Source organism: Camelus ferus, chromosome 16 (assembly GCF_009834535.1).
Source record: "Camelus ferus isolate YT-003-E chromosome 16, BCGSAC_Cfer_1.0, whole genome shotgun sequence".
NCBI classification, from domain to species: domain Eukaryota; kingdom Metazoa; phylum Chordata; class Mammalia; order Artiodactyla; family Camelidae; genus Camelus; species Camelus ferus.
Genome location: NC_045711.1, coordinates 3,084,692 through 3,145,639, shown reverse-complemented (window position 1 = coordinate 3,145,639; position 60,948 = coordinate 3,084,692). Strand labels below are relative to the sequence as shown.

General features: G+C 52.3%; 2 long non-coding RNA genes across 2 annotated transcripts in view; both read left to right on the top strand.

Moving 5' to 3' along the window:
- Nucleotides 1-10,070: 10,070 nt before the first annotated feature.
- LOC116669261 lies at nucleotides 10,071-32,418 on the top strand. Its single transcript, XR_004326597.1, has 3 exons — nucleotides 10,071-10,240; nucleotides 23,742-23,820; nucleotides 32,285-32,418. It is a non-coding gene; the product is annotated as an uncharacterized LOC116669261 (long non-coding RNA).
- A 23,291-nt stretch (nucleotides 32,419-55,709) lies between these two features.
- The window catches only part of LOC116669257, an 8,944-nt gene continuing 3,705 nt past the window's right edge, over nucleotides 55,710-60,948 (top strand). The window contains exons 1-2 of the long non-coding RNA XR_004326593.1: nucleotides 55,710-55,801; nucleotides 58,909-59,090. This is a non-coding gene — a long non-coding RNA (uncharacterized LOC116669257). The remainder of the gene's footprint in view (nucleotides 55,802-58,908; nucleotides 59,091-60,948) is intronic.

Below are 60,948 nucleotides of genomic sequence, written 5' to 3'. Positions count from 1 at the left end.
CACACGTCGTAGGTGCCGGCTAAGTAGTTCTGCCCTTTTCTTTGTGCAGTGGATTTATCTTGGAATTCTAATGGTGATGCCAGTTTAGAAAGACGTCTGAATTTGTATTAAAAAAAAAGGCCTAAGGTGGCTTTAAAGTCAAAGTTTTTCCTCTTGAGAAAGAGGGGGAAACCCCTTCATGGACTCCATAGACCTCCATCGCATGGGTCCCCCTTGAGCTGTCTGTCCCCTACTGCCACACAGACTCTGACCTCCACTGGCACATGTCCATCTTGGGTGTCCTATATGGCCTCCAACATCCCCGCTGCATTCCTTACCAAGAGCCCAGGGTGATTTAACCGTGGCTGTGCCTTAGCGTCATGGGGTGGGGGAGAGAGGGGTTCAGTCAGCATCTCTGGGGAGGGAGCCAGGCACCAGCTTAGAGCTCCCCGGTGGGTGCCAGTGTGCGGCCAGTTTGAGAATCACTAGTCCTCAAACCACCCCCCTCCCGTCCAAGGAACTGCTTCCAAATCATTCACACCTGTGCTTTCTAGTGCGTGCCTGAAAGTTCGGGCCAAGCAACCTTTCATCTGTCCCTGAGGTTCTTCAGAAAGTGCTGGATCATCCGTGGCTGATATACGCCGTGTATGTATATGCAGGGGTGTGTCTGTATATAGTTATATACCCTCTTGGTTCTGTTTCTCCAGAGAACCCAGACTAACAGGCTTGATAAAAATGAGCTGAGGTGTCCTGGTGCTCCCTCCCATTCGAGGGATGGGGTACAAAGTCGAGCTCTGCTCTCTAGGACTAAACCCAGCACGCAGCCTAGAAGTTGAGGTTGGTGTCCTCGGGGTCCAGAGCCCCGCTCCTGCCCACGACTCCATGCTGTCTGGAACCCTATCTGACCTGCCTCCAGCATGCTGTTCATTAGCTTTCTGGGTCCCAATGGTCTGGGCCACCTAGAGGACCAATCCCTGCCAGGGGTTCCTCCCTGTTTCACCTCCTGGGTAGCGGGCTGGCTGTCCTCTGGGAAGACAGGCTCACTTGAACCAAAGGGAATTGGGGTTGTAATTACCTGCCAGGTACACACAGGTGTGTAGTTATGCAAACCAAGTAGTCCCAAGACTCAACGAAATGCACCTGATGCCCCAAAGCCAAGGATGGGGTCTGATTCTCCTCGGATGGAGCCTCGGGTGCCTGGCGCAGAGAGGTTGCTCAGCAATTGTGATTAAATACCCAGGAGCCGGGGTGGCAGTGGCCGAGGGTGTGAAGGGGGCAGCGTCAGGACGCAGCCAGAGGAGGGCACGGTGGTGATTGAGAATGTGACCCCAGCTGTTAGCAGTGCTTGCTTTGAGTTCCAAGTCTGACACTTGCTAGTGGTGTCAATGCGGACCTGTGCCTTAACTTTCCCAAGCCTTCGCTTTCCTCGTCTGCACACAGGGTAAGAGTAGTGGCCACTCTGGAGGACTGCGGTGCAGATTAAATGAGGCCGAGCCCGTCAAGCCCTCAGCTCCACGCCAGAGGACTTCGGAGTGTTCTTACAGCCCCTGGGGGCAGACCTCGAGGTCAGGGCGCTGACTCTGCCCTCCCACCAACCCGGCCTCCGTTTCTCCATAGGCTCCAGAGTTGGAGAGGGGAAGGGATTGAAGGGGAATTTGCAGGAGCCACAAGGGGAAGGGTCTCAGAAGCTTGATGTTCCCAGAGCAGCTCAGTTGTGGACAGCACCCGTGCCCCCTCCAGGGCTAGAATTTTTTTTTTTTTTTTTTTTTTTTTTTTTGGGCAGGAAGCTTAATTGCCAGCTCCCTCCCCAAGGCTGGGGTCCTCAACTAGAACCCCCTCGCCACATCTGCAGGGCCAGGCACCAGGGAGCCCCACAGTTTGTAAATGTAATCAACCTTGAGGTCTCAGGCTTCCACAGGTGCAATTAGCATGCCCATCTGCTAATCCCTGATTGATGATGTTTACAAACACGGGACTCTCAGAGCTGCTCAGCCTCTCCCTCCTGGGCCAGATGTAAGGGTCTTCCTAGCACCCCCCCACCCCATTACTTCAGGCCTCCCCAGCCAACACCCCTCCCCTCTCCATCCCCTTCCCAAGGCAGTGCGAAGAGTTGGAGGTCCTTCCTCGGAGCCCCCTGGCCCAGCTCTCATTGCACACATGAGGGGAGAGCCAGCAGAGCACCCAGGGAGACCAGAGGCTGGTGGCAGGCCTGGGATCCTGCTCTGCTTTCTTCCCAGTTCTGGAACTTCCAGGACCCAGGGTGCTGCCTTTACTCACCAGTTTGGCTCTAGCCCTGGAGCCACACCAGGGTCCACTCCCAGTGCCCCCAGGGTTGGGGTCCCCAATCTGTCCCCACACTGGGGAGCGCTTCTATCCCACCCACCTTCCTGTTGAGGCCGGGGTGGGGCCAGGTCAGAGGCACGCTAGTGAAAGCATTCAGAACACACTTCTGAGCCAGACAGTCCAGGGTCCAAGTTCTTTGTCTGCCTCAGGCCAGTCCCTTAACCCAACTGAACCTCAATTTGTTCACCTGTAAAATGGAGATAGTACCTGTCATAGAAGTTGTTGTGATCGGGTGTATGTATGGAAAGGACTTAGCCTGGGCACAGTAAGTGCTCAATAAACGTGAGTGTTTATGGCAGTGACAGTAATGATGATGAGAGGAATAACAAGTTATGAGCAGGAGGTGGAAAGCAGGCATCTGACGCTACAGAGATGCCCGGGGACTCCCCCTCCTCCTTCCGGCCACTGCCACCCCTCTAGGGAGAAGGGCAGGTCCCCAGCTCATTAATGGTGGGGGCTGGGGTGGAGGTGTCAGATTGGAATCACTACTGGGTCTGTTCACAGCTTCTCTGTTTCATTAACACCTCCCTGGTGGTCTTCAGCTCCTCCTGCTGGGGGAGGTGCTCCAGAAAGTTCTAACTGCCTCCTACCCAGCCCCGAGCTCCCTGCTCCCCACCCCTAGGTCTGTGCTCAGACCCACACAGAGAGGGTTTTCTGTGGGTGAGAGGTGCCCACTGGCCAGGAGGCTATGTCCCCTCCCCCCAGGGTCTGGGGGCCTGGTCAGGGGTATAGCCCCTGAGGCTGCCCCTTCCTTTCCCCTCCCCCATCGGCCTCTCCTCCGCAGGCCTCCTCAACCCCACCACATCCCAGCCTGGCCACGTCTTCCTTCCTTTTGAATCTCCCTTGACTCACTCGGTGTGAACATGGCTTGGCCTTGGGTTTGAATCCTGCCCCACCACTTCCTACCTGGATGACCTAAGGCAAGTCGCTGTCCTCTAGGACATTTATTCAGTCACCTCTTCTGTAAAGTGGGGATAGGGTACCCACAGCAGGGTAGCACAGTGCCCAGTGAATTGTAACCTCTCTACAGTGGCGGCTGTTGTGATTTTACAGGCACAACAACTGCTCTCAGAATTATCTTAGTAAATAACAAAGAAACAAAAGAGCAGGATTTTGGTCGACCAGGGTGGGGTACCAGGGCCAAAGCCCCAGCAACCGTTAGGTTCAAAAGAAGCAGAAAAGGGCGTGAGCTTTGCCCCAGTTAAAGCTTCCTGTTTCCTCCCTAGACAGGAACAGGAGGGAGGCTGGTCCTTGAACTGGGACCTGGAGATTTATACATCGAGCCCTGGGAAGGCTCCTTCTAAACCTGTTCCCCTCCACTACACTCAAAGGAGGATTCTTATGGAAATGCCTGTCCTTCGCCCCCTACGCGCCCTCTCTGTCACAATATTCCATTTCAGAGGACACCCTTCACCAGCTGCGGTGGCCCAGGAGGTGGGCTGGGGCCGGCCCCTCCCTGCCCCAACCCGGCAGGCAGCCTGGCTGAACATGGCCCCTTTTGCCATCTTCTGCCACCTCTGCGCCCCCTGTGCCCCTCAGACCCCCAGCATTTTTTGCTAAGGTTTGTGGTTGTCAGAAGGGAGACTCCATGCAAAGTGGTACCTTTTGTGGTTCATCTGTCACCTCAGAAAAATGTCAATGGGCTGAACAGGTTCCTTTAGAATGAAGAAAACAGGACACAAGTCAGCAAACGAGGGAGGTAGTAAGACGGTGGGCTTGGTCCCTTCTTGCAAGTAGCTTCCAGGCCCCCAGCCCCCTATAACTGCAAGCCCCTCCCAGCCCCTGGGAACACCCACTCCCCTCCTTTAGATGCTGGAGCAGGAATTAGCTTTACTCCCTTCTTATTCCCCGGTCCCACACAGGGCCAGGCACACACTGGGGGTTTTAAAACCTTGAATGAACAAGAGAATGGGGCCTGAGGTCGGGGACTAATTCCCTCCCCCTCCTCTTCTCTGGTGGGTTGTGGGGCACATCTCTTTGCTTGTTTCCAGCTGGCCCTGACCTTCCACTTTCAGAGGAGGCAAGATGCAAATGAGCCTGGGCCACAGCTGCTCTGGGTTCTCTGAAACAAAGGAGCTAATCGAGGGTTGAGGGGACACTCGGTGGAACCCCTCAGCCCTCAGCCCTGCCGAGACCCGTCTGCATCCTGGCCTTGCACAGATTCTCCTCCCGCAGATGGGGGTACTAGCCGGGGTTGGGCACCGCAAGGGGCTGGGTCTTGTTTAAATCGGAGCCCTGAGACCAGCACACACAGCAGTCTCACAGTAGTGGGTGTGGGACCCAGAAACCGTGTGCTTGGATCAGGGTGATGGTGACGAGGATGATGATAACGATGCTGGTGCTGGTGCTGGTGCTGGTGCGCACGTTTATCGCGTACTTACCACGTGCTAATGGCTCTTCATGCCTGTCTTCTTTAGACCTTATGATGCTTTGGGGTGGGCATTGTCACTACCTTTGGTTTAGAGGTAGGAAGCAGGCTCTGAGGGGCTGAGTGACTTGCCCAAGGTCGTGGTGTGGCCATCAGAAGGGTTTGGGAGGAGGGAGGAGAGAGAAGGTGGGGAGCTGGGGTTGGCAGGAGAGAGCCTGAAGCCCAAGCACCAGCTAGGAAGCTGCTGCTGGGGAGGGCAAGCCACATCCACACACAGCCACCCTCCCCATCTCTGACCCCAAGCCCCTCCCCCGTGCAGCGCCCCACCCCGCCTCTCCGCTCCCCCTCTCCCCAGCCATCTGGACAAGCTCTGAGTGGGACATTCCAGTGGATGGGGGAGAAACTCTCTCCTGACTCAGCTGTGGGTGCTGTGCTCAGGCTGCGAGGCCACAGTGACAGCTCAGAGCTGCTGCGGGCTGTGGCAAAGAGCTTCAACCCCTGGAGACACCCAGACTTGGGCTTAAATCCCAGCTCTGCTCCCACATCTAAAGGCTCAGGTCTTGGCTGAGTTTCTGAACCTACCAGCTTAGTTTCCTCCCCGAAAAATGGCACCCCTCCCCGGGGTTGTGCTGGGGCTTGAGAGAAGATGCCCTTGGCACGAGGTTGGAACTTCGAGAACTCTCCCCGGCTGCCTCTGCTGTCTTTCTCAGGGGCCTCCCTCTGTGTCCACCCCTTTCCCTGTCCTAGCTCAGGGTCTGGCACTGCCTCTCCTTCCCAGCTCTGCCTGATTGTCTCCATGCTGTCTGCCTGTCCCTGGGGGTCCCTGTTCCCGCTCCCTCTCCGGGGCTATGTCTCCAGACCCTGCATGACCCTCTCTGTGGCTCTCCCCTGGCTCTACCCCGAGGGGCTGATCGATGGCAGCCGCTGGTTATCGATTGGGGTGGGCGTCCAAGTGTGGCTGCTGGAGGCCAATATTGATGGACAAGATTGGTGCCCAGGCCAGACTGAGTGGCAGTTGGGGAGCCTGGGGCTGCAAGGGAAGTGGGGCTCTTAGCTCCCCTGCCGGCACCTGGGGGCAGGAGTCCTTAAAGCTGCAGACCCTGCTGCTAAGATGGGAGTCGAGGGTGGGGCAGAGGGCCTCTGAGGATAGATGCCCAAGACTTAGCTCATGCTGTCATTTAACAAACATTTACCGAGCACCTACTGTGTGCCAAAGGGGGATACAGCAGTGAGCAACTCAGCAAAAATCGGTGAGTAAATTTATGTAGTGTGTTATGCAAGAAATAGAGCAGGGAGAGGGGGATGCAAATGCACGTTGGCAGAGGGCAACAGATCTGCAGATCTTTTGTCTTACAGAACTGAAACTGTACACCCAGGAAACAACTGCTCCCCATTCCTCCCCCCCAAGCCCTGACAACCACCATTCTATTTTCTGTTTCTGTGAATTTGACAACTTTAGATACTCATATAAGTGGAGTCATGTAGTATTTGTCTTCTTATGACCGGCTTATTTCATTTAGCATAATGTCTTTAGGGTTCATCTGGTAGCACCTGACAAGATTTCTTCCCTTTTCAAAGGCTGAATAATATTCCACAGTATATATATACCACATTTTGTTTATCCATCCATCAGTTGATGGGCACTTGGGTTACTTCCATCTCTTGGCTATTGTGAATAATGCTCAATGAACATAAGTGTGCAAATCTCTCTTTGTGATCCTGTTTTTAATTCTTATGGATATACACCTAGAAGTACGATTGCTGGATCATCTGGTAGTTCTGTTTTTAATTTTTTAAGGAACCGCCATACTGTTTCCCATAGTGGCTGCACCATTTTACAATCCCACCAGCAGAGCCTAAGGGTTCCAGTTTCTCCAGAGCCACACCAACACATGTTATTTCCTTCTTCTTTTTTTCTGTATTAGCCACCCTAGTGGGTGTGAGGTGATATCTCATTGTGGGTTTGGTTTGCATTTCCCTAACGATTAGTGATGCTGAGCATCTTTTCATGTGCTTCTTGGCCATCTGTGTATCGTCTTTGAAGAAATGTTTATTCAAGTCCTTTGCCCAATTTTTTTTTCTGGTGGGGGAAGGTAATAAGGTTTCTTATTTAAGTATATATTTTTTAATAATGGAGGTACTGGGGATTGAACCCAGGACCTCATGCGTGAGCTTTACCACTTGAATTATACACTCCCCGCCTCTTTGCCCAATTTTTAATTGGGTTTTTTAGGTTTTTGTTGTTGTTAAGTTGTAGTTCTTTGTGTATTTTGACTATTAATCCCTCATCAGATAATGATTTGCAAATATTTTCTCCAACCAGCTCACTCTAGTTGCTTTTCACCCTGCTGACTGTGTCCCCTGATGCACAGAAGTTTCAAATTTTGATATAGCCTCATTTATCTACTCTTTTCTTTTGAGGGTAGGGGTGTAGCTCAGTGGTAGAGCATGTGCTTAGCATGTGTGAGGTCCTTGGTTCAATCCTCAGGACCTCCATTTTTTTTAAAAAGATGTTACTTTTTTTTCTTTTATTGTCTGTGCTTTTGGTGTCATATCCAAGAAATCATTGCCAAGTCCATCCAAAATGGTTGCTTTTAACCACTCCCCTCTGCTGTCAATGATTCTGCAGACACCTTTGGGTGGATGGGAGGGAATGGGGGAGGGCAGTCTGCAACAGTTGAGGGAATGAGGGAGTGTTTAGCTGGGAGAATGGAAGCACGTAGTGGAGGCGGTGATGGGAGCAGTGGCCATGGTGTTCGAATTACAGAAGAGCTCTCATGGAGCAGAGCAGCAACCCAGAGGGCAGGATTGGGACCAGTGGGAGGCTCAGGGAGGTAAATAGCAGCTCAGCCTAACAGGGTCTCAGAGGTTGAATGGAGTTCTTTATAGGTAGTGAGTTCCCTGTCACTGGAGGAGTGCAAGCACTCAGATGACCACTCAGGCAGGATGTTGTACAGGGGCTTCAGGCACATGATGCTAAGGTTGAGTTGATGGCCCCTATTCCCTCTATGATTCAGTAAAGAAGGAGGGAGCTCAAAGCTTCAGCCAGTGGGGCGTTGTAGCTAGGACTGTAGCTGACCAGTGTCCTGACCTCTATGCCTGGGGAAGTCTTGTGATTCGTGGAAGAGATTCTCTGAGTTCCTGCCACCCTGGAGCCTGAACCCAAGCTCTGACTCAGAAGGCCCAAGGATCTGGAAGAAAAGAAGAGGGATGAAGATGTGGTACCTTCATCCCCTGCGAGGGGCTGCTTGCGAGCAGAATGGAGGAAACACAGACTTCAGAGCTGCTGCCTCGGGCTCTCCTGCATGGGTGGCTGTGGGCAATGTCTTTAACTTCTCTGATCTCCATTTTCCTCATCTGAGCGAGGGGTCATTACCTCTCTTGCAGGGTTTTCTACTGAATGACAAGAGCCAGTGCCTGGGGCCTGGCAGATGCTCAGGAATCACCTCTCACATCCCTCTGAAGCCAATGACCTTGAGTGGGCTCTCCCCCACCCTCCCGCTGTTTTGGCCTTGGCTGGCCCATCTGACCTGGCTGGGCCTCAGCCCCTCATTCCTTCTGCGGGCTGGGGATCCAGCCTCCTGGATCCAGAACCCCGCCTGGCCATGGCAGACACCCAAGCCGGCCCAGGGGACCTCTCTGCCTGGTGGGGTGGGGCTGGACGGCAGCCTGATCGCTTACCTATTGGTCTTCTGTCTCTGCCTCGACCAGTGCCTGCTGGTTGTCCAGTCCCTCCCAGCCCTACAAGCTGTGCCCGGGCCCATTTCCTCCCATGTTGCACCCAGAGATCCCCCCACATAACTCCCAGCCCAGAGCCCCCCATCATGGAGAAAAATCAGATCTCATTAAAGGCCATTGATTTTTCTCCAAATTTGCTGCAAGTACACTTTGAGGCTTCTCAGCATTACTGCCTGCTTCTACCTGCAGCCCCTGAGCCACCACGGTAGCTTCACCAGGGAAACAGTGAGCTGGCAGGCAGGGCAGAGGGCGAGAGGGCTGGCGAGTAGTCTGCCGAAGTCCCCGGCCCGTTCTGGCCCTTCAGTGCAGCAAGATCGGATATGCCACTGATTTCTGGGGAGTATTTCCCTGTCTGGCTGCCCCCATCTTCCCACAGGGCTTGGGCAGAGGGATGTGTGCTTCTGTGTGTGTCTGTGTGTGTATCCATGGGTATCACTGGTGTGTCTGCATCTGTGTCCATTTGTCTCTGTGTGAGTGTGTGTGTGTGTGTCTGTGTGTGTGCATGACTGCAGCATGGGATAGGGGCCTTGCCTCTCACTTGAACTCTGGATTCTCTGCTGCCCACAAACCAGCCGGCCTGGGGAAGGGGCTTGACTTAGGACAAACCCATAATGTGAATCTCTTCCCAAGGGCCAAAGGCTGGGAGGGCTCTAGAGGAGGCACTGGCTTCTCTGCCCTCTGCTACCCACCCCTGCTGCCCCTTTGTCATCTAGGAAATGGGATACCTTGCTGGCTTTGTCGGGGTGTTAGATTTGGGGCTCGGGGGGCTGGTGGAAAAGATTCACAGCCTGCTGGGGGAGGGTATGAATTCCTCCCTCCCCTCCATGCTGAGCTAAGAGCCTCAGGTGGGCATGTTTAGAGCTGATGGAAATATATTCACCTGGTGAGTCTAGAGAGGGGGCGTTAGAAGCTTGGTCAGTGAGGGCGCCGGGGGAGGGAATGGCAGGGAGGACATTTCTGTCTGCCTGGGCCATGATCCTAGTGTAATGTCTAACAGTCAAGGGTAGTCGTAATGGGGGAAAAGTCACACGGGGCCCTTTGGCCATCATGGGGTGAAGTGGCTCATGGGCTGACTATAGGCAGGGCCATAGGCCTCTAGCCCACCTGCCAGGGCCAGAGGTCAACTGTGATGCTGGACTGAACTTTTAAGTCCTGGGACACGACTGAGATGCCCCAGGGAGTAGCCTCGATGGGGCTTCCTACACATTTGGGGGGTGCGCCCTCAATGAAGCCTCGCCCACCACCCCCGCCACAGCCCTGCACAGGCCTGTCCTATAAGTTCACAGATGTGCGTGCATGTTCTCAGCACGGCCTCTGCCGGGGGAGCTGGGAGCAGCTCTCTGGGTTCCGGGGACAGGCCAGATTTATGGTGCTGGGAGAAATATTTAGGCCTGAGACAGTTTGGTTGTGTTAATTATGGAAATCTAAAGATAATCTATATTTAATGCTGAATTTTGTCAAATTTGCTAAAGAATTAGGGGAGCATGTGCAAACAGTGACACTTCAATGAAGAACAAGGTGCAATTAAACTCTGAAATTTACAGTGGAATAATTGGAGAGCATGACAAATATAGTTATCAGCAGCAACTAATTAGGGGTCTGCTCGAGGTTTCTGGGCTTGATTAATCTTGCCTAGATGCTAATAAGTTATGTTGGGCAGCTGATACCATTTGTCGCCTCCTACTTTCCACCCTCTCTCCAGAGCACTTGGGGGGTGGGACCGTGGCCCATACGGGTCCATCCCTAGTACAGCCTGGCCTGAAGGGGAGAATGGGGGCACCAGAACCCCTCTACGGAGACCACCTTCCCCAGGTAAGGATGGAGTGAACACCTTGAGCCTCCCCTGCTCAGGCATCCTGGGGTCTTACTGGTTGGTAAGTTCTTCTTGGTGTCTCACTTGAGGCTTGTTGAGATTGAGGGAGAAGGGTATTGGAGGCTGAGTTTTGGGGTCCAGCTGAGCCTCAGTGGGTCGGATTTGTTCCCTTGTTGACATAGCTCAGTCTGCCTCCCACCTCCACCTCCCACTCCATGCCTTGTGGGAAGGGGTGTTGAACCCTCCCCAACTCCCCCCAGATAAATTCCATGCACACCCTTCCTTGGCTAGACGCCCCCCTCCTCCTTCCCTTCCAGGTCTCAGCTAATCTTCTTGCTGCTGATTGTGGCCAAGCCTTAGATCCACTGATTAAAGTTTAGGGCTGAGCTGGCACTATTACCCGGCTGGAGTGTGGCCAGTACCCTGGGCATTGCTGCCCGGCCCAGCTGTGAACTAGCACCATCCACCTCCTCTCTGTCTCTCACCCAGTCTCTGATTCTGTCTCCTGTCCTGGAGCCTCCCTCAAAACCTCTGCTCTTGTCCCATCCTTAGAAGTTCTCCTGTCTGTCAGGCCCCTGACTTGGCCTCCCCCCCTGGGTTGGTGGGGCAGGGACCCCATCCTGGGCAGCCCCCTGCTATCTCCTGCCTTTACTCAGTGTCACCTGGCACAGGACGGGGACTCCAGTTGGCAGCCTCAGATGAGGTTGGTGAATCTAAAATGGGAAGTTGGAATGAACTGCTTTGTTTGTTTTTTTTAATTGAAGTATAGTTGATTTACAATGTTGTGTTTCAGGTGTACAGCGTAGTGATTCAGTTATACATATATATTCTTTTTCATTATACGTTATTACAAGCTATTGAATATGGTTCCCTGTGCTGTACAGTAGGACCTTGTTGCTTATCTATTTTATATATAGTAGTGTGTATCTGCTAATTCCAAACTCCTAATTTATCCCTCTCCCTTTCCCATTTGGTAACCGTAAGTTTGTTTTCTGTCTGTGAGTCTCTGTTTTGTAAATAAGTTCATTTGTGTCAGTTTTTTAGATTCCACTGCTTCTTTGTGAATGTCTTCCATACGCCAGAACTCAAAGCATGTGTGAGCGTGTGTCATAGGAGGCTGGGCCCCTGACGTGGCTGGTGGAGAGACTGCTGGGAGGGGGTGCAGGAGCGGGACAGGGGCCTATGGAATGCCTCCCCGTGGTATCTGGGCTCCTGGGAGGAGGGGGCTTTGCTTCCTTGAGGCCTCAGTTTCTCTTCCTGCTTGTGGTAAAGGACCTTTGGGGTCAGACCCACTTGGGCTTGTGTCCCAGCCCCAAGGGTCCTGGACTGTCCCTAACCATGCCACATCGGTTTCCTTCTTTGAAACAGGGATAATGACTTCAGGGCATTTGCCCCCAGCATCACCAGGACTGAGCAGGCCCTCAGTAAATGGGGCTCCCTCCCCACCTTCTTCCGGCCCCTTCTTCATCATTCAGGGGACTCACATCTGTTCAGTCAATGTTGAGGCCTCGACTGAAGGAGGCCAGAGTGGGACCCAGGGTTGGAATCTTCACCCTCCCTGCCACCTGCCTCCAGGCGGGGAACCCACACAGCTTGAGGCCTGTGTGCAGTGGTTAAAATAGGGCTTGTAAGGTCTCCAGCCAGGCCGTGCTGAGGTGTGGCTACTGTTAAAGGAAAGAGCCCCCTTCTTTGTAGAGCCCGAAGCCTCCTTGCCTCCATTCTTTCTCCAAATGATAAGCCTCAAATGCAAATCAGATCATTCCTGTCCCTGCGCAGAAACCTATGGTTCCTCGTTGCCTCCAGAATAAAGTGCAGACTTCTTAGCTTCAAGGTCAAAACTAGCTACAATCTGCCCCAGTCTGGTTCCTGTTTCCTCTTGGGCCCCTGGAAGCCCCTTTTCTCTACCCCTCCCCCCATCTAAACCCTCTTTCGGCACCTGACAGTCTGAAGGCTTTTATTGGGGACGGTTTCCACTGCCCGAAATGTCTTCCCTCCTACTCCCATCCCAGGCCCATCTTCTGGGAGACCCAGCTCAAGTCCCACTGGCCTCCCGCCACCCACAAAGCCTCCCCTGATGCTCCATGTGCACCTATCTGTCTCTCCCCGACCCCCATCTGAATTCCCACTGGTTGTAGTTTTCCCTTGTAGTTGTGTCAGATTTGTTCACCAGGGGGCGATAGATGCTGCGGGCATAAGCCAAATGGACCACCCTGCGACACTCCACCCCGCCGCCCCCTATCCCAGGACTGGCTGCACCCTTCCTTGGGCGTGCCTCTGCTGTGCTGTCTTCTGGACTTAAGGGCTGGAGGATTTGGGGGCAGGGCATGTTTTGCTCCCTTCTTTGTAGAGCTAACACCCTTTGAGATTTGGATGAAAATGACCAAACTAGCCTCTTTGTTCAGTGGGGCAAGTTTACCTGCTGTCGTTGACGTCCTGGGTCCCCAAGGCCAGGCTTCGTTGACCCATTTTACAGTTGGGAAAACATGTCTTGGTCACTGCTTCATCTTAGACTGTCAAATCACAAAGGCAGAATGCATTGGGTAAATCGAGGCTCTGAGCAAATTTGCTGAGGGTAACATGACTTCCAGGTTAGCAACCTTTCCTCTGCATCAGCTTTTCTGATCATTCAAGACCCTGGTCTAATCCCTCCCTGTCACTGTCACAGCCCTGGCTCTGAGGCAACTGCCAGTGGTGCCTTAGGCTTCAAGCTCCAGCCTCTAAATCTTCATGTGCTGTGTGTCTTTGAACAGGTTCACTAGCCCCTCTGAGCCACAGTGTTCTGTAAAATGGTCAGGTGATGCTGACTCACTTCTTTGTGGGGTTATCATAGGATGAAAAGAGATGATGTATGCAGAGACCCCTCTCCGCTAGGATGGACCCCTTGCAAATCTGGGCTGAGACATTCTCCCAGGGACTCTTGGTCTGTCACCTGGAGCTGGGAGGGGGACACAAACTCCTGCAGGTCTCATTCAGCCCTCCTCTAGGGGAAGGTGAGAGATCTGGGAGGTTCCTCAGGTGCCTCCAGCCCTTGCTGCTGCTGGAAGTGATCCATCGCCATGGCAACGTGGGCCAGCAGCCCCATTGACCTCACTTAGGATGATTACCTTTCGGCAAATAAAATAATTGTGTTAATAAAGAGGCTGTTCACCCCCGCTTCCCTCTCCCCGCTGGGCCTATTCCCCATCCCCACCCTGGGGGAAGGAGAGGCCTCTCCCACCCAGTTACTGGCCCGTGGAATGCCTTCCTTGTGGACAAGTTGTCGGCTGGGACCCTGACTGGGTTTTAATTTTTGCCAGTTTTAAGCATCTCCCACCCTCCCCAGCTTGTCCTCGGCCTCCTTGCCCTGGTGGCTTAGTTGAAGTTGCACAGCTGAGATAACACTGCTCTTCCTGTTTTCCTTCCACGCTCTGAGCACCGACTGGGCCTCCCAGCTATCGTAGTAAAGTCTGCTTACTGAGGGCCTGCTGTGTGTTACACACTTTACAAGTGCCTTCAAAAATGGCCTCTTTATTCCCTGTCACAACTGTGCAAATCAGGAGCTTCGGCACCACCTCACAGGGGAGAAGACTGGGGCTCTGGAAGGGGGAATGCTCATTTGGACGGGGCAAGAAACCTGGGTTGGTCTCGCTTCTGGGCTGGAGAATGGGCTGTCCTAACAGGGTGTAGCATTTGGCCTGAGAACATTCCAGTTCAGCCACTGGCTGCCATACACACTCACCATTGGCTTGGCGCTGGGCTGGGCTTCTAGGGGGAAGAAGGGGGGAATAGGGCCCCCAGGAGTCCAGGGCCAGGTGCAGGGAGGAGATAGACATATGCACGGAAAATGGAGATGCAGGGTGCAGCGTGACCAGTGCTCTGGGACCAAGAAAACGGTGGAGACCCTGCTCAAGGGGCTGTGGGTCCCCGCGGGGGTGAGGAAGAGGAGGCTGGCCTTATTGAGCCTCTGCTAAGTGGCCGACACTGCTGGATGCCTCACGTTTATCTCACACGGTGCTCATTACCACCCCCTTTCACAGATGAGAAAATTAAGGCTCAGAAAGCTTAGGTGAATTTTTCCAGGTCACACAGCTGGTGTGGAGCAAGTTTTCAAACCTAGATTCACCTGACCTCCCTGCTGCCGTGCTCAGTGCTCATTTGACTTTATCAATCAAAGAAAGAGACCACAGGATGGCGCATAGGCTCCACACACTTCATTATTTGAGGCTCTTGTTAAAAATGCTTACCAAAGAGGGGTTACTAAAACTGGGAAGTTTGCTTTCTCACCAATGAATGAAATACGTGATTAGGCTATATGAAAGCTCATTTTAAGCCTTACAGTAATTACTAAGTCCAGGCTTTGCAGGCAGTGCTGTCCTGTGAGAGGACAAAGCTTCCAAATTGTGAGGGGACCATCCTGACTGGGTTCTGAGGTCTCTCTGTGACTGGAGGAATGGTGTCACGGGACATTATGTCAGCAGGCTGGATTTGAGGCCATTTGGAATGACCTTCCTGGTCCTCACCCCACTCCCCAAGCCCATGAGAGGAGGCCCTGCCCCAGGCGAAGTGAATGGCTGGGGCAGGAGCTGAGGTGCCTGCCGGGCACACTAGGTGGCGCTCTGACATTGGTCAATCCTCAGAGCGCCTGGCTGTGCGGTGGCCGGAGGGCCGGGTGGGAAGCAGGAGTCACTGGACGTGGCACCGGGGCTGGGGCTAGGCAAGGGGCACTGGAGATGGCAGCAGCCAGGCTCGGGGTCAGGAGCATCGTTCCTCCCACTTGTGACCCGTGGTCCTCCCCTGGGCCCCAGGCGGTGGGGACTGAAACAGGGGCAGTGGGAGGGGCAGAGGTGCTGTGTCGGGGTGGAGGTCCGGGATGAGGCTGGAGCAGCCCAGGGGTGTGTGGGTGACCCTGAGCCGGGAGTCCTGTCATTGACCACTGAAGCCCACGTTCTAAACTCAGGGCCCACCTAGAGGCAGGGTCTGCCCACCTTACCTGCCCTGGGACCTCAGGGCAGGTAAGAGGCTGGAGAAGAGGAGGCCTCCAGCCTCTATTACATAAAGCTTTGGGAGATATTGATGGGGGAACAGCTTTGTTCTCAGGGCAAGATGCAGGCACACGACATGAATTCTTGTCCCTGTTTAGCTGTGTCCTAACCATGTGACGGGGAGCAGGTCACTCGGACCTCCGCTTCATTCTTTGTGACATGGGCATAATTCTCAGTGTTGTTGGGAAGCTTAACCAAGATTGTGACACACAGGCACTGGGGGCGCCCAGGGGAGGCGTCTCTCTTGGCTGTCAGTTTGCAGAAGCGGCATGTTGTATCTTCTTTGCCTGCAGGCCCAGTAAATTCTCAGTGATGTTGGCTGATTAACAATGCCTGGGGGTGGGGGCAGCTGGAGTGGGCAGTGTTCCAAAGGGGCATTCAAGCCTCACTCTGTGGGGAACCATCCCCGAGAGACACCTGCGCTCAGATTTTAGCATTTTCCCTGCTTAGAAATGTACCCCTTGGAGCCGGGCCTGATGGCTCAGCAGAGCTGTCCTGTGTCCCTCCCCTCGCAGGCCCCTCTCTGCTTGTTGGGGGCTCTGTGGGATCGAGAGAGAAAGGGGTCCCCAGCACAGCCTTGGGGGTAGAAGGAATTTGAGGGGCCTCTTTTCCAGCAGTCTGCCCCCACCTCTGGCACAGGTAGGGAGACTGAGGCAAGGGGGGCCCACTGGGTCAAACCACAAATCCCTGAAAGCTGGTAGGTGTGGGGAGTGAGGTGGCAGGTTGACTTCCCAGCCTCCTTGGGGGGACCTGGGGGATTCTGTGATCCTGGACTCCTGGGGGAGACATGTCAAATGTCTGGCTGGAGACGTGCAAGGAGAGAGAAGGGCAAGGATGGTCCTGGAGGAGAAGCCAAAGTCACGGGCAGTGGGGGCAGACTTAGTCGATAAACGTGCTGCAAATATTCAGTGAGCACCTTAGTGGGCCACGCACTGTCACAGGTGCTGGGGGTTCGGAGGACCCACGTTGAGGGGGGTCGGTGGAGTTAGGCTGCTTGAGGCTTGGCTCTAGGTGGACTCCTCAAATCGCCTAACAGCTTCTAAAGGCCTGTTTCATCATCTGTGAAATGGGGATAATGATAATGTTCCCCTCTCCCCACCCCGCCATGGGCCTGTGTGATGTTAGAGGCCTGGCAGGTGCTGGGTGCCGGGCCCGGCACTGAGTGGACGTGAACGGCTGTGGGTCTGTCAGTATAATCATGGGCACTTGCTCTGGAGAGTGTGACCTTGACTAACTCGCTCACCTTCTGCAAACCTTGGGTTCCTCATCTAAGAAATGGGTTCATAACATCTGCCCTGCACACCTCACAGGACCCTGTTATGAGGTTTAAATCAATTAAGATTATCTATGGGGCAGGGTCAATTTAAACGTGTGTGTGGGGGGGTGTGTGTGTATCAGAGACCCCAGCCTTTGTGCTCCCTCTATCCTGCAGGCCACCTGAGCCCAGGTGAGCCATCAGATGGACGCATGGTACCCTGGCAGTTCCTGTGAGGACGTCTGATCCTGGAGCCTTGGGGCTGGAACCGAAGGCGCTGGCAGAGATATGGAGATGAGGGCCAGGCTGAGAATTGCAGTGTTTCTCCAAAGGCTTAGGGAAGTCAGGAAGTAAATCTCAGAGACTGAGTTGGGATCAGCCCTTCTCCCCACCCCAGCTCTGGGCTGGGAGCTGGCAGGGCTGTCTGCCAAGGTCAGGGGGTCCTCACTCCCTCCTGTGAGCACTCGAACACCCCTCCCCCACCAGCCTCTCACTCCAGGCCCAGTTCCTGCTGCCCAGCTGCAGAATGACCCAGGGGTAAATACGACAGTGGGGCCCCATCCCAGAAGTCTTTGATGTCTGTGCCCATGAGGAGAAGGTGCCTGGTCACTTCCTTTAGTTTCATTAGCACTCCAGGGCTCCCCAACCCCCACCCACCCGCCTGCCCACAGCTGGCTGAGTGGTGGAGCTGGTCACAGATCAGCTTGGATGGGGCCTCCAGAAAGGACCAGGAGAGGAATCTCACCTGGGAGAATTAGGATTGGGAGCAGGAAAAGAGCTGTAAGAAGCAATGGGGTAGAGTAGGAAGAACATGGGTGTTGGAGTCAGCCAGCCTGGCTTCCAATCCTTGACCAGCTAGAGGTGTCCTGGGCAAGGGAGGATGGCAGTAGGGTCTACTCTGTTGGGTGGAGATGCAACTTTCATGGGGTAACCTGTGTAATGTGCCTCAGACTATAAATCCAAGCTTCGTTGGTGGGTTTGGTTAACCTGGATTTGGGCAACCTTGTGGCCTCCCATCCCCCACCCCAATTACTTTTCTTAGCTCATTGATTGATTGATTAGGTGAAAGGCATCGCAGGGAACAAGCAAGATGGCATTCATTTGGGGAATAGGGTGTGAGCAGAAAATCCCAGAGTGTATTTCCTTTCCAGGATAGCAGAGAAGGAAAAGGGCTTTTCTGGTTGGGAGATTGCCTGGCCTTGTGAAGGAGGGAGTGCTATTAAACTGACTGATGGAGAAGGGACAGGGGTGCCTGCTGGGAGGGATGAGCACGGGCAGAGGCCTGGAGGTGGAAAAGCTGGGGCACATCCTCCAAACTGCAGATAGGCTGCTTTCCTAGAGTGAGACGGAGCTGAAAGGAAGTTGTCCCAAATTCCTGGATTATTTTTTTTTTTAGCAAGGATTTATTTATTTTGGGGGGAGGGGGTAATTAGGTTTATTTATTTATAACGGAGGCACCGGGAATTGAACCCCAGGACCCTGTGCATGCTAAGCACACACTCTACCACTGACTTATACCTGAATTCCCAGATTATTAAAACCAAAGTGGAATGCACTGGGAAGAGAGTAGGAGGCTGAATGATTTGGATACTTCCTAAAATGTTCTGTCAAATCCCTGGAGGTGATTTACCTCCAGGTGACCTCAAGGTGACCTGCCTCCTCTTTCCTTTCCCTCCACAATGGAGGCTTAAAAAAATATCAGTGAAGGAAAATGTCCCCCTTATCTCTTCTCCACTCCCTCAGCTTCACACTGTGCCCTCAACCCCATTCCCACTCCTCGAAGAAGAAAGATGGGGCAGGAGGAGGATTGGTGGGGACAGGTGGACCCAAACTGTCCTCAGATGCTAAGGAGGGACAGCCCTGTGTCAGAGGTGTCTGTCTGCGGCCACGTTTTGTCCTTGGACCCCCAGGGTAGATACACATCAGAGAGGATTCTGTTCTTTGCGGGAAATACTCAGGCCAAGTGATGAACATTAAACCGAGCTCACGGCACTCTTCATTCTTCAGCCTGAGACCCAAGGAAGGAGATGGTGTTTGAGCAGCAGAGATGGAAGGAGGAGGAGGAGGGAGCCAGCTGGCAGAAGTGCTTTTTCATTTCTGGTTCCTGGCAGAGCCCGTCCCTACCTGACAGCACGCAGGAGGCAGAACACGGGCTACTAGGAGAGGAGACACTTCGGCCCTTTTTCCCTCCCTGCTCTGGCTCTGGCTCCCTCACTCTCTCTGCCCCTCTCTCCCCCTCCTCTCGCAGGTGACTCCTTGGGCTCCTCTGTGCTTCTGCAGAGCTGCATCCGGTGGGGGATGATTTTTATTCCTTCTCATTTTAGATGGAGCTTGGGATTCCTCACCCCTAGCCACTGAATGTGACTTTGGTCCTCTTTGGGGGCCCAGGGGTGGGTGGAGAGCCCACATTTCTCTCTCTCTCTCCTGTCTTCCAGAGCCCAGCCCATCCTTTATTTATTTTTTTTAATGGAGGTACTGGGGATGGAACCCAGGACCTCGTGCATGTTAGGCAGGTGCTCCACGGAGCTAAACACTCCCCGCCTCCCCTCCAGCCTAGCGCATCCTTGTTGGGCCACCCCATCTCCAGGGGAATCTTTAAAGCTCTGGAACCCCTCCTCCCATATCCTGTCTTTTTTCTTAAATGGACTTACTCCAAAAAGGATCTAAAGAACTTTAATTTCTAAACATTCACATTCTGGTCAGTTCTTTCTGGATTTTTACTGCCTTCAGGGGTATTTTTTTGTTGTTGTTGTTACCTGAAAAATCTGGAGCTTTGGGACCAGATTTAGCACCCCCTCTTCCCCTGCAGCACTGGGAGGGAGCAGGGGCTTTGATCGCCTTTGACAAATGGAACAACAGAGGTTCGTGAACAGCATTACTTCTGAGGCTGGATTTGAACCCACTTCTCCCCTGTTCTCATGCAGGGCTCTCTCCCTGGGGGCTGCATGCCCTCTGGGTTTCCTGCTTTCATCTAACATCCACTCGTAGACATTTTCAGGGTGGCAGAGCCCCCATCTTGTCATTTGAATGGTGTCCCATCACGTTGATGGGTCGTCCCTTTGTGTGGTCACTCCCTCGTTGTTGGGTATGGGAGGGTGTCTGACTTCTCACGGTAATAAATGCAGCTGCTGTGGGTATGATGCTCAGATTACTTCCGTTGTCGTCTTCACCTCCAGGATGTTCCATGAGTAGGTTCTAGGGGGCACCCAGGGCTCTGCCTCCCAGCTGGGGTCATAGTGATCAGTCCTTGGTATCTCCATCCAGAAGAGGTTACACCGCCCCTTTGGGAGCCAGCATACTGGTTCAGTGTCGATTCTGTGTGTGCATACGTGGCATGGCCTGGACCCACTTCACCACTACATGGCTACCACCAAGGGCTTAAACAGCAAGGTCCTACTGCATAGCTCAGGGAACTATATTCAATAGCCAATAATGAATGCAAAGAATATGAAAAGGAATATGTGTATAACTGCATCACTATGCTGGACACCAGAAGTTAACAACATTGTAAACCGACTATACTTCAGTAAAAACAAAACAAAACAAACAAAAAACCAAGGGCTGGAATGACTCAGAGTATAAATCTGCCTCAAACATTGGCCAGGGAACTTAACAGTAGCCAGATGGCCAAGGTCACCAATAGCCGGCTGAACATGGAACTGCTGATGTGTTTCCCAAAACAGGCAGCAAGATTTAGGGACTGAGTGTGGTTAAGTGGTATAACCATAAAGTTCAGTTTTTAGCCGTAACACGTCTGTTTGGGGTAGAGCCTGCATTTCATGAACAAAGAGCGAGAAAAGGGATCAACTACAGGAAGGGACCCTTCTTTCGGTTCCAGTGGAATGGAGGTTGGTGGTTCAGGTGGTGAATGGGTTTGGAAACTTAGATGGCCCTCCAGGGGTGTGAGGCTCTTAGGAGTTGGCAAAGGAGGGAAGCAGTCCCGGAGGGATGAGGAAGGGGCAGACCTTCCCATTTCAGCGGGAGGTGAAGGCGCAGAATGGGCCATGCCTGGGGTCAGGATTGGATCCCTGTGGCGCTCCAAGCATCGGAGCCAAGCTGCCTCCTGGTTTTGCAAAGCATGGATATTAAGGGTGATTAGTAATCATGACGTGTGAATAATAAGGGATGGTTAATTGTCCTGGTTATGATGAACAGCAGTCACTGGGAGAGGATGTGAGGGAGTTGGGACCCCCCCCACCAACACACACACACACACACTCTCACACTCACATGTGATCTGTTCTTGGCAGCTGCTTATGAGACCACAAAGCCAGCAAGCTAGAAGGGTATCAATATTTTCAAAAATTGAACTCAATAAGGCAAATTTTTAATTTCACTGATAATTTTTTTTTGATAATTTTCTTTTATGCAATTATAAAGCAACACATGTTCCCAGCAAAAAATTTGGAAAATACAGAAATCTTAAGGAAGGAAATAAAACCACTATAAATATTTTGGTGTACATCCTTCTAGTCTTCTATGTGTACACAAATATAGCCATAAACAATACTGAAAACAAAACAAAATAATTAGGATTATACTCTGCATGATGTTTGGTAACTTGCTTTTTTTGTTTTAAACTTACAAGTATTTCCTGCACCCTTCTCCATGCCATTAAATAGTCTTTAAGAAGATGCTTTTTTTCATGAGGCAACCAGTATTTTGGGCAAAGGGGAACCCATTAAACAAGAATTCTATCCTTTCCAGCCTCCTCCAGTTGGAGAGGCTGGAGGTCTTCAGGACTTCGGGAGGGTGATGCTGGGGTGGGGCAGGGGAGCTCAGTGAGCCCTCTGGATTTGGGAGTGGGGCTAGGAGGGAGTCTGGGCTGCCTTAGAACTTGAGCTTGATGGAGGAAAGTGTCTTCTGGAAACATAAATATTTTTTTCACACTCAGTTGAGGACAGACAATAGCCAGAATCCTCAATGGGCGGGCATTGATGCATATGTTAGTCCGTGGTCCCGGAGACATTTTGAACCCTTCTGAGTCTCAGTTTCCCCATCTGTATGTAGAGGAAACAGTTCCTACCTCTTGCCACCTCCCTAAGGGCTATCACCAAGCCCTGAGACACAAGTCCACTTACCACGTGGAGGAATGTTGGCTCTGGGGCTCCCATCAAATGGAAAGAGACGGAGTGAACCTCCCGGTATAGAGAGGGGACCACCTGTGTGACCACCTTTGGGACTGACTTTCCTGTGTTTGAGCTGCGGAGCTGCACCTGCAGTCTCAAGGGTCCTCAGAGCTTCCAGTGAATTCCAACTGCCTCTGAGAGGCCATGCCGGGTCCTGCAGTGGGACTTCGGGACCCCGAGCTGGTGCCAGGGTGCAGGAGGGGCAATTGTGCTGCTGCCTTGGGGCCTTGTTCTTGGGAAGAGGTTGCAGCTGGAGCCACAGGAACCTCTGTCTCATGGTTGGTACCTCTGTGAAGAGAACACCTTCTGGTTTGATAGAGATTGAGGGATTGAGGGTTAGCTCCCCCTTCCTAAAAATGGGAAGCAAATCAGGAGACAGCTGATGTCAGCCCGACCTCAAGGGCTTTCCCACCAACACGAAGAAGCCTTAGCCCCACAGAGCTCTGAGGCCGGCTGCCTCTGCCTCTGCCTTGCTGGGCACCCTCAGTGTTCATGGGCTGAGTGTTGGGGGAGGGTTGGGAGCACCACTGGCACTTCCATCTTCATCACTTAGTATTCTTCTGCAATTTTATTTTTTAATTTAATTTTATTATTATTTTCTAATATTACATTTACATTATTTTTTAAGATGAGTTTTAAAATTTTATTTATGGGGGAGGTAATTAGGTTTTATTTATTTATTTATTTAAAAATTTTTTAAAATGGGGGTACTGGGAATTGAACCCCCAACCTCATGCATGCTGAAGCATGCACTCTACCACTGAGCTATACCCTCCTGCCTTTTCCGCAATTTTCATTCACTCATTTATTCACCCACTTGATAAATGAGAATTATCCACATCCGTTTTCCTAAATAGCACTCCTGCTACCAACAAGCTCTGGGACTATCGGTTAAGGTGCTTCACCGCTCTGTCCTCAACCTCCTTATTTGTCAAATGGGGCTATTATAATGGTACCGATCTCACAGTGTTGATGGGAGGACTGGAATGAAACTGTAAATGTACACTGTGCTTCGAACAGTGCCTGGAACATAGTCAGTGCTCAGTAACGCTCAGCTATCATCATCATCATCGTCATCAGTCACCATCACTACTGCTGCTCCTGGTCTGTGTCAGGCACTGGGTGAAAAGATGATGAAAATGACGGAGAGCTAGTTCCTGCTCTCAGGGGGTGCACAGTCAGCTCCAGGAAGCCCTTAGGTCTGGACAACGTGCTCTGGGAGCACAAAGAAGAGAATGACTCCTGGATAGGATTTTGGCAGGTAGCTCCCCCACCCCTCAGCTGGGTCTCCCACAAGATGTGGACCCTTCCCCTCCAAGAACCAGCCCAGTGTGTAGCCTTCTCCAGTTTTAAAAAGCCAGGCCGGCCCCTCCCCCAGCCCCCTCTCTACCGCAGCAGCACACAGGCTGTTTGGAGAGGTGACAAAAAATTAAAATTAAAGCTAAATTAAAAAGAAGATTCCCATTTCCTCTCCCCATCGCACTTTCCACCTTAATTTTATCGCATCTTCCTTCTCGTTTTATTGACTTTTAGAAGCATTGCCACAAGATTTAGTGTGGAGCAGGAGGGGAGGTAATAAATGTGGTACTGCTCTTGCCTCCAATTAATGCCGCTGGGGTGTGTGTGTGTGGGGAGGGAGGGAGGTCGGTCAGGGAGAAGGGGGCCGTCTCTGGGTATGAAGCCCCTAGGAGGAGGGGCGCTCCAAGACCACGGAGGTGCGGGAGATAACCCCAGGGTGGGGACAATGTTTGCTTTTGGCTTTTGTCCCCTCCCTGGGCCCGTTTCCCGGTGACCCAGAGAAAAAGAATCAGCCTGAACTGTGCTAATCAGGCCAGAAAACAGAAATCAGAATTTAATCTCCTTGGTAGGGTTTTACAAACAACTCCAGAACTCTCCCCTCCCCCCAAACTCCACCCATATTTCCTGGGACTGAAGATTCCCCACCCATCAAACAGATTTTTATTTAATTTTATTTTATTTCACGCTCTGTTGGTGCAAGCCAGTTTTCCCTCCTCCCCCCCCCTTCCTCTATTTATTTTTTTCCTATGCGCCCCCCCAGCCCCCAGTCTCTAATATCATTTTCACCCACCCACAGCGACGCTGCGTGTTTGTAATTTTCTTCTGACCCTAATGGCTCCGGTTTCCTCTCAGTATTTAAGCGGAACAAGACAGAGGTAAGTGGCAAATAAACAGCGGTTCCTATTTACGCTGCCAATTTCGGTTGATGGTGGAGAGACTGCCTTGAAATTAACTCTGCTGCTGTCTGCGCCAGGGAATGTCTGCCAGGCGCGGGGAGCAGCGGGCTTCGGCCGCCCATTACAGCCCCTCCCGGTTATCCGCTGGGGTGGCACGATCACACCCTGGGTGGGTGGGTGTGGAGAGCTGCCGCTGGAAGAGTGTGTGTGTGTGTGTGTGTGTGTGTGTGTGTGTGTGTGTGTGTGTGTGTGTGTGTGTGTGTGTGTGTGTGTGTGTGTGTGTGTGTGTGTGTAACAGGCCCCTCCCTTTCTTGGCTTTGGCCTTTCACCTCTGTAGACCACTGGTTCTCCCACTGTGGTCCCCTGGTCAGCAGTATCAGCGTCACCAGGAAACTTGGTATAATTCAGATTCTCCAGCCATCCCAGACCTACTGAATCAGAAACTCTGCGGGTAGGATCCAGCAATCTGTGTTTTTAAAAAACAACTTTATTGAGGTATAATTCACATACCATAAAACTCACCCTTTTAAAGCATGCTATTCAATGATTTTTTAGTAAATTTATCGAGTTGTGCAACCATCACCACAACCCAGTTATAGGACATTTCCATCACCCCAGTAAGATTCCTGATGTCTGTTTACAGTTAATCCTTTCCCCACCCCACCCCCACCCCCAGCCCTAGGCAACCACTAATCCACTTTCTGTCTCTATAGATTTGCTTATTCTGGATGATCTTTTGAGTCTAGCTTCTTTTACTTAGCATAATGTTTTGTTTTGTTAACAGCTTTATTGAGATATAATTCACATACCATACAATTTACCCATTTAAACTATATAGTTCAGTGGCTTTTAATATATTCAGAGTTGTGCAACCATCACCACAATCAATTTTAGCCCATTTTCATTACCCCCAAAAGAAACACCACATCCCTTAACTGTCATTTCCAAATTCCCCTATCCCTCCAACTCTAGGCAACTACTAATATACTTTCTGTCTCTAATAAGTTTGCCTAAAAAATCCTATTCTGGATTTCATATAATGGACTCATATAATATGTGGTCCTTTGTGATTGGCTTCTTTCATTTAGCATAGTGTTTTCAAGTTTCATCCATGTTGAAGCAGTATAAAAGCTGTTCAGTCCTTTTGATTGCTGAATAGTATTCCATTGTACGGATAGGCTACATTTTGTTTAACCATTCACCACTTGATGGACATTTGTGTGGTTTCCACTTTTTGGCTATCATAATAATGCTATGAAAATTCTGTCCCTAAAATTCTGTGTGCATTGAACATAAGAAATCCCTGTTTGAATCTGATCATGCTAGACTTGAAGACCACTGGTCTAGGCTTCATGCCCCATCTCTCTTCTAGATCTTTCTTTCGCTCTCCATCTTCCCACACCAAGTCCCTGTGTCCAGTCTCCCCCTTCTTTCATCCCTTGAACAAACATTAACACAGCACTTACTGTGGGTGCCACGTCCAGGTTAGGGTAAGCCCAAGGAATAAAGAGAGAGGTACAGGTGCTTCTCACCCTCCTTCCTACCTTCCCAAAGAGCAGGCCTCAGACTCCTAGGCAAAAAAAAGCCCCCAGAGCCCCAGCTCAGACCATCCAGGGAGGTGAGGGGCGCGGGGATCTACCCCTTTCATAGCTCTGGGGATAAACCAAGCAGACCTGCAGGCTCAGTAGCTTGGGAGTCTCACAAATCTGGTTCTAAACTAGTTTCTGGAGTGTGACTGTGGACATTTCCTTAACCTCTGGCTGCCTCAGCTTTCTCCGCTGGTAAAGGGGATGTGCTGTTGGCTTCGGGGATGCCCGGAGTATCACTACATGGTGTGGATCTGCCGGCTAATATAGCTCCCTACCCTCTACCTCACCCCTTTTCTACTGAAAAGGGCACCCAGTGTGTCACTTGGTCGGCTGCTCCCCACCTGGCCAGCCTTCCCTCCCAGAAACCCACTGCCAACTCCTCCCCTCTGCGTACGCAGCCCGCCTCCACTATCTCCCTGTCTTGGCTTTCCTCCCCACCCTTCCCAGGAGGACGAGGCCTGGGGTGCTTAAGGCCCCGGGCGTCTCTGAAAATGCCAGGTCTCGTGGAGTCAGTGGGTCCAACCTGGCTGCGCCCAGGGCGTTCCCGCCGCGTCCGCTTCCCAGCCTTGTGGCGGCGGGGCCTGTCTGTATACCCCCGACTCCCTGGTGTTTCAGGAGTGCCTGCCCAACGCCTAGACTCCCTTCCTCGAAATTGAGAGTGTCCCGTTCTTTCAGCGGGTGTGAAACCAGCCCGCATCCTGGTCGCCAGGGACCTGCTCGGCCTCCATCGACGCGCTCCGCGTCCAGGGAGTCTCGGTTTTAGCCCCTAGCCCCTCGCCCCTCGCCCCGGCCCCTTGGTCTCCTTTGACCCCGCTCTCGCCCCACTCTGGGCGCGGGGTCGGGGTCGTGTCTTTCCCTCCCCAGCACCCTCTTCCTTATCTCCCACCTGATCTCCCTCCCGCTCCTGGGCCGGGAGAGGAGCGTTGGGGTTCTCACCACCCGCGCCGCCCGCCCCGCATTAAAGCTGCTCATTAGCGTGTTTGTTTTTATTGGACGCACAATAACCATAATGGGAGCCGGGCACGCGCTCTCATTACAGCTATGAATATTCATAGCGCAGGGGGTGGCTCTCGGCGGGGCGGGGGGCGCCCCGGGGAGACGCGCCCGCGGGACTGAGTGCCGGGGGTTGGGGGGGGAGCGGGGTGGGGGGGGGCAGGGGGCGCTGGTCTCGGGCGCCCCGGGGCGCGAGCGCTGGTTCCGAGAGCAGCCGAGCCAGGAGGATGAGTGGGATCTTGGCCGCGGCCGGGATCAAGCGGTCCCCGGAGCTCACAAACCAGAACACCAGCTACAAACTTCCCTCCCGTGCTGTACCTTTTTTTTTTTTTTCCTTTTCTCCCCCCCCCCCCTTTACTTTCACCTTGGCTGCTTGGCGAAGTATCTAGTGGGTGATTTGGGATCTAGAGATGGCCCCACCGCACAGAGCGGACCCCACAAGGCTCCCTACTTCCCAGGCCTCCGCCTAGGTCTTCCTGGCCGTCTTGGTTCTCTTCTCCTCTCTCACTGTTACTCTGTTATCTGGGCTCTTTTTCTTTGTCTTCCCATCCTCCGGTCTTTGCCACGGAAAGTTCCTGTTACAGAAACTCCTGGCGAAGGACAACCGAGTTGGGCGCCATAAAGGGAAGCCGGTGCCTTGTGAATTAAGAGATTTAGTCACTTGTGGAATGACTTTATTTTATAGCGACTTCCTCCCCGACTGAGTGATGTTGCATGCATTGGTTGTATTTATAACTTAATAGCTTTTCTCAATTTTATTATACTTTTTATGATACTTGTGGCTTTATGGGACTTCATAATTTTTCTCAGATTCATTAAATCCAGCTGAGGGTGGAGCTAATGACAGGGGCAGGTACCAGATTCCAAGGTGGCAAGTGAGCAGGTAGGGTGTCACCCTCCCCAACCCTGTCCCCCTCAGGCATTCAGCCTTTTGCTGAGTGGTGGTGATGGTGATGGGTCTGTGGGTGATGGGTCTTAGTTTTCTCCTCTGGGGCCTGAGATTCCTAAGAGAACCTACCAGAGAGACAAAGCCCCATCCAGAGTGGTCCCACCTTGGGTCATGGACTGCGTCTGATCGGGGCTTGTCCTGGGCCCTCGCTCATTCTTTCCAACATGAATTCCTAGAATCAGAGACACTTCCAGCCCAGAGGTCCAACCTCTTCCTTGAATGGATGGGGAAACTGAGGCTCAGAGAGAGAGGCCATCACAGAACTAGGGACAGGCAGAGCCACACCTCCCTCCTCCCAGTCCAGGCCTCTTTCTACTCCTCTCTGCTGACTTCTGGCAAAAGCTTTTGGACTCCTTAGCTCTGCCCCCAGTTTCCCTCCTGCCCCCAAGTTTTATGTCCAGTTAAGATCCTCAGAGGGAGACTATAATTGTAATATTTAACATTTCTAGAGCCCATGCATTACGTCCTTAAATTTTCACAACAACCCTGCTAGAGCAGCTACTAGTATTTATCTCCATTTTACAGATGAAGCAACAGAGGCTCAATGAGATTAAAATATTTGCTCAGGGTTGCACAGTATGTGGCCATGCTGGGGTAGAGAGACCAAAGGCTTCTATACTTTGCAGTGACCTTATCTATGTAGTTAAAGATAAGTGGATTATTTGCAAAATTTCCTAACGCCATCCCTCTCCAGGAATTCTCTTTTGGTTGGGAGGTGGTGCAGATAGACTGGAGGATGAGCCAATCAGAGCAGGGGCTCTTCATTCCAGAGCCATGCCCCTGGTTGCGGGAGGGGGTGGGAAGGCAGAGGAAGAAGTGGGTCAGCTGTGGGTGGAGAGGATGTTGGGTGCCTGTACCTTCCCCACAGTGTCTCTGTCACCCTGGCTACCCCTGGCATCCGGGAAGATAGCAGCTACTGTTTGTTGGATGGATGACTTTGGGTGCTATTCCCCTGCCCTGCTCAGAGTCTCCCAGGGGCCTACAGGCCCCTTCTATTTCTGAGGCTCTAATACATTTAAAAATGAAGAAATGCCAAAAAAGATTGTGAAAGTGTCATCTGATTTACAGTCCACAAGTTAACACTTTTAACTCACAAAAGACAATGCATATAATTGTGCTCTAACAAAATCATTTCAAGATGGAGACAATTATGAAAGTGAGATAAACTACAGGCTTTTTCGTCACCTGTTTTGTTCCCGGCCTAGAGCTCCAGCAGCTGGAGCAGTGGCTGGCACACAGGAGGAGTCCCAGCATGTTTGCCGCTCCTCTGAGGAGTGAGTAGTGCACTCCTGGCAGTGTAGGCAGATGAGATTCCAGTTTAAAGCAGTAAGAGAAACACCTTTGAACCCTGCTGGAATGTCCCTGTGGCTGTCAACATAACCCCATTTGGAGATCATGACAAAAGTGTAAATTGCAGCCTTTGGTGGCTGTGGGGCGATAGTGCTGTAGCCATCCTGCTCTCCTCCCTCCCAACCCTTGCACGATATCAACCTTGGTGCTGCCACTCTGCCTCCCTTCCCGGCCCTTCTCAGGATCTGCCTCCCTCAGGGAGTCTTCCTGGGTTGACCTTGCCAACTCATAACTTCCTGGCCCCGTTGCTCAGAGGCCCCGTCTCAATCAGAGGCTCTTGGACCCTCGGTCTGTGGATCATGATGGGAGAAGGAAGCCCTGGAGTTCTTACGAAGGGTTCTTCCGACCCTCAGAGATGCCTCCCATTGCCACCAACAGAGTCTCTGTCTTTATTTAATCTTAATGTCTGTGTTTTAATTTTTTTCCCGAAGAACATGGTGATGAAAATTAAAATTCCTTTAAAAGTGTGCCTGGATCTATGGTAACTTTGGGTCACTTTGGCACTTTTCTTAATTTACAGATGTTCAGAAGTAGAACCCCTAGTGTGCTTGTGAGTGCCTGTCGTTGGTGGGGTATCGAGTAAATTTTGGATGCTAAAAAAGATCTCTGGAACCTAGAGAGTTGGACACTCCTGCTTCAGAGAATGCTATCTTGGCTTGTTCTGTTCACAAGCTGTCAGGTGCACCCCTCATGTGGCATGGTGGTGATGTGACCAGTATGTGCTCACAAAGTGTGTTCATTTTCTCAAATGGAACTGGCAGGAATAAGATCCCTGAGGGCAATGGTGGAAAGGGTGTGGATCAGGGGGCCTGGGTTCAAATCCACACTCTGCTTCATCCTAGCAAGTCATCTCGAGCCAAATCACAGCCTCTCCAAGCCTCAGTTTCCTCACCTGTAAAATGGGTGGATTAAAAGTCCAGTTTCTTAAAGGGGTAGCGATGACGAGTTAAAACCATATAAGTTCTAAAGTGCCAAGTCAGTTGCCATGGCGGTTGCCACCGCCCTTCAGATCTTTCACATCCGTGCAGTGGGCACACCTCCAGTCTGCTGGAGACCCAGAAAATAAAACGTTCCTCCAGCTCCCGCCTTGAAGCTCCCCTGACTTGTGGAGGCTGTACTTCATGCTCACCCTGCTCGTTGCCTCCATTACAGACCTCAGGTACAGGGCCCTCAGAATGCATTTGTAATTTTTATTGTTATATCTTTTAATTTTATTTTGCTCTCCCCGCTGTCTTGAGCCTGGGAGATAGGGAGCTGGTATTTATGGCTGCTCCCACGACCTACCTCTTGGAATGTATGTATCAGTTAATTTAATCTCCCCTGCTTTTATTTAAACTGTTTTTCCTGATTCACGCTCTTTACTCTCTATCCACAACTCCCCCTCCCCTCTCGGCCCAGCCTCTTTTCTGTGTCTGTCTCTGGGCTCTGTCCCAGTCCTCCTTTCTTTCCCCATTCATCCTCCCCATCCCCCTCCTCCCTCTCCTCCCCTCCCCTCCCTGGTCTCTCCCCTGCTCCGTCTTGCCTTGCCTCTGGCCTGGGTCTTTCCATTCCTGGGTTCTGGGAGTGTGAAGAGGCCTCTTACACTTACACTGAGGTTGCTACAGTATTTTCCTGGTCTCTCTCTCTCCTCTTTCTCTGCCCCGTTGCCTGATTGACATTTACAAATTACCCAGCTGAAAGTGTTCAATCCCTGACCCGCCTGTTTCTGTTCAGCAATGAGTGAGATTTGCAAGCATTTTGTCATATAATTACTGCAAATCCCTTGAAAATTTCCACAACAAGGCCAGATGAATGGTAATTTGGGGGCCTCCAGCCCCCAGTCGTCTCGCCAGTTGACGTTGTCTGCAGCCAGAAATGCAAACCAGCCTCCAAGTCTTTCGTATTTATTTGTTTATTTATTATTGGATGGGGGGGCGTGTTTGTGTGTGTGTTGGGGGGGGGGGTCCCTGGTTGTTTTGCTTCTTTCCTCTAGAGATTTCTGGGAAAAACTTGAACAGCACAGACACAAACACTCCACCTTCTTTGTGGTGCGCGTGCTGGAAAATGTTTGGATAGGGAGATTTATTTGCTTTACACGGGTGTATTTGTGCTGATTTTATTGTATTGACTGGGCGCATTTTTTTCTGCGTTCCACTACAGTTTTATTGTGTGCCAGTCTCGGGCATACATCACCTGCATTGTTTTCTGCAAAAATTACGCCCCGTTTCACTGTGTCTTGATAGGACTTACATTAGCACCTAAGTGGGGAGATTTGCTGCTGCCGTAGCTGCCCTGTTGCCTTGGGCTGCCCCGTCTGGGCAGCACCAGATACTCTGGGCTGGAGACATGGGCACCGGGGCTTCTGTGGCTGCCCTTGAGGGCCCTAGACCTAGGGAGGGGGACGGACGATGGAGGAGGTGATTGGAACTGGCTCTGGGGGAAAGGTCAGTGGTCATGGGGTTGAGGGTGGAAGAGGCCACAGCTGGGCAGTAGGATGAGAAGGAAAGAGGTCCCCAAAGACGGGGACCCTGTTAATTTTTCTGTTTCCTGCCAGCATTTGCTGGGTTCATCTCTGGGGAGCATTTATGGGCCTTTCATGGTCTCCTCTGGGGACTGATGAGCATGACGGAGACCCTAAGTCCCACACTTAGTGTTGGCTGACCTCTTCCGGCATGGCTTCCCGCTCCACTTTACATCTGGGCAAGTGGTGGCATGGAGAGACATGGTCACTCACCTTGGGTCACGTACTTAACAAGTGGTGGGTGGGGATTGGAACCCATGTCTTCTTGACACCAGGGTCTGCTACTTACCCCTTGGGAAAGCCCAGGAGGAAGGAGGCATGTGCCTAGGATGGTAATTTACAGCAGGGGGCTTTAAAGCTGGAAAGACTCTTAGAAACCATCAATCTACCTCCTGAAAGACGGGGAAACTGAGGCCCGGGAGGGGTCAGCAACTTGCCCTAAGCCAAAAAGTCTGTTGACAGTCAGGTGGAGGAGCCTTATTTTCCTTCTTCTCCTGGGACTGTTTAAACAGCTGCAGTCCGATTTGGGTGTCTGCCTGGCCCCTTCGTGCTGTGAGTGATTTTCTTTGTGTACTTGTGTCAGGCAGAGAGGGGAGTGTGCCGCGGCCTGATTCAGTGGGTGAGATGGATCGCCTGTGGCAGACTGGGCCCCCACCGTCCCCCAAGGTGGCGGTAGACCTGGCCTGTGGCCTCCCCAGTTGTCCTGAATCCGTCTCCCCTCTGACAGTGTTTTAGTGGGGGGGTCTAGGATAGATTTGGGTCTGCCCCGTTCCTGGGACTCCGACAGCCCTCTTCTCACACCCTGGGTGGTCAGTGAGCACACAGGAAATGCAGAGGATTGATGTCAGCATCTCAGCCCCTCCCCCAACTCCATACCTTTTTTTTTTTTTTTTGGAAAACCAAAGGTTACATAATGAAATTAAGAGAAAATATGTCTTCTAATAAACTGTATTTCTTCATGGTAAAGCCCCATTTTTGAGGCGAGGCTGTAATATATCTAGAAATGTTCTCCCTTAGATATTAGCCATCTCTTCCAGTTAATTGTTTTTTCTGTTATATCAGAACCTCGGGACAGCAGCACCACCTCCACGAGGGTCCTCTGGAAGGAAGCAGCCGAACGGCAGAGGCTGGGGCAGGCTTGAGATGGGGGATGTGTCCAGGCCCAGCAGGCGCAGCCAGCTCCTGGGGACAGCGAGGGGAGGAGAAGCTCTGGGCACAGCGACCCCTGCAGGTGGGGCCAGAGAGGCCGCTGCTTCTTAACCCGAAGGTGCCGGCGTGTGCCCCGCCCTCCTGCACACACATACACGTGGGACCCAGCCCCACGTACGCAGACGTGCTCACGCCCACAAACGTGTAGGCAGACACTGCCACATGCAGACCCCCACTCAGCTGTGTGAACTCGTGAGTGTGCAAACCGCGTATATATAAAACTATCGAATTGAAGTCAGCTTGTGGCTTCAGAGTCAAGAAACCAGGTTCCAGCCTTCTCCATCCAGCTGTGACTCTGTGTGGCCTAAGGCAACTCCTTTCCCTCTCTGGGCTCCGTTCTCTCTCAGTGGCAGATTGACTTGCCCCAGATCTCCGTGGTCCTCCCTTCTCTCCACGTGGTTGTTGATTTTCACTTAGGGTTTCTCAGAAGGAGGCAGGAAGGTTCTCTCCCCATTCCTAACCTCCAGCACCTGCTCCATCTTGTGTATTTAAGGTCCCCACACTTCCTCTGACCACTCTCAGTCCTAGCGGCCTTTCCTCCCCACGCCAAGAGGCCGTGGTGTCCAGAGGAGGGCCCAGTGCCGGCCACAAGCATGGGAAAGTAGGCAGTGGTGAACTGACCACACCTCTTCCCTCTTCTCAGCGGCTGCCAAGGGCATGACCAGACACGCCTGAAATTTGGGTCTGGCTGGGAAGCTTTAAGGGGTCTCCTGGGTGCTTCCACCCCAATCCTGATCCTCCTTTCCCTGTGAATCTCCATGCAGTGTCATGGCAGGGAGAGCTCACCCCAGCCAACTTGGAGCCACACTGGTGCGGGATCAGCAAAGGCGGAGGGAGGGATGGGGCGGCAGAGGGGGAGAAGCGGAGGGAACAGCGAGGCTGCGGAGGAGGCAGGGCCGATAGGGAACGTTCGGGATTCTCTACCCAAAGGGCACCTGTGTCTCCCCTAGGGCGAGGCTCTTGACTCAGTTAAGCCAGAAATAGAAGCATAAAGTCTGGGGACAGGTATTTGTGTTCCAGATGGATTTACACAGCATCTCCGTCTTATCTCCCCCTAAATTAACACCCTCAGCGGTTAGTGGGGAGGAAGAGGGGAGAGCAGGGTGGTAGTCAGGAGCAACCCTCGTCTCCCTCCCTCATCCTGAGTTAATGCCACTGAAGAGCTCTCCAGGGCCAGCGAATCACCCACATAATTATCCCTGGAGGTAATGGGCTTGGAGAGGCGAGGGTGGGGTGGGGATGCTGCGGGTAGTGGAAGGAGCGCGGGACGGGACGGGACGGGTGCGGGGGTTATTGAAGCTGGGGGAGCAGAGTCTTCTCCCTCTCCGTGGGAGGTGGACAGGGGACAGGATGTGGGTGCTGGGCAGGTGTGGGTCCCCAGCTGCCAACCCCCACCCCCAACCCCCCACCCCACGTCTGCTTTTCCCACAAGAATTGGATTTGAGGGCTGGGTTTGTCTTCTACTGTCTAGTTTGAAACCTTGTGTTTGAAACCTAGTTTGAAACCTTTGCGTGCGTGCGTGTGTGCGTGCGTGTGTGTGTTTCAAGGGTTTTCTAGTTTGGGGGGATAGGAGGAATAGAGGGGGTGGGCTGAAACTAGGTACAAGCTTTTTAGGTTCTGCTCCTCCTCATCAAACTCAAGTTCTTTCCTTGGAGGAAGATGTGTAGAGAAGGGGTGTAGGGTCAGAACCCTCTCCCTTCCTTGGTTTAGGAGGAAAACTGTAATCTAGGCTTCCAGCTTGCCACCCTCACCCCAACGACACATTTCTTAAAATTGAAATATAGTTGATTTACAGTATTGTGTTAGTTTCAGGTGTACAGCAAAGTGATTCTTTTTTTTTTTTTGCAGGTTATAGTCTATTATAGGTTATTACAAGATATTGGGTATAATTCCCTGTGCTAGACACATTTCTATTTAGAACTTGGAGTGAGTGAGTGAGTGAGTGTGTGTGTGTGTGTGTGTGTGTGTGTGTGTGTGTGTGTGTGTGTCAGACAGACAGACACAAAGAGACAGCAAGGTGGTAAGGGGGTTAAACCGAACCGGGCTTTCCTGGGTGGTAGGGAGGGTGCGATCTTGGAGGATGGAGCTAACTTCTGGGCACAGGGCCCCACATTACAAAGCAAGATTGGGGAGCAGGGTCCAATGGCTGGTCTGTATCAGCGTCTGGATGCTTCTCTGCCTCCCGAAAACCCATCCCAGCTCCAGCACAAATTTGCATTTAAATAGAGATTTTTTTTTTTTTAATGAGAAGGACTCAAGGGAGCTCCCAGACTATTAAGTTTTCTTCTGGGGGCTGTGCAGATTCTTCTTCATTTGCCCCTCCACCCCGGCCTCCCACCCCTCCTCCCTAACTGTCATATTATTCTGCGACCATATATTCTGAGGGCCAGATGAGACTCTGGCTCTGACAATCTGAGGGCACTTGTGGGGACAATGGGGCTGGCGCTCCTGGGAAGATAGAGGACGCCTAGTGCTCGACCCTGATATCTCCTTCCTCTTTGTCTGCTGAGGCCCGAGCACCCCTCCCTCCACCCTTTAATCTCTCTCTGCTGGCCCTGGGGGGGTGAGGGGTGGAGGGTCCTGCAAGGGGAGTCCTGCTGCTGGCTCAGGGCGGCAGGCAGTAGTGGCAGAATTCCTGTTATCATCCCACTGGGCAAAGTGTATTCATTAGGCCTGGTTTGAGTCCTGGCTCTGTCATTCTCATGCTGTGTGACCTTGGGCAAGTCACTTAACCTCTCTGAGCCTCGATTTCCTCATCTTTGGGATGGGGATAATAACAGCTCTTCCTTATGGGTGAGTGCGACGTTGAATGAGATAATGTGGTAACTTGTTTACCACAGTGCCTGGCACAGGGTAGACTCTCAGTTATCAAGTTGAGAGGACTGAGTAGAGCAAGATTTCAAGGAGTCTGACGCTGTAGTTGGAAGAGCAAGATTTAAGTCGAGAGACAAGAATTGCTTTTCCTGCAACCCTGGTTATAAGCTGTGAGGCTTTCCCATCTGTAATTTGGAGATTCTGAGTTAAAAGTCACCTGGGGGGTGGGAGAGAGTATAGCTCAGTGGTAGAGCGCATGCTTAGCATGCACAAGATCCTGGGTTCAATCTCCAGTACCTCCATTAAATAAGTTTTTTAAAAAGCCACCTCAAAGGGTTCTCTTGGGCATCAAATGATACAGCCAGGCAGGGGCCCAGCACCCAGTGGGTGCTCAGTAAAGGTCGGTTCCCCACCACTCTCCCTTCCACAGGGGAGCAAGCTGGAAAGGAGAATGTTTAGAGACTGCTTGGGAGGACTGGAGCATCGGTGGGTGTGGGGAGAGGGTGTTGGGGGTTTTGGGGGGTGTTGGGGGTGGGGATCAGCGAACTGAAGCTGAGGGGAGAGGCTGTGGGTGGGCTCTAGGGATCCCATCTAGAGAAGCTTGGGGGTTGAAAACCCCAGATAAGAAAGGAGGCCAGCTCTGCCCTGCCTTCCCTCCTCCCAGACAGTCCCTTATGGGGGGTGATGCGGCTTTGTGTTGGGGGGGGTCATGGAAGATGAGGGTGTCGGCGCATCCGTGGCTGATGCCTACAGAGCTTGGGAGGGAAATTGAAGGAAAAAGATCAGCTCAGGCGGGCTCCCCGCACCTCTCCCCAGCCCCCCGTCACTGTTTCTGAGAGAAGGAAATGAGACATGACGTGCCCCTGGCCACCTGGGATGGGCTGAGAAGGGAGGCAGGGTGGGCAGGGAGATGTGCGTGTATGTGACCTGTTAGTGCTGATTCACCCCTCGCCCCCAACCCCAGATGCTGCCAGGCCCAGATCCGTCCTGGCATCTCAACTAGCAGAGTGACAGTGACAAGCTCTTTGATTAGAAAAGCCTCTGTGGTTGGATGCCCCCCTCAACTCCTCCTCTCCCTTCTCGTTCCTTCCCTTCCCTCCTCTTTCTCTTCTTTTTTTCTCCTCTGTCTCAATTTCTACTTTCCTTCTTTTCTTTTTTCATTTTTAAGGAAAGAATGTCTCCCAAACACAGTAAAAGACCCCCTCCCTCAGGGCCTGTCTAGCTCCTGAGGTGCCTCTGTAAGAATTAGGAGAAGGTGACCCCTGGGCGGCAGGGTTGGGGGGCGCCCAGACCTGTGGCTAGAAGCAAGACTAGTGGAGGGTGCTTTCTATAAACAATGCAAGGCATGCTTCCTCCTGGTGGACACAGCCTCATACCAGGGTGTGGCCTGGCCAATAAAGCGAAGGCTGGACTTTAACCGACGCCTGCCCCCTTGGGCAGTGAACAACCTGCACTCCCATATGGGGCGGTCCTCCACCCCTAGCCTTGCCCCTCCCTCCTACCTAGGGACCACCTCTACCCTGACACAGTTGTGCATCCTTCATATCCATGTTTTTGTATTTTTAAATATTTCTTTCCTTTTCTTAGCTCCTTCAATTCCTTTCTCTTCTTTCTCCTCCTCCTTCTCTTCCCAGAACTCATCTCTTCCCAGAACAAGTATATACACGTCTTTTTGCAGATCCGCATGTATCTTTGTGTAGCAAGTAGAATGTGTGTACCCTGTTATCTCTTCATAGGATGTATGTCTTTGTGTCTTCTTCTTAAGGCTTGGAACTGAGTAGGTGCTGAAAATTGTGAGTGGGGTGTGTGTCCACGTATGTCTGTCAGCTCTCTGGAGCCCCTCAACAGTCCCCTCAGCTTTGAAGGGAGAGGGAATCCTAAAAGATGGAGGCTGTGTACCCTCCAGTCCCCTCTGAGCCTCTTCCTCTATGACACCCTGGCTTCCACAGAGCACCTGAGAAGGGCAAACTGAGGGTCACCTTGCCCTGCCTGCACTGGCCTCAGGGTGGGTCCCCCTCTACTTCCCTCTCCCAGACCAGCGCTGGTAGGGCAGGGGTTGGGGAGGCAGTGGATAGGAGGGAGCCTGCAGAAGCTGGGCAGGGGCTGGCAGCCCCTGGGACCCCTTTCCACAAGGACAGAGGCGGCACCAGCTGCTCCACAGAAGAAATATTCCCCAAAGTCAGAGTGGTCGTCTCGTATTTTAAGTGGCCCTTATTTATCACCGTCCTCCTGGGCTCCCTTTCGTGGCAAATGATGATAAAAGACAGCAGTGAGGGGGGCGCGGGGGCTGCTCCCGGCTGGCCCTGCAGCTGTCGGAGGTGGCAGCACCAGGGGAGGTGCAGTCACACAGCAACACATGGGCACAGCGACACGCACATGCAGACACACCAACACACGTGCATGCACACACAGACACACAGTACCGAGCCCGCCAACAACCACACACACACACAGATTCAGCCACAACGACATGCCCACAAATGCTGACCACACACGTGCAGGCTCGGTGACACCCAGGGTGGTGAGCATACACAGTCTGATCTATGCCCAGGGACACACAGATAACAATACATGTACAGTGCTGGACGCAGACCATGCCAGCACGCACTCATGTGAGGCATACACGTGCACTCCCCCGATAAGCATGCATCACATGCCCGTCTGGGGAATTCACTGGCTTCTCATGCCCATTGTGCACACGTATCCTTGACCTTCAGTGTGTCTCTACATGTGTCTGCCTTAGCCTCTATGTGTGTGCCTCCAGATTAGGTGGCTTTCACTGTGTGGCTGCCAGCACGTGTATGTGTACTCTTCATCCGGCACACTGTGGACGTGGAAATGTACTCATGGTCCAGCTGAAAAAAGTGAACATCAACCCTGATCTCGTTCCACACACACACAGGTGAACTGAGAATAGATCACAGACCTACATATGAGATGTAGAGCAATCAAACTTCCGAAAGAAAATCTAAGAGAGAAGACCTTCACGACCCTGGGGCAGGCAGAGATTTCTCAGGTAGGACACTCATAAGCTGGAGTTTCGTTTCGTAGCTTTAAGCACAGGCTTTGAAATAAGAAAACCTCTCTTTGATTCCTGTTTTCTTACATAACGGGCTGCATTAACTTTGGGTAAATTACTTGCTTTCTCTGGGTCACATGCCTAGGCTACACGTGAAGGTACACTACTACCTGCCTCTCTGGATGCCTGGAAAATCCCGAAACGGCCTTTAAAAGCTGTGATGCATCATTCAAAGATCAGCTAAATAGAAAAATATTTCAGTTTTGCATATTGTAATTATTCACACACATGTACCAAGGCACACCTTCTAAGCAGCAGCCCATAACCCATCGGTCTCCCTGCCTTCTCAATCAGGAGAGCCGGGGGTGGGGGCCGTGTTGATCTCCCCCTCCTGCCCAGAGAAGCCTCCCCCCCACAACCCTAATCCCACACCCTTTTCCACATTAGCCACCCGGTTGCCAATCAACCTCCCTCCCCAGCCTCAGCCCATTAGTACAGCTCCCTGGGGGAATCTATTTTTTAAAGGTTATTAGCAGATTATTGGTTCTTTATCAACCTCAGGCCCCAATCTCCAATCTCCCAATGAAGCCATTGTCGCCTAATAAGATGCACTTGATAATCTTGGCATGAAGGTAGTAGAGGGCCTGGTGGGGGTGGGGGCAGCTGGAAGGAGGGAAGGGTTAATAGCACTGCCCCACCCCCACCCCGTCAGTCCTCAAATAGCTGAACTACTGTATGTTGTAGTTTTCAACTGCAAATCATCTTTAATAGCAGACATCATGGGATGGCTCATTACATTAAGCTATTTTTCATGCTATCTCCTGTAATATCCTTTAATCCAATGCGTTTCAAATCACCTCGGGCTAAAATAAGAGACATAGCGATGTAATAGCCTAGTGTATTAGTGGGTTAATTGCCCTGTTGTACTCTTTCTAGTAGCTATCTCTGGAATGACTTCTATATTAATTGTAAATTGCTTAATACATTTAACTCCTTGCCACCGCCCCATCCCCTAACGAAGGAGGCCAGTACCCAGTTGCTTGATGGGATTGTGTGTGTGTGTGTGTGTAGTGTGTGTGTGTGTGTGTATGTTTGTGGCACTCTTTTCTAACTCTGGTTCCCCTCTGTCCTCTCAGCCCGAGCTGGCAGAGCAGGTTTGGGACATCCTTCTCAGGCGAATGAGGGGAAGGGAATGAGACAGCGTTTATTGAACACTTGCTATATGCCAGGCCCTGGCTTGGCCCTTTCACCAAATGAGCCTTAACAAGTAGTGGCAGTCTTCTGAGTTGTGGCATTCAACTCCCCAGAGGTCATGTGACTTGTTCAAGGTCATAGAGCCAAAACACAATGAAGCTGCATTCGCATCCCGACCTGAAGACTCCTAGAGCCATAGTGCCTGAGAACTGGGCAGGACCCTGGGGTTTTGAACAGTAGGTCAGCGGTGGTCAGCAGAGTCCTGGGGGGGGGGGCTCCTGGTCTGGAGGGGAGAGACATAGCTCTGGACCTGGAGGAGTCCTCAGTCTGATGGGGGAGACAGCTCCCCTCCCTGCCAAGGGGAAGCTCTCAGGCAAATGGTGCATGTAGCCTCTGTTCTGGGGGAGCACCAACGAAAAGTGGGGGATACCACCTCTGCCCTGGTGGGGGTGGGGGGAGTCTCCGGTCTGATGAAGAAAGCATAATTTCTGTCCTGGAGGAACCCTCAGTCAGATGGGGGAGACACCAGTCTCACCAATCCACATAGAGGAAACAAATAAGGTACCAATGAATGAGATTCGAGGCAGAGCAAACGGACACTGCGAACTGTACGCTGGGAGCAAGAGCGCAGAACTGAGAGCCCTGCCGGTGCGGGCGCCTCACTTCCGGGTTGGGGCGGGGCCTGGGCAGGGCCGGGTGGGGGTCGCGTCAGCACCTTCCTCTCCCTCTGTAGGCTGCACTCTTCATTTCCCCTTGGGCTAACCTTACCGTGACCTACAGTTGAGGTCACCTCAGGCCAGGGCAGGGGCGGAGACCTCCTGCTCGCCACGGTTCTGGTTCTCGGCGCCAACAGCTCCCCCTTTTCCAAACAGACCCCCAGTGTCCTGCGTGACCACGAGCTGGGGGGCTCGCTTTCGTCCTCTCTGCACGGATGACAAATGGAGATCCCCAGCGGGGGTGGGGTGGGGTGGGGTGGGGTGGGGAGAAAGACCCGGAAGGGAAAGATCAAGGAGGGGAAAGAAGGGAGCGGGGCTAATGAAGCCATGTCAAAACAGAGTCGCACAGCTGGGTGAAATGTTTACCGTCCGCAGGTTAGCGCTTTGGAGACGCGCGCACTCTCCGCGCTCTATGAGCGACTCCCACTAGGCAGTTCCTGCATCAGAAACTGTTCAGTCTGTGCGCTCCCGGCACGGCGCTGGGCAGAGGGACCCGAGAGTAAAGTTGTGGCTACGTAATGAACACCTCCTTCACGCAAGCCTTTTTTCCTAATTATGTACGTCTGCGATAGAAAAGTGAACTTGAGGTTCTTGGTGAGTCTGGGCCAGGACCCTGATCCCAGAGATAAGTCATTGGGATAAAAAATTAGAGCGCGAGCGAGAGACGGGGAAGGGAGGGGAGGAAAGAGGAAGGCGGAGGGGCCGCAGCAGACCGCCCAGGAGCGTCCGTCCCTTCCCGGTCTTGGCGGTGGGGGGCTTGGCGCCCGGGTCCCAGGCGGCGGCGGCGGCGGCGGCGGCGGCTTTGTTGGCGGCCAGCTCAGGGAGCAACCTTGAGCTCGGGCGCAGAGACAGTGATTTAGGGGCTGGCATTGGAGCGTGAAGGTAAATGGCCACATTTCACCGTCAGAAGGTGAGCGGGAGGCGCCCGCCCCTTCCCTTCCCCCAAGGCCCCGGAGAGGGTGCGGGTTGGGGGCTGTGGCAATCCCGCTATCCCAGGGGCCGAATCCCTGAATCCCTGCGGATGCCGCCTGGCCGGAGGAGGGATGCTAGACGCCCAGCTCCTCCTTTCCCGATCCATTCCTATCTGGGGAAGCTAAGTGCTCCCGGACCACGGATGAGGGCTCCGTGGCCTCCCTGGCCTCTGCCTAAAGCTGCTTCAGGAGAGAAGTTGAGAGGCGAAGGCCCAAAGCCCAAGGACTTGGGGGCTGCCTGCTTGTAAGGAGTGGGCGTGGGAGGCACCATCTCCTTAACTCCATACAGGGGTCCTTGAGGCAAGAGCTGCCTTATGCCCACAGTGCAGAGTGGAAACTGAGGCTCAAGAGGCTGGGTAACCTGCTGAAGGCCACACGGCTGGGGAGGGATGCGGAGCAGAGATGCAGATCTGTGGGACTCCCCAGCCCGTGTTGAGCCCTCTGTGCCCCCAATTCATTGCCTCCAAGAGCTCTGGGATCTGAGTAGGGGTGGAGAGCTTATGGGATCACGAGATGCTGGCATCCAGCAACCTCCTGCTGCTTTGAAAATAATACATGAAAATAATAATGAGAACAATACATGCTCTTCATGTTCAGAAAGCACAGAACCGTGGGTGTGATTAGATAACCCTTCCTCTTGACCACTCTAACCCTTTCTCTTTGGGGCCGAAGCTTCCTTCCCTGAGAACCCCGCCCCTCCCCCCTAGAGGTGAAGCCCTTGAACCCTCCCAGTTCTGAGTCAAGCCCAGGTGAGGGTTGAGATGAGTAATTTGATTGATTTTGTTATTTTGTTGAGAAAGAGAGGGGAAAAGAGAGAGATCCAGGCTGGGGCCTGTGTGCCTTGCTCCAGTAGGGGCATAACATTGCGGATCACTTCTAGCCCATCATTTCCCAGGCTTGAGCTGACAGTAGAGAGGCAGAGTAGGGAGGAGGGTGAGGGAAAAGCAAGCCCAGGGCGCAAGTTCCGGGCCAGGGCAGCCTCCAGCCCTGCGAGTCTACATGGAAGCTTCCAGAGGATGAAAGGCAAACAGCTCTCTGGCTCCAGCTTTGGTTGTTTTTATTCATCATAGCTACTTTTTATCGGGTACCTACTAAGTGTTCAGTATACCTTTAATCATGCCGGCAATCCTGTGAAATATGTGTTGTTATCCCCATTTTATAGATAAGAACACTGAGGCACTCCCCTGATCTCAGACTCCATAGCTGAGAGGTGGTGGAGCTGGAATTTGACCTGAGTCCCATTGACCCCAGAGAGATTCTTCTTCCCGAAGCCCCCTGCATCTCTACTTCACTGATAGGTAGGCTGCAGAGGCGTAGGGGAGCCTACCCAGAGCTCAGTGGGAAAGAAGGCTGGCTTATGTCTCCCTAGTGTGCTTTTTCTTGGGCACCTAGTTCTCCTAGGGAGTCTGTGTGAGACCCCAGTTCAGGGAATAGGGTCACCAGGTGAGGTAAGTGGAGGTCCGAGTTCTCAGCTAACATTTACCCTCAACCCTGGGCAGACAGGAGGCAGAGGCAGACCTAAGGGGGTCATCCTGTGGGTTCTGAGGGTTCCAGAGAAAGGTGCCTTCTGTGGGACGTGGGGTGGGTGGGAGATCACCTTCCACTGTCTGATGCACTCCTGGAGGGTTCAAAGAAACCAAGTAGAGAAATTCCATGGGGCTGGGAGGCAGGGGTAGGTATCTCAGAGAGTCCATACTTCCCAGGACAGGGCCTCAGTGGGAGCAAAACCGGTCATGGCAACCAGCTGCCCACAGGCTAAGGTGGTGGGGAAGTGAGGCCCGTTCTCAGAAAGCCCTAGTCCCTCAGACCCTGATTAGTAGGACAACTTCTAATGGCTGTCATTTACTGAACACCTACTATGTGCCTCAAACTGTGCTAAGCCTTCTTTTTTAAAAAAACTTATTTATTTTATTTTTAATTGAAGTATAGTCGATTTACAGTGTTGTGTTTCAGGTGTACAGCATAGTGATTCGGTTATACATATATATTCCTTTTCATACTCTTTTTCATTATTGGTTATTACAGGATATTGAATATAGTTCCCCATGCTATACAGTAGGACCCTGTTGTTGATTTATTTTATATACAGTAGTTAGTATCTGCAAATTCCTAACTCCTAACTTATCCTTCTCCCACCCCCTTTCCCCCTGGTAACCATAAGTTTGTTTCCTATGTCTGTGAGTCTGTTTCTGTTTTGTAAGTAAGCTCATTTGTGTCATTTTTTTAAGATTCCGCATATAAGTGATACATGGTATTTTTCTTTCTCTTTCTGCCTTACTTCCCTTAGTGTGGTAATCTCTATGTCTATCCATGTTGCTGCAAATGGCATTATTTCATTCTATTTTTATGGCTGAGGAGTATTCCATTTTGTGTGTGTGTGTGTGTGTGTGTGTGTGTGTGTGTATGTATATATATACATACCACATCTTTATCCAGTTATCTGTCAATGGACGTTTAGTTTGCTTCCGTGTGTGTGTGTGTGTGTGTGTGTATACATACCACATCTTTATCTAGTCATCTGTCAATGGACGTTTAGTTTGCTTCCATGCCTTGGCTGTTGTATATAGTACTAAGCCTTCTCTTAATCCTGACAGCCACCAGGTACAGTAGGAACTGTTATTAATCCCATCTGACAGATGAGTAAACAGAGGCACTGGCTCCCCTCGACTGACACTCTCTCTCAGGCCTGCTTCTTACCCGCATGGGGGTGGGGCAGGAGGGCACGGCTTGCAGAGAGGGGGTTCCAAACCCTTATAATCTCAGGACAGGGCCTGGCTCCCTGAAGCCCTGAGCGGATGCAGCTTTTACTACTATGCTTGGCTTTCTGTAGATGGAAGCACTGGCTGGGGCCACTTTGTCTTTTAGCCCATTATATCCATGCTCGGCTCTGAGAACCGGGGGTCCTATCTTCTTACCTGGGGTCTCAGGGTGCGCCTCTCTCCCCCATCTTCTTCTGAATTTGCCTTCATACCTCCATCTGGCCCTTGATCTGGAGGAGATGCATGTGGGAGTGAGTGTGTGAACATGATGGAGGGGTGGGAGTGGCTTCAGAGATACCTCTTGTCCTGTGAAGAAGGCCAGGCAGAGAGCAGGGAAGCGTGTCCCAGAAAGGCCCTTCCCAGGACAGGGTCTGATCCTAGGTCTGGGATTTTCTCAGCCTCCGCCAGAGTGGGGAGCCTCAGGAACCCCCTTTTCTGAGTTGTCATGTGGATAGAGGTGGGCTGCATCATACTAACCTCTTCTCCCGTCATCAACCTTCATACTGGTGACGAGACCAGGGGTCTGTCCTCTTTTTGGGTCCTCGGCACTCTGCTGCTCCCACCCTGGTCCTCAGAACCATTGATTCACTCACTGCCACACTTGGCAGGGATCCCAGGTCCTAGCTGGTCCAACCTCGCCTTTTGACAGACAAGGAAAGGGAGGCACAGAGAAAGGGAGTGACTTGCACAAGGTCACACAGCGAGTTAGTGGTGGGCCTGCTGTTTCTGGAGGATGGTGGGGAAGACAGCCAGCTGAGAATCTCCTAGGGCCCCCAGTTTGGAGGGGCCCTGAGAAATAAGGCATGCCCCCTCCCTCCTCTTTCCTGGGGTGTTGGCAGCTTGAGCACTGGCCACCCGCCCCCATCCCCATGTACCAGGTGGAATTGTCTTAATGCAGCAAATTGTTCATACACATGTAAGCAAATATCTCCTCAAATTATCTCTTATCACCAAACAGGCTGCGATGCTCACTGGCTGGAGGGCTGAGGTTGTCTTTCAATCCGCTGATGATGGGGAGGGGGCAGGGGAGGGGGGCCGGCTGACACCAAAAATAAACCGGCTGAGCGGGGATGGTTGTCACAAGGGGCAGAGCGAAGTTGTCAGGCGGCGAGAGCGTGTGAGGTGGCAGGACGATAATGTGGCATGACACTTCTGAAATGAGCGGCCCGTTGCCATGGTGAGCAGCCAGGAGGGACCGGCTCTCCCGAGGCTGAAATAAAACACGCTTTAAATGATGTTTGATTAGAATTTAGATCATGTAACTGAATACCTCAGTCCTCCTCTTTCCTGTGCTTTTCTGCTTTTCTTTCTTCTCGATTCTCCCTTTCTCCCCTCTGTCCCCTCTCCTCCCTACCCCGGGTCACACATACATGCAGACTCGTGCACACACACTCGGACAGGCACATACCACATGTACATGGACGTGTGTGTGCACACAGACACTTGCACACACATGCCTTTCTTGCTCTCCTCTCCGCATTTGTTTGATGCCTCGGTTGGACCTTGTTTCAGAAAATCCAGCTCAGAGCAGATACTGGACCCCTTGGGGGTGGTCATGGCACTGGCCTCAGGATCCTGGTTTGAGTCTCTGATCTTCTCTAATAAAAGTAACACTAAAACAGTTCACATGGTCTAAGCCTCTTGATCGTGCCCTTCATGAAGCTCTTCCAAGTGCAAGTTCATATTCTCACCACAGCCCTCTGCCTACCTGCCATCATACCCAATTTCTAGATGAGGAGACTGAGGCTCAAAGAGGGCAAGTGTCTTGTCCATGATCATGCAGCTGGTGAGACGTGAACCCAGCACTGTGGTAGGCTGCCCTTGGGACTCTTGGAAGAAGCCTCTATAGGGGAAGGGAAACAGGGTCTGCTCTCCATCCTCTGGGCCCTCAGCCCTTTACTTGTCCAACTTGTTCTGAAGACCTGCTTTACTATTGGTCTACTGTGTGAACCATCCCAGGGATGGGCAGAGAGGCCCCGACTTGCTTGCTTCCAGAGGGCTTTGGGGCACACTTTGTGATTTTCTGGCTCCATGCCCCTGCTTTTTCGTTTGGTCACAGACAGATGTTCTATTGTGGTGGTTTTTCGAGCTCATGCTTCCCAGGTGGGGAGGACAGCCACTCCTGGGAATGGAGGGCACTGTTGCTAATTATCTAGCGTGGGTCACGGAGGGCAGGCTTGCATGTATGGACGGGACAGGGTCTGATCCTAGGCCTGGGATTTTCTCAGCCTCCGCCAGAGTGGGCAGGGGTGTTCTCAGAATCACCATTGCTCTTGGTGCCCTGGACCTTCTTGGAGGCCCTGGGGAGGTTTATCAGCATTTTATTTCTGTATGAGAGGGACACGGCTTGACCCAGTGTCCGTCTTCCCCAACAGACCAATGTCTCCAGGTTGTCTCTCTTACCATCAGCCAGTCCATCCGTGGATTCACTTAACCATCACATACTTGTTCAGCATCAGCTGTGTGCCAGGACTCTTACTGCAGAGGCAGCCCTGGTCTCCGCCTTTACAAATGTGGGGGTTTGTAGGCCAGGGGCAGGTGACCTGGGGACAGTCACACACATGCACGCAGACAATCTAGGCTCTAGGCGCCAAAATTTGGCTATGAAGGGGGAGGGGGGGCCCCTTAATTTTTCTGTGTGCCTTCAGTTTCTCCACTGATAAGTTGTGGATGCAAGGGCCCGTGTTGCTCGTCTCAGAAGTGCCACAGAAGTGACAGTGGTTGGAGAGGTCAGGTCCTCTGCTTCCATTTAAGCTGTGTGCGAGGGTGGGCTCACAATAACTTTTTTTTTGTGGATAGTATTTTTTTTTAATTTTTCAGTTTTATTAGGTAGAATTGTTACAATTTGACTGCACATATATAATATACTGCATGTAAATACATATACACAATATACTACACGTATTTTTTAAAATTTACATGTATGCACAGTTCATTGTTTCTAAGAACGTTTAGAGCTTTAGCTTTTTAAACTTACAGAGTTATCAAAGGAATAAAGCCAACCACAAAATAAAAATTAATTCAAAAAGATACATACACCCTCCTATTAACAGCAACATTATTTATAATTGCCAAGATATGGAAGCATCCTAAGGGCACATCAACAGAAGAACGGATAAAGAAGATGCAGCGTGTATATGTAATGGAATACAACTCTCCCATAAGAAAGAAGAATATTTTGCTGAGCTCACAATGACTCTTGAGTGAGATGAAGTCTCTGAGAACCAGCCCATCCCAGGTTCACCCTCGGCACTGACAGCCCCAGGAGGGTGGGCATCAGTGGTGAGATCTCAGCAGGGACAGGACGGGGCCCAGGCGTGGCAGGCATCTGCAGAAGGACAAGGCTAGAAGAGGGGTCCTGGCGGATGGGGGACTCCTCTGCTTTTCAGGACCCTTGGGGAGAAAGAATCCTTTACCTACCCTCCCTCCACTTTCTGTCAACTGACTTGGAGCCCAGCCATAAGCAGTAGTAGTGATTAAAACAATGGCTCACATTTATTGACAGCTTGTACGTCAATCTCTGTTCCAAGCACTTTACCCATTTTAACTCATTTCTGCCTCAGAACGACCCTACCTAGAGGGGACTGTTTTTATTGCCACCTTATGGATGCAGAAACCAGAGCAGTTAAGTAACCTTCCCACAGTCACAGAGCTTATGAGCTGTGGAGTCATGACTCAATCTCGGATGGACCAGGGTCTTACTGCGCTGTCCTGTCAGGACGTAATCCTGCATCCTTTATGCTTCGGAGCACGACTCCTCAGCGAAAGGGACCTCACTTGCCCTGTGTTCCCACACTAGGCACTGTTCACCAGGCGTGGTTGATGCTGGAGGAATCTGTTGCTCAAATTCAGAAGCTGCTGAAAGAAAAGAAAGCAACCTACAGCTGACTCTTGAGAGTGATCGCTGAGATCCAAAAAAATAACAGACCTTCTTCTCGTGACTTCATTTTCTGAATCCTCCTGGAATGATTCATTCTCCAATAAAGTCATGGCTCATCAAGGTGAGGGTGAACTTCCTACGAGCCCTCTCAGTGAGGTTAGTTGCTGGGACAGATGTTAGTTGCTTGAGCCATGGTTGTGCCTCCAGCTTACATAAAACGTCACTTAGCCCTGTTGTGGATGAAATGTCTGTATCTGGGGTGTATCAAGAGAAGTAAAGGTGAAAGCACTTACTGAAAAAAAAAAAGACCTAGATTTGAGCCCCCCCCTCCCCTGCCACCCCGGCTGCTGCTCCCTGCTTATGTGTTCTCAGCAAGTTAGTTCATCTGTAAAATGGGTGGACAAATACTTGTTGAGGATCTGTTATAGGCCACCATAAGTTAAAACTCACCACAACCTTTTTTTCATTCTCTTTTTTCCCTTAGTGTTTTTATTTTTTTATCTTTCCCCACCACATTTTGAGATTGGCAGTACTTCCTCCAGCTAGGAAGCTGAGGCACAGAGGTTAAACCAAGTCCCCAAGGCCACACTGAAACAGGCTGAAATGGAACTTTGTCTCATTCTGGAGTTTATGCCTTTTTCACTCTCCCTCATTCCTCCAGCTGTGATCCACAAAGCCTCCATTCCTGGGGTGTTGATAAGTGTCATGGGGTAAAAAAAGTTCCGTGATCAACTCTGTTTAGGGAAGGCTGTTTTCAAAAAGTGAAAAAAGTTATTTGCTGCAGGACTTCTCAGAGGCTTTATTATGCTGGTGCGCGCTGGGGAGTTCCAAGAGAAGGGCAGAGTTAATATTAACTTCTTGGCTGAGGAAAAGTTGGTTGGGACAAGAGTCTTGTAAGAGAAGTGTTCCTTGGAACTGGCTTTGGACAGAGCTGTACTTCACCCCGCTGCTTCCCTGATAACAATAGCGATGACAGCGGCAGTAACATGTAACACCATGAAAGGGAGCCTCCCCATCTTGTGAGCTTTGTCTCAGTTGCAATGATGTTTTTCTGTCCATGACTTTTTGGAGCTTCCCCTACATTGTCCCCCAATCTAAGCACCCTGATTCCTTCCTTGAGCTCAGGGCAGTTCTGGCCTGCAGGGGCTCATTGTTCCTTTGTCCTGGAGTTCCTCTCTCCTCACCTCCAAACTTTTGCCTGGGCTATGCCCATCAGGTTGCCCTCCCCACCTTGTTTCTGAGGGAAATGAGAGAGGCTGGGAGGGGGAAAGCTATGTGGCTGGGGTGCATGTGTTGAGATGGGCACCCCGCACCTCCAGGCCCCTCTTCCACACCCCACCCTCACAGGACACCCTGATGACTTCTTTTTTTGTTTGTTTCAGCCTTTAGTACCAACCAAGATTTAAAAGACATAGAAAACGCTTCACACAGAAGTGTGGTAGAGGGAAGGGGTGATGGGGGAGTGGTAAACACATCCAGTAAAATTCAGGGATAAAAGAATACTCACGCAAGTCCACAGAATGCAGTGGGGAGGATCACTTCCTGAGCCGTATATACGGATGGAGTAGGGCACTGGGTAGGGAGAGCCCGCTAAATGGCTTCGGTGATGTTCCCAGGGCCAAGCACCAGCTACGCGGGCTCTCTGTCCTTTCACACATAGTCTACATTATGCACTGCAAGAGCAAGCAAGGGCTGTCTTTGGTGTATTTATTTTTTTAAATAACACTTTTGTTAAGGTATACTTCATACACCATAAAATGTACCCATTATCACGTTCATTTTTAGATTGTGTATTATAATAACTTTTTAACGGAAAGGAAAGAGCACAAATCAGTACACAGAGTGATGAATTTTTACAAAGTTAAAACAGCTGTGTCATCAGCGCCCGTCTCAGAAGCAGACCGTCTCCTGCCCCGCAGAGTCTCCCTCGGGCACCCTCCCCGTCACCCCAAGGTTAACACTCTAACCTCCCACCCACAGAGGTTTGTCTAAAAAGTAAACTCACCAGCGTATCCCTTTCCTTTTTGCTTTTTCCTCTTCTTTCTTTCCTTCCTCCCTCCCTCCCGTCTTTCTTTCCCTCCCCCCACCCCCCGGCTTTCACTATTCCCTCACTCCTTCCTTGCCCACTGGTTCTACCTCCAAATACTTTATTTGAGGTTTATGTAGGACGCACAGTAAGAGGGAGTGTGAACGCCTTAGCGCAGTGCCCTGGGAGGCAGTGTGAGATGGGCCACGGCTGCTGAAAGACCTGGATCCGGACCGGCCCCTGCCAGCTGTGAGGGCTGGGGCTTGTGACTGAATCTCTCTGTCCCTCAGTTTCCTTGTCTGTGACATGGGAGAAGTAACTCGACTGACTTCAAAGGGTGTCGGGAAGATTAAAGAAGGTATTTTTCCCCTTATGCCTGCAAAGTGTTCACATGCATCGGGGCCAGGAAGCCTCAGTGAAGTTCTGCCAGATAATGAGCGACATTTCTTACCAGATGAGACTTGAGGACGGGTGATGAGAATCCCTGCTGTTTGTTGAGAGCCTCCCATGTGTTAGGCCTTTACTTCTCATCTGCGTGGCTGTCCTGCAAGGAGAGATTATTATCTCCATTTTACAGATGAGGAGATGAGGTCAGGGCCTGGAGACGCAGGATGGTAAGTGTTGGAACTGGAGCTGGAGCCCAAGGAGCTTGGCTCAAAGGCCCACGCCCCTAACCGTAGGGACAGCCTTGTACTAATATCTCCTGGATGTGGCCTTTCAAAGCCCCTAGGGTCTGGTTGTAGCAGTGAGCTGAGTACAATCCTTGTGGGGGATGCCCTTTGCTAAGGTCCCATCCTCCCAGGGATAGAACCAGGCCAATTGCAGGCCTCCCCACCTGCAATTGGGGAAATTGCTGGGGAAATTCTCCCAGGGCAGGAATGGGGCTCTGGGGAAGGGATGAGTTGTCCAGGGCAGAGCAGGGAGGAGACTGCCTGGCGGTAGAGGGTTCAAATTGCCCTGGGTATGGGCAGTGCCTGGGTCTCCTGGAAGCACAACCTTCAGCCCAGGGAGGTCTGGGGCCACGGGCAGTGGGTAGCCTCCAGGGTGCCTATAGCCCACCACCCTGGGGCATTGGAGAACAGCCTGTACCCTGTGGAATCTCTTATAGGGCCCTGTCCTGCCCATCAGGGCTCATGGGGTTGGGAGTTACAGAGCAGGGCCAGGCAGGTCAGGCAGAGGGGTGCTGGTGACTCCAGATGGGGCAGGACTGTGGTGATGTCCCCAACCCTGCTGAGTGCTCAGTGAACAGCAGGTCATAGAATGGGGACTCCTGCTCTGTCCTCTCCAATAGAGGGAGAGCTCGCCAAGGAGAGGTTATGTCCTCCCCATCAGACTAGCTCCCTAGGCTAGTCCTGGGGCCGTGAGGCCTCCTTCCTGCCCATCTCCCAGAACTGACTTCTCTTGGTGTGGCCCTAGGGTGGAGGGCAATGAAGGCACCCCATGCCGGCCTCAGCCAATCCCTTATTTCCTGGTGGGCCTGATGGGCGCACTGACATCACCTGCCCTCTTACTGGCCTCAGCTGTCCCCACCCTGACCTCCAGGCTCCCTGGGGGCCAGCCTGGGCATCTGTATCCATCTTGTCCCAAACTCTGGAGATTCTGATAAATTTCCTTTCATTGCTTCCAGCCATGTTATTTAAAGTAATTAACCTTAATTTATAAATTTTTATATCAAACTGCCTTTTAACTTTTAGAACTGGCAGGAGCAGCCTTATCCCTGGGCTCCTAATAGTTCTCCATTTAATCAAAATTCATCCATCAGGTTCCAGTGTTAAATCATCTTTTAATTGGGAGTTACATTCTGGTTAATAGTTTTATAATTCGCCTCCTCTAATAGTTTTTACCACAGGGATCTCTACTCCATTTTTCCTCACTCTATTATTGCGGGCGTGCGGTTCTGCGGGGACGGCTGCGCGGGGCCCCGCCTCTCCGGCCTCTGCTGGTCGTCGCCTCTTTTGTTCTTGGCGGTCTCATTAATTCCCGAGAGGAGTTCTCTCTTCTCATTACTAGGGCAGGGCTGCTCTCCTCATTTCCACAGGCTGCCTTCGAAGCTGTGGCCAGGGCCTGCTCCTCCCCAAGAGGAAGCCCACGCAACGGGCAGAGAGAGGGACGGAGAGGAAGGTTCTGGAGCCTCGCAGGCCAGGCCCACAGTGGGCGGGCAGTGAGGAGCAGGGGAGGCTGGAGATGGATGCAGCCCCAGGACTGGCTCCTTCCTGGCTCCTGCCCACCACCCCTCAGCTGTGCCCTCTTCCACCCGGGGGTTAAAGATATAGGAAGCGGGCCCCGCCTGAGACCCTGAGTGGCCGGACCTGGGGGATTCCTGGAGGTGGGCAGGGAAGTCCAGGGCCACATTCACTCGGGGTGGCTTCATCAAAATAGTCACAGAGGAGCCACTGGGCCTCCTAACAGGCAAGAGAGAGAGGGCGTAGGGACCACGGGATCAGGAAGGGGAGAGAGAAAGACGGGGAGGAGGAGGAGAGTCAAGAGGAAGAAAGAAAGGAGAGGGAAGAGAAAGAGGGGAGAGGAAGGGGAAAAATGAAGGAAGACAGACAGCAGAGGGGGGCCGAGAAGATGGGTCCCTTCCGTCTGGGAGCCCTGGCCGGTGAGCAGACGAGGCTGTGTGGGTACATGCACACGCACACGTGTGCACACACACGCTCACACCAACCCATACGCTTGCACAGGCCTGAAACCAGACCCAGAGGCAGCTAGTGCAGGGCTGATGCTGGGTTGGGGGCCTGGAGCCTGTGGGTGGGGGTCTCTGAGAAGGCCTCCAGAGGAGGTGAGCTGGAAGGGGTGAGGGAGGGGCCAGGGAGGGGCAGAAGCTGGGACCCAGGGCCTGGGCTGAGGCTGCCAATGTGCGCTTCCCTGGGGATGGAGGACTTGGGGGCTGGCTCAGCCCTGAAGTCATGTCCTGCTGAGTCTCCCTTCTCAACCCCCTCCAGGTGGTGACTTTCCATCTCAGTGGGTCTCAGTCCTGACTGCATGTTAGAGTCACCAGGGGAGTGTTTAAAATCCCAATGCCCTGACCCCACCTCACACACTGTGGTGGCTTTAAAATACTAAAATTCTTTGATGGTTCTCGCTTCCAAAGATGGAGTCAAATTCCCTTCCTCTAGAACATGCGTTCCTTCTAACAACCAAAAAAGGCAGAGTGACAGTGTGTGATTTAGGATGTTAGGGCACAAAAGGCATTGCACCTTCCTCTTTGCACTCTTGTGGATCACTCAGGGGGAAGCCAGCTGTCGGGTCACAAGGACATTTAAGCAGCCCTGTGGAAAGGCCCATGTAACAAGGAGCTGAAGCCTTCTGCTTACAGCCAGTAAAGAACTGAGGCTTCCTGCCAACAGCCATGGGAGTGAGTCATCTCAGAAGTGGAGCCTCTAGCCTCAGTCGAGCTTCTTATCTTTGCTTGGCCTCAGTTTCCTCATCTATGAATTGGAACAGCAAACTCCCTCCCACCTTGTGCATGTGATTGCATCTCCCCACCAGAGCCCCTGGCTGGGAGGTTGGGAGGGGGGGAATCTGGGTGGGGGAAGACCCCCTTGGCCTCCAACCACCTGCAGACAGAACTAATTCCTACCCAGCCCTGGTTCTTCCTCGCTTTGTGATCTTAGGTGAGGCACCGCCTCTCTCTGGACCTTGTTGGGGCATAGAGAAGACAGAATAAGATGCCATGTGGGGGTGTGCCCTGCATGGTACTTGGCATCCAATAAAGGGAAAAATCTGCTTGTCACAAGCTCCAGCCACACTTTTTCAGGTGTAATTAGAAAACACCCAGGGGGGAGGGTATAGCTCTGTGGTAGAGCACATGCTTAGCATGCAGGAGGTGCTGAGTTCAATCCCCAGTATCTCCATTTAACAAAAGAAAACACTAAGAGGTTTTCTTTTCCATGGAAAATGACTCGTGGTTTCCATGGGGATGAGGGAGAAGAGAGGGAGGCGGGAGAGGAAAGCAGTGTTCATCTTGAGCCCAAGAGGTGCCCCAGGAGCACAGTGCTCAGGCCGCCAGCCCACTGTGGCGTCTAAGCCTGGCGACCATAAGGATGATGGATTCTACTTTACAGACAAGGAACTGAGGCTCAGGAAGTTCGAGGAACGTCCCTGCTCAGTGTCACATGGTTAAGGAAGGCAGAACTGGGGCAGCAGCCCAGGTCCAGTGACTCCAAAACCTGGGCTTTTCTGTGGGCACTTGAGGGCAGGGAAAGGGCTGGGCCGTGGGCCCCATCTGCCCCCAGTGGGGCCGTTGATCTCATTTCTTGCTCCCTCCAGAGGCTGTCACCAGGTTAGCGGTGGGTGGGTGAAAATGATGGTGGAAGGGTGAGTGAGAGGCACCCAGGACCGCCCTGAAACTTGAAGGATTTAGGTTAGACTCATGAGAAGAGAGAAGATTTTGAATGGCAGCTGCAGGGAGCTTGTGGGGATTCCTCCCTGGGGTACCCAGGCTCCCCTCACATGCAGTCAGCCTGAGCTGGGGAAGGGGATGAGGGGGAAGGGACAGGAGGGTTGTGACATTGACCTCTGCAAGGACCCAGCAGCCTGTGTTTGGCTGGACGGGCCACCTCTGAGTCAGCCAGGGCAACTAGTTGGTCAAGTTCACAGGTTCCACATATGACAGCTTATAATCCAGCCCTCAGCACCTGTGAGCAGCATGACCTCGAACAAACCCCCCAACTCCCTGTGCCTCTGTTTACTTATCTGTAAAATGGAGAGCAGAAGAAAACCAAGGTCACAAGTGATGCGAGCATTAAATGAGATAAGCCCCCCCACCCCCAGCGTGGAGCCAGGTGGAGCTCACGCAGCATGTGGTAATGACCGCTTGGAATTGACTGAGAAGGCACGAGGAAGCAGCATGCTCCCTGAGTCTGGAGTCCTGCCTGGGGAGTGTTGAGTCATCTTAGTCCTGCCTCTCCCTTTCTGTGAGATCTTGGAAAAATCCACCAAACCTCTCTGGGCCTCAGTTTCTTTCATTGCCAGATAGGAACCAAGTCCCTGCCATTCTCTGGGGACAGAGAGCATCAGTGTAGATGCTCTGGGCATGAGCAGACAGAGCCCATCCCTCACCCTATTCACCTGGGACCCTCGTAATAATTTTTATCCTCACTCCCCCATAATAAATCAAAAAAATATTTACTGAACCTCTCTCGGCACCAGGCACTGTGCCCAAGCCACAAAAGTTACCAGGAGCACCTATGGGGTGCCAGCTCCATGTTCTAAATGCCACATGGCCATCTGTCATCTGCAGAATCCCATGAGCCAGGGTGCCGGTCACTCCCATGTGGGGACAAGGCAGCTTGGAATTCTTAGGGAGCTTGCTGAAGGTCACACAGGAAGGCCGTCGTCCAGCTGAGATTCAAACCCACCTCTTTTTGCCTCCAGAGGCCCACCTCTCATTCCCTCCACCCTCTCACTTTCTGTTGAATCCACGGGGTGCTCCTGCTCCTGGCAGCTCAGGATCCTAGTTGTTTCTACAAATGAGTAACTGAGATTCCCAGAGGTTAAATAGCCATCTGATGCCCTTCCCCGGGCAGGTGGCCAAATCTACCTCCAAACTCAGGGTCCTCTGACCCTGGAGCCCGACTCCCTCCAGCCTCAGTGACCCCTCTCCCCACTGTGGGACACAGATGCCTTTTGGTCCTGGTCTCTTTTTTCTTATTTCCTTTGTGACTCTCTTTGTCCCCCAAATGAGCTTCTAATCTCCAGCAACTTGCCAGTTGGGGAGCTTTGTAACTTACAGGGTCACCTGGGGAAGAGTCCCTGCTTGGGCCACAGTCCTGGGGCCTGAGCTCTGTGCAGTGACCTCTGAGGATTGTTAAAGAAGGAATCACGGTCCGCACAGCACATAATCCAGCCCTAGCCCTTTGCTTTGACGAGAAAACTCTCACCGAGCCCATTTCACAGATGAAACAGCCGATGCTGGAGAGCTTGAGCCTGGAGACTGTCATCAAGGCATTGGAGCAGCTGAGACTCTGCTCTCTGGCAGAATGAGAGGTGAGTGAGGGGCAAAGAGAGAGGGAGGGGGAGGGAGTGGAGGTAGTAAAGCTGCCTCTTGGGTTGAGGAGCCCGGGTGTGTTTGTGGGGGTCTGCAGGAGTTGGAGAGACTGGCTCTTCTGGCGGCCTCAGCTGCCAGAGCCAGGCTGACGTTCACAGCGCGGTGCCGGGTGGATGTCCAGCTCTGGGCCTGGGCTGGCCACTGATCAGCCTCCTGGCCCACTTCGCTACCTTCCCAGTAGGACTGTCACTGAGCCCAGGGTGATGGAACAGCTGAGGGGGCAAAGAGGGGGGACCTGGCAGCAGAAAGGGGAGCAGGGCAGATAGGTTATTCCTTGAAATCTCAGGGCTTTTAGCACTGCCAGCTGGGGCAGGGGAGGTGTTAGAACCCCTCCGGCCTTACAGGATGGAGTGTTTATTTTCCCCAGTGACTGAAGCCGGTGGTGGAGGGAAGGAGTAAAGGAGAAGAGACAGAAGTATTAGAAGCTGACTGAAAAACAGAGACAGGGAGACAGGAGCAGGGCGAGAAGGAAAGAGACCAAGGAGAGCCAACAGCAGCCTGACCCGAAGCTGCAGGTCCTAGCAACTAACCGACCAACCGGCGGGGCAGGAGAGGCAAAGCGCGCATTTTTGGAGCGACAGCCAGGCTCCAAGGTCTCCGTTTCCATGGGGAGGAGTCTGGGCTCTGCTGCACTGGGAGAAGCCCAGATTCCCCTCGAAAACCTTTTGGGGATGGAAGGGGCCAGGCAGGGTCCCACCCTTTCTTCCACCCCAGATCAGGCTCTCTCTCCCCACCCAGCCCCTCCCACCCGAGGGCTCCCAACCTGGGGGAAGCTGCTGGTTCCTAGGACGTGATTTTCAGGACCGTGGGCTGCCAGGCTACAGCCTTAGAAGAAACCACCTCTGCTTCACAGGTAGAGGCCCTGGCGGGGGCTGGGCTCAGATTTGTGCAGACCAAGCCGGGCGGCAGCTCAGAATAGTGACTGCGGCCAAGTCCTGGCTAGATCTTGGTTTCTCAATTATCTTGGGAGGAGTGGGGACATATCCAGGCCCCCCTCTCACCTCCAACACACACAGGAGACTTTTTAGGGGGGAAGTGAGCGAGGCTGAGAGGCAAATCGGCGTGGGGGAAGGGCAGGAAGCATTTAGCAGGGGCCTCCTGGGGATGGGTATTTTATATACCTGCCCTTTTGACCCATCAGCATCCGTGGGGCAAAAATTATGACTCCCATTTTACACGTGAAGAACGCCAGACTCAGAAAGGTTAATTAAATTGCCCTAAGGTCACTCAGCCGGGGATGATAGAAACCGGAATTTGAATCCAGGTCTGGTCCCAAAGTCTGGCTCTTTCCGTGCTGCTGTGTGCATAGGATTAGGAGTAGAAATGGACAGAGAGCCTGCCCTCACCCTGGCCCTGGAGAGAGGGCCACAGGCCAGGCGTGGGAGGATCGCTGGGTGCGGAGGGGTAGGGCGTGGAAACCTCGGTTAGAACCCCAACTTTGCCAGGTTGGGCGAGTCCCTTCTCCCCTCTGAGCCACATGCAGAGGAGTGGCTGTGGGGTGTCTCCCTGATGTTTGGTGAGTGAGTGAAGGAAAAGGAAAGTGAAGGTGTGAGGAGGAGGGCCGCTTATTCTAACTTGGGTCTAAGGCTGGAGTGCCACCTTGGACCAGGAACGGAGTCCTGGCAGGTACCTAGCCCCTGAAACTCCGCCTCCCTCAACCCACCAACATGAGGCCCTCCAGCCTTCCCCGTGTGCTACCTGGAGGGAGGGACCCAGCTGACAAGTGGTGGGTGGGGGTGCACATGCTGGTGGCCCCCATTCTGGTGGCCCCCTGTCACACTACGGCATCCCCTCCCCGATGAAGTCGCCCTGAGGTCTCTCTTCCTGGGCTAGGTTAGTTGCTCTTGATTAAACCAGTTGTTGGACTTAATGCCAATGCCATTAACATGTCTCTTAGCCCTATTAATCCCCCCCCAGTAGAGGAAGGGGATGGGAGGTTCAGGGGCGGGGAGGGCAGAGGGTCCTAAACACCAAGCCAGCTCAGTGGCCTTCTGGAGAAGAAAGTGCACCTGAGAGATTCAAGCCCCCCTCCATTCCCTCTTGGGAGCCTTGGAAGTCTCCGTTCCAGCCTAAGAATTCCTGGAAGCCAGCTGTGTCTGCATCCCATGAGGTCCAGCTGAGGCCTTTTGGCCGCCATGACCCTGGGGACTCTTTCCCACTCAGCTTCCTTGGGGCCTCTGGGCAGGGCTGGCAAGAGTGGAGGTGACTGCATGGGTTTGAAGTGGGGGCCAACAGCTTACCTGTGAGGCCAGAAAGAGAGGCTGGAGGGGAGTGAGGATTCTAGTTGCAGAACCAGGATTATCCTGGCTTCTCCCATGCACACTTGTCCCAGTCCTGTTCCCTCTGCAGATCCCTGGGGCCAGGTGGGGCTCCCCAAACACCTCACTTCTCTGCTCAGGCCTTCCTGTGGGTGCATGGACCTGGAGGCAGAGGCTGGGCCCAGGCAGGGATGCTCAGCCCTCCCCCTTGTGCCTTCTTCCTCCTTCCCTCCCAGCTGGACCTTCTCCCTCCCTCCAGTGTCAGGGGCCAGCTAGGGCAGGGAGGGGGCTTGGGTGGGGCCAACAGAAGGTGCATAAATCATTATTGGCGAAGACCTCAGCCCTGAGCTGCCGGGTGGAGGCTGCTGCTCACGGTCAGGCCGGGGCATAAATCATAATTCCCCTACAATAGATCCTTTTGCAGCCGCCATCAGGAAAACTGTGTTGGTTTTATCGATTTTTTGACACGGGGGCCTAGGCAGCGGGCGGCTCCTGAATCATTATGAAATGAAACTGATTAGGAATTCATGGAATACTAAATAAACTTTACGAGCCCGTTGTAAGTTTTTTGATGCATGGGGAGCGGAAAATGAAAACTAATGATATAAAAATTACACAGCGTGCTGAGTATTATTATACCGCTATTGATTTGTTTCAAACTGTACATCAAAATCGAAGAGGGCTGGGGCGGCTCCTGCAGCGATGCTGGGGCCGTTTGGGCTCACCAGGGCTGGCAGACTTTTTTTCCTTCTATTTTTATTTATTTTTTTTCTATCTCTTTCCTCCAGCCTCCTGGCTCTGTAATCTGACTCCTCTCTCTCCACCCCTGCTCCTCCAAGGAATGTCCCAGGGGAACACCTAGCCACCCGCCCACAGGGCAGCCTCGTCCTCAGCTTGGAACCTGGACCCTGGCTCAACTTGAATTGTCAGCCTTCACTGGTCTTTCCCTCTGGAGCTGCATTTTCAGTCTGTGAGTTTCTCTTTTGCCGTCAACCTTCCCCCCTATTTATTTGGAGAAAGCGTGCTTCAGAGGAGAGATTTGAAGATCTGTTTCCTGCTAGCACCTTGCTGTGTGACCTTGGGCATATCACTGTGCCTCTCTGTGTATCAAAAAGATTGGACTCATGAAATCAGGGTTTCTCAAGTTATATAGCCTCTTGACAGCCCGTATGTCATCTTTAGGGCTTGTCAAAAATACTAATTCCTTAGGCCCCTCCTTTAGATGGCGCTAAAGCTCAGCAGGGGATCTGGGAATCTGCATTTTCCTAAGGATCCCAGTGATCTGAAGCAACCTGTCGGAGTCCCTTATCCCACTGGGTTGTCAGAAGTGGCCTTAAAGCTCTGAATCTTGCCCTCTGTATTAATCAGCTTTTGCTAGTCTGGGATGCAGAAACAAACAATCCCTGAATCTCAGTGGCTTACAGCAACAAAAGTTAAGTTTTTGCTCATGGTACACGTCTGCTGTGGGCCATTTATGGTCCAGCTCTGTATGTCTTCATTCTGGGTTCAGACTGCAAAAGCAGCCCCAGTCAAAGGCATGCTATTCCAGTGGCAGAGGGAAAAAGTGCAAGAAAGACAGTGGAAACATGTGATGCTCCAAGTTTTTGCTTGGACGTGGCAATATGTCCCTTCTGCTCCCATTCCATTAGCCAAAAGGAGTCATCTCATCAAGTCCAGTGTCAATGGAGCTTGCTTCTCTCACAGGAGGATGGGCACCAGCGGGAGGACTGGGCATCTGGAGTGATGGGTTGGGAACAGTGGATGCCCTCCTAGGCTTCGTCTTGAGTCTAGGTTCCCCCAGGATTTGGGGTCCAGGATCTTGTTTGGATGGACCAGAGGGGCTTGGCCCAGTGCAATTAGGAATGGTGTGGCTGCTTTAGACAGGTGTGCCCCCCTTACACAATCATGCATCTCCATGACAGTTGTCCACTGACTTCCTCTGCCCACGCTGAGACCCCGGCCTTCCCCTCAGGGGTCCTCAGTGGGCAGGGCTTCGGTCCTTTATCTCTAAATGTCTTTGTTTCCTTCATTTCTGCCTTCCTGCTGGAGAGGCCTATAGACACTAGCCCTGGATCCTCAATGGAACTGCTGTAACAATTAGAATCCTTTTATAAAACTGTCCTGGATCCTCTAAATTCAGAGGGTAAATTTAGATTTTGGATATTGGATTTTCTTAAAGTGGACACACTCAATACTTTTTTTTTTTAAGCAAGTGTCTCACTTTTTCACAAGAGATAACTCATGAAAGTTACCTCTTTTGCTAGTATTATTTTACTCTGTGCAACTTCATCGTTAGCCTGAGTCTCAGAAAGGTTGACCTCTGCCCCTGGACATACAGTGTGTCATTCCCAGAACCACGTGGCTGCCCAGCTCTGGGCATGACTGAGTACATCCTCAGGAAGTCCACTGATACTTGATGTCCAGGGGCAGAGGTCAGAGGGGGACCTATGGGGACCCACTGCATTAACTTGGGTCTGGGAGATGTCAGGGATGGCAGTGGCACAGGCTTGGCCCTTGAGGACCTCAGTATCTCTCTGAGGACACAGAAACACACACACACACACACACGCACACACACACAATATACACTCTGCATACAACCTTTTCAGAACTGGATGAAATGGATCACACAATGGTCCAGAAAGCACACAGGACTAAGAGTCTTAAAGTTGGTATTCGAATCTTAGTTCTGCCCCTAACTGGCTCTGTGGCTTTGAATAAGTAACTTTAAAAAAAAAAAAATCTGGGATTCAGTTTCCTCCACTGCCAAAGATGGATTTGGACTCCATTGTCCAAGATTCCTTCCAGAGGGTGAGAGTGGGCAGAGG